Here is a 72,089-nt window from a genome sequence, read left to right as displayed (position 1 = left end):
GTCGGAGTACGGAATTATGGAGTCATATTCAGTCTGCCGTTACCACCACAACAGAAACGGCTGAGTCTGATTGGTGCCTTGAGCGGGAACATGGACCGCTGATGAAAAGCGGCGCACTGTGTTCCTTGATGGATCGTGGTTCTTCACTATCATGGATGACCATCGTTGGCAAGTATGGCGGTAAACCATAGAGAGGTCAGTTTCTTCTGATGTTTTAGAGAGGCGCAGCGGTGTTACTCGAGGTATCATGGTGTGGGGAGTATCCAGTTATGACTTCAGGTCGCAGCTTGTAGTGACACAGGCAAATCTGAGGGCAGAACGGTACGTCACGGACACTCGCCGTCCTCGTATGCTACTTCTCATAGGGCAGTACGGTGGTGCAATTTTTCTACACGACAATGCTCGTCCTCAGATGGAACGTGTCTCTCTATGAACTTCGTGCGTGACGTTGAGGTACTCCCGTTGCCTGCAGCATCCCCAGATCTCACCTTCACAAACGTGTGACAGTCTAGCTCGGACATTAAGTCACGACAGTTGAGGATGACCTCATCTCAGGAGAGAATACAACGGCTTTATGACATCCTTCCCTAACAAATCATGCTTGCATACAGGCCAGAGAGGGTGAACGCCGTATTAATAAATGGGCTCATGCTGCCAAGCTCTTTCTAATTTTGGCTCGATTTCGGAAGCACTGAAATAACATCATGTGCCCTCTCAAACTACGTACTTCCATTTAGTTTTCTTCTCCTCTTCTCTTCCAGGCATTTCAATTTTTTTTCAGGCGATGTATTTATCGGAACATCTCTTTGTTAATATAGTAGGAGCAACAACGTATCCATATACGTGTAGCCTTGGGCAACACAGATCTAGGTTTCTATAATAATTAACTCCTTCAGGAGGAGATTCTGATACCTAGAAATAACACATTACTCACAAAAGGTTCAAATGGATCCAGATCAAGTAAAACAAGAACAATAAATGCAATGCAGAACAAACTGCTAGAATCCAACAGCACACAATTACCTGTCACTTATTCAGTTGTAAAGGAAAGTCTGAATAAAGCAGTTTGGCTCTTTAGAAATAACAGTCCACCTCAAAAAAAGCATTTCGTGGTCGTCAGATAAAGTGTGAATCTCACGTATAAAACTTTGCAACTGACTAACGTGTTAGGCTCTTAAGGTAACTCCCCTCCCCCCCCCCCCCCCCCCCCCAAGAGGCACTACGTGTGTACCGCGCAGGAAATGCGGAAACCAGCTTGCTAGGTGGGTGACTTATAATGAACTGACAAAAATTGCTCGTGGTTGGGCATGGGTAATCTTGCAGAACAGCTTACGTGTAATAATTGACAAAAATAGTGCGTGACTAAGAAACATTGTAAGCCTGCCTTTTACAGTGCAATCTAATAAAAGAAATGTTTTATTTATTTCACCATACCCATAATATTACCTGAAGAACCTGTGTCTTAAAATTCAACATACCTTCGTTAGAACATTACAGGCACAGTGGATAAATCTTCCTTCTCTAGGAAAAAAGACTGTTGCTTCAAGTATGTGAATGAAGTCAGTGAAAATTTTGTTTAGATCCTTAGTGAAAACTCTGACGGCGTAAAATGAACTATGACATTTTAAAATAATAGTGCGTATTGGATGTCTTCCTTTGGGGTATACCGAGCGAGAAGGCGCAGTGGTTAGTACACCTGGAGTTGCTTTCGGGATGACGACGGTTCAAACTCGATTCCGGCCATCCAGATTTAGGTTTTCCATGATTTTCCTAAATCGCTTCAGGTACATTCCGGGATGGTTCCTTTGAAACGGCACTGCCGATTTCCTTCCCCACGCTTCCCTAATCCGAGCTAGCGCACCGTCTCTAATGACCTCGTAGTCGAGCCCCTCCTCCTCCTCCTTCGCGGTATGACAACAGGACTGTAGTCTAAAACATAGTGCTGAATAAGAGACGTGACATAACGAAGTACGTTTGAGGAAAACAACTTCCTCGACACATACGCGTAACCGGTAAACAGAAGTGCCGCTGCAGCTGTTCATTCACGATGAAATTCAAATTCCTCCAATAAATCTAGCTTACTACGTTCACCTTCTTTATGCAAAATTGCAGTTTCTTCAAGTTCTCTCGGGGAGGTTCACATGTGCTCTGCGTCGATGGAACTATATATGTTATTACCTTCTTTGTCCAGCAAGGGAGGTAATACCTAACTTTGAATGTCGATCAGTTTTGTCTTACATAATATCACCGACAACTATGATACAACATTTTGTAAACACTTCAATTGGTAAAAGGATCTTCCCTTCCCCAAGCGTGTTTAGTAGATTTTTCTTTTAACTATTATTGGTGGGCAATGTGACATTACAGCCTTTTTTTCATTAAGAGGCGGTTAATCCTCTATGACATATTACCCAAAAAAGTATTTAAATAGACTATTCGTTTTCCCCTTTCCCTTCCTTTTGTTACTGCTAAGCGTTGAAAATATTTTAGCCTCTTTATTACTTGGGATCTGGTCGATTACAACTGGCTCACAGTGATTATTATTCGCAGTCGTACTCATCAGTTCAATTTAGGTCGACAGACATTCAGTGGGTAGTGGTGCAATCAACGCGCCATCTATTGCTGAGTGGAAGAAAGCTACTTTATGGGCATGTTGGTGAACAGAGACCACTAGAATAATTCAGCCGATGAGGCTCGCATGTTACGGTCGATTCTTATTTTGATATCTTTGGTGTTTTCTACCTTCAAGGTTTGGTCCCCTTGGCCGGTTTTGGTTCAGAAATCGGCGAGGGAAGGAATGAGCAGCGAGCACTTGGTCGACGGGCAGGGAATGGGTAGAGAGTGTACCGGGTTGGCGGCCGTTAAGTGCCACATTTGCAAGTGTGCGCGTTCCGATAGTAGCACTGGACTGTGCGGCCCTCGCTTACGCAGCTTGGCCCTTGAATAAACGATTGTGGACGCACTGCTATGCGCAGCATTATTAACCTACACTATGTGGTCAAACGTATCCGGACACCTGGCTGAAAATGACTTACAAGTTCGTGGGGCCATCCATTGGTAATGCTGGAATTCAATTTGGTGTTGGCCCATCCTTAGCCTTGATGACAGCTTCCACTCTCGCAGGCATACGCTCAATCAGGTGCTGTAAGGATTCTTGGGGAACGGCAGCCCATTCTTCACGGAGTGCTGCACTGAGGAGATGTATCGATGTCGATTGGTGAGGCCTGGCACGAAGTCGGCGTTCCAAAGTATCCCAAAGGTGTTCAGTAGGATTCAGGTCAGGACTCTCTGCAGGGGAATCCATTACAGGAATGTTATTGTCTTGTAACCACTCCGCGACTCCGCCACAGCCCATAAGAACAGGTGCTCGATCATGTTGAAAGATGCGATCGCCATCCACGAATTGCTCCTCTACAGTGGGACCCAAGAACGTGCTTAAAACATCAGAGTAAGCCTGTTCTCTGAAAGTGCCACGCGAAACAACAAGTGGTACAAGCCCACTCTATGAAAAACACGACCACACCATAATACCACCGCCCCCGAATTTTACTCTTGGCACTACACACGCTGTCAGATGACGTTCATCGGGCATTCGCCATATCCACACCCTGCCATCGGATCGCCACATCGTGTACCGAGATTTATCACTCCACACAACGTTTTTCCAGTCTTCAGTCGTCCAATGTTTACGCTCCTTACACCAAACGAGGCGTCGTTTGGCATTTACCGGCGTGATGAAATCATAGTTTTCTCACCTCCCGCCTAACTGTCATAGTACTTTAAGTGGATCCTGATGCAGTTTAGAATTCCTGTGTGATGTTCTGGATAGATGTCTGCCTATTACACATTACGAACCTTCTCAACTGTCGGCAGCCTCTTTAGTCAACAGACGAGGTCGGCCTGTACGCTTCTGTGCTGTACGTGTCCCTTCACGTTTCCACTTCACTATCACATCAGAAATAATGGACCCAGGGATGTTTAGTAGCGTGGAAATCTCGCGTACAGACGTATGACACAAGTGACACCCAATCACCTGGCCACGTCCGAAGTCCGCGAGTTCCGCCGAGCACCCCATTCTGCTCTCTCACGATGTCTAATGACTACTGAGGTCGCTGATATAGAGTACCTGGCAGTAAGTGGCAGTGCAATGCATCTAATATGTTTTTGGGGGTGTCAGGATACTTTTTATCTCATAGTGTATGTTATTCACATGTACTGCTTTCTTTTGTCATTGTAGACGTGACCGCGGGGTATATTCGGCGGCCGCTAGTTATGGGGAGTTTGATTTGCAGCATCTGTCGGAGGTGGAGGCACAAGTGTGGAGGTTATTGAAACAATGTCCTCACGTGCTGACTAATAAACTTCCGATGACTAATAAAGAGGAATACCGTATTCAATTTAGCGATGATATACCTTTTAGATAGTCAGCGTATCTTGCAGTGAGCTCTTGCACGATGGGCAGTGAGCGTGTTTGTGGCTGTGAGCGTGTAAAGAGTGTACCGAGTTGGTGGCTGTTGCGTGTCGCACGTAGGAGCTTCCAGACTGAGTTAAGGCTGTGGCGTATGTTGGCCGCCTTATGTTAGAGGACGGGCAGTTCTGCATAACTCGGCGGGGACTGCTAACTCAACCCGAAGTGGTCTTCTAGTGTTATCAACGGCGGATGTAAAGCTGTAACTATGGACACTGACTGACAGTTTCCGGCCACGAAAAAAAAAGAAAAAAAATGGTTCAAATGGCTCTGAGCACTATGGGACGTTTGCTGAGGTCATCAGTCCCCTAGAACTTAGAACTACTTAAACCTAACTAACCTAAGGACATCACACACATCCATGCCCGAGGCAGGATTCGAAACTGCGACCGTAGCGGTTCGCGCGGTTCCAGACTGTAGCGCCTAGAATCGCTCGGCCACTTCGGCCGGCTTCCGGCCACAACAGCTCGCTGTTATCGTACTGTTGATCGCGGCCGTCTTCGGCAGTTCTGCATGTTTGAAATCAGTTACCAATTAAGCTCGCTAGTTATCTGTTTTGCTTCAGGCTTGTCGCCTTGGTCATCCGGTATTGGCTCAACCTCCCATTGTTAATGCTGTCACGTTTATAAAGTCTGAGTTTCAAGTTGTTATCGAGTATCAAACCGTGGTCTGTATCCCGTCTCACTTAAGAGGAATATCTTATATTATAGGCTAGCCAATTTTTTGTTGAGCCATAATCAGAAATTTGTTTCAATCACTAAGCTTTACGGTTGTTGCCTCTACTGACTAAAAGTTACTTGTGCATATTTATTGTTATTCTCACTGGTGGTTTTAAAATTAAGAGTGAGCAGTTTATCATTTACTTATAAGCACAGCAGTTCAAAATACTTTCTCCTTATTTGCGGTTATCTGTACATATAAAAACACGCATCAAAACAAGTTTTGCATCACCCCGGTTCCCAGAACTCCTGAAGATAGATGTTGACTGTGGATACTTTATCACAGATAGTCTCGTTAACTGTTCAGAGAAGTCATTAAACCCGCCCAAAGATGTAAACAATCATGCATGAGCAGTGCCTATTAGACGGAGGGGGTCCGGCAGCCGATCAGTTCCAGTCATTCCAGCAGGATGGAGGTACACGGCTCGTGTTGTCTGTAGTTTACCCATACCTAGACGGTCAATACCGTGGTTTGATCACGTCCACGGTGTTACTTAATGCCAGGAATGTCTCTCAACAAGGGAAGTGTTCAGGTGTCTCGAAGTGAACCAAATCGATGTGGGCATGGAGGAGATACAGAGATACAGGAACTGTAGATGACATGCCTCGCTCAGGGTGCCCAAGAGCTACTACTACAGTGGACGACAGCTACCTACGGATTATGGCTCGGAGGAACCCTGACAGCAACGCCACCATGTTCGTGCAGCCACAGGACGTCGTGTTATGACTCAAACTGTGCGTCATAGGCTGCATGATGCGTAACTTCACTCCCGACGTCCATGGCGAGGTCCTTCTTTGCAACCAAGACACCATGCAGCGCGGTAGAGATCGTCCCAGCAACATACCGAATAGACCGCTCAGGATTGACTTCACGTTCTCTTCACCGATGAGTGTCGCATATGCCTTCAACCAGACAATCATCGGAGACGTATTTGGAGGGAACCCGGTCAGACTGAACGCCTCACACACACGGTCCAGCGAGTGCAGCAAGGTGGACGTACCCCGCTGTTTTAGGGTGGCATTATGTGGGACTGACGTACGCCGCTGGTGGTCATGGAACGGCTGTCGTCGTAACTGCCGCCTGCTTCACGTCTGCTGTGCAGCGAGCTACCTTAATTTAAGTATTAACTGTATTTTTCTTACTTGTCACTTCTTCTTCCGTGTGTACTTGCTTTTAGGAAGCTTTAATTTTCGAGTGCTCTTAATAGTGTTCCATAGATTTCGTGTTTGGTTTGAATACAGTCAGAGAGAGTCCCTGTAGTCAACCATAGTGCCAGTAGTGCTAGAGTTTGTTTTCAATACAGTCCAGAGACAGGTAGTGCTATTTTCATTGTTTTCTACAAGAAGGGGCTAGCAACCACAGTTTAGTGAATAAGCAGCCGCCTTTAGTGAATTAGCAGTCTAGTTAAAGGTTGATTAACTCCCTTCAGTAAATTGTTTCCTTAGGATGGATAGGATGTGTGACTGCTGTGTACGGACGCAGGAGGAGCTGGCCACTGTTCGCGAACAGCTGAGCGTGTTGATGGCCACGGTCAGCCGTCTTCAGGCTGCTGCCTCGGAGTGTAGCGGCAGTGGGGAGTCTGGTGCGTCGCAAGGTACACCCCAGGTGTTACATGCTTCACCCACTGTCCCTGCTGTCGAGACATCTTCGCGGGTACCGGGCGCGGTTGGGCCACCCTCTCCCCAAGGGGAGTGGCGGGTTCAGCGGCGTTCGCGGCGCACGAGGCGGAAGGTCAATGTGGAGGCTGGCCGTGTGGCATCGCCCGCTCTGCCTGTGAGGGGACATGTGGCTGCTCCTTCAGCAAGGTCCGAGCAGGCACATGGGGGGAGGGGTTTATTAGTTATTGGGAGCTCCAACGTTAGGCGGGTGAAGGAGCCCCTTAGGGAAATAGCGAGAAGGTCGGGGAAGAAGGCCAATGTTCACTCTGTCTGCTTGCCGGGGGGTCTCATCCGAGATGTGGAGGAGGCCCTACCGGCGGCGATAGAGAGCACTGGGTGCACCCGACTGCAAATTGTTGCTCATGTCGGCACCAATGACTCCTGCCGTCTGGGTTCAGAGGTCATCCTCAGTTCGTACAGGCGGTTGGCGGAATTGGTGAAGGCGGAAAGCCTCGCTCGCGGGGTGGAATCAGAGCTAACTATTTGTAGTATAGTTCCCAGAACCGATCGCGGTCCTCTGGTTTGGAGCCGAGTGGAAGGCTTAAACCAGAGGCTCAGACGATTCTGCGGAGATCTGGGGTGCAAATTTCTCGACCTCCGCTATCGGGTGGAGAAATGTAGGGTCCCCCTGAATAGGTCAGGCGTGCACTACACGCCGCAAGCGGCTACAAGGGTAGCGGAGTACGTGTGGAGTGCACATGGGGGTTTTTTAGGTTAGAGAATCCCCTCCCTAGGCCCGACAAGACGCCTCCTGAGACGCGGCAAGATAGGAGTAGGCAAAATGCAACAGGGAAAACAATATTAATGTGCTAATAGTAAACTGCAGGAGCGTCTATAGAAAGGTCCCAGAACTGCTCTCATTAATAAACGATCACAACGCCCATATAGTATTAGGGACAGAAAGTTGGCTGAAACCAGACGTAAACAGTAACGAAATCCTAAACTCAGATTGGAATGTATACCGCAGAGACAGGCTGAACAGTGAAGGGGGAGGCGTGTTTATAGCGGTAAGAAGTGCAATAGTGTCGAAGGAAATTGACGGAGATCCGAAATGTGAAATGATTTGGGTGAAGGTCGCGGTTAAAGCAGGCTCAGACATGGTAATTGGATGTCTCTATAGGCCCCCTGGCTCAGCAGCTGTTGTGGCTGAGCACCTGAAGGATAATTTGGAAAATATTTCGAGTAGATTTCCCCACCATGTTATAGTTCTGGGTGGAGATTTTAATTTGCCGGATATAGACTGGGAGACTCCGACGTTCATAACGGATGGCAGGGACAAAGAATCCAGTGAAATTTTTTTAAGTGCTTCATCTGAAAACTACCTTGAGCAGTTAAACAGAGAACCGAATCGTGGCGATAACATATTAGACCTTCTGGTGACAAACAGACCCGAACTATTTGAAAAAGTTAACGCAGAACAGGGAATCAGTGATCATAAAGCGGTTACGGCATCGATGATTTCAGCCGTAAATAGGAATATTAAAAAGGGTAGGAAGATTTTTCTGTTTAGAAAAAGTGACAAAAAGCAGATTTCAGAGTACCTGTTGGCTCAACACAAAAGTTTTGTCTCAAGTACTGATAGTGTTGAGGATCAGTGGACAAAGTTCAAAACCATCGTACAATATGCGTTAGATGAGTATGTGCCAAGCAAGATCGTAAGAGATGGAAAAGAGCCACCGTGGTTCAACAACCGAGTTAGAAAACTGCTGCGGAAGCAAAGGGAACTTCACAGCAAACATAAACATAGCCAAAGCCTTGCAGACAAACAAAAATTACGCGAAGCGAAATGTAGTGTGAAGAGAGCTATGCGAGAGGCGTTCAATGAATTCGAAAGTAAAGTTCTATGTACTGACTTGGCAGAAAATCCTAAGAAATTTTGGTCTTATGTCAAAGCGGTAGGTGGATCAAAACAAAATGTCCAGACACTCTGTGACCAAAATGGTACTGAAACAGAGGATGACAGACTAAAGGCCGAGATACTAAATGTCTTTTTCCAAAGTTGTTTCACAGAGGAAGATTGCACTGTAGTTCCTTCTCTAGATTGTCGCACAGATGACAAAATGGTAGATATCGAAATAGACGACAGAGGGATAGAGAAACAATTAAAATCGCTCAAAAGAGGAAAGGCCTCTGGATCTGATGGGATACCAGTTCAATTTTACACAGAGTACGCGAAGGAACTTGTCCCCCTTCTTGCAGCGGTGTACCGTAGGTCTCTAGAAGAGCGTAGCGTTCCAAAGGATTGGAAAAGGGCACAGGTCATCCCCATTTTCAAGAAGGGACGTCGAACAGATGTGCAGAACTATAGACCTATATCTCTAACGTCGATCAGTTGTAGAATTTTGGAACACGTATTGTGTTCGAGTATAATGACTTTTCTGGAGACTAGAAATCTACTCTGTAGGAATCAGCATGGGTTTCGAAAAAGACGGTCATGTGAAACCCAGCTCGCGCTATTCGTCCACGAGACTCAGAGGGCCATAGACACGGGTTCACAGGTAGATGCCGTGTTTCTTGACTTCCGCAAGGCGTTCGATACAGTTCCCCACAGTCGTTTATTGAACAAAGTAAGAGCATATGGACTATCAGACCAATTGTGTGATTGGATTGAGGAGTTCCTAGATAACAGGACGCAGCATGTTATTCTCAATGGAGAGAAGTCTTCTGAAGTAAGAGTAGTTTCAGGTGTGCCGCAGGGGAGTGTCATAGGACCGTTGCTGTTCACAATATACATAAATGACCTGGTGGATGACATCGGAAGTTCACTGAGGCTTTTTGCAGATGATGCTGTGGTGTATCGAGAGGTTGTAACAATGGAAAATTGTACTGAAATGCAGGAGGATCTGCAGCGAATTGACGCATGGTGCAGGGAATGGCAACTGAATCTCAATGTAGACAAGTGTAATGTGCTACGGATACACAGAAAGATAGATCCTTTATCATTTAGCTACAAAATAGCAGGTCAGCAACTGGAAGCAGTTAATACCATAAATTATCTGGGAGTACGCATTAGGAGTGATTTAAAATGGAATGATCATATAATGTTGATTGTCGGTAAAGCAGATGCCAGACTGAGATTCATTGGAAGAATCCTAAGGAAATGCAATCCGAAAACAAAGGAAGTAGGTTACAGTACGCTTGTTCGCCCACTGCTTGAATACTGCTCAGCAGTGTGGGATCCGTACCAGATAGGGTTGATACAAGACATAGAGAAGATCCAACGGAGAGCAGCGCGCTTCGTTACAGGATCATTTAGTAATCGCGAAAGCGTTACGGAGATGATAGATAAACTCCAGTGGAAGACTCTGCAGGAGAGACGCTCAGTAGCTCGGTACGGGCTTTTGTCAAAGTTTCGAGAACATACCTTCACCGAAGAGTCAAGCAGTATATTGCTCCCTCCTACGTATATCTCGCGAAGAGACCATGAGGATAAAATCAGAGAGATTAGAGCCCACACAGAGGCATACCGACAATCCTTCTTTCCAGGAACAATACGAGACTGGAATAGAAGGGAGAACCGATAGAGGTACTCAAGGTACCCTCCGCCACACACCGTCAGGTGGCTTGCGGAGTATGGATGTAGATGTAGATGTAGATGTACGGTACGTGAATGCCATCCTCCGACCGACAGTGCAACCATATCGGCAGCATATTGGAGAGGCATTCGTCTTCATGAACGACAATTCGCGCCCCCATCGTGTTCATCTTATGAACGACTAGAGTGGCCAGCATGTTCTTGAGACATGAACGCTATCGAACATACCTGGGATAGATTGAAAACGGCTGCCTATGGACGACGTGACCCACCAGCCACTCTGAGGGATCTACGCCGAATCGCCGTTGATGAATGGAACAATCTGGACCAACAGTGCTTTGATGAACATGTGGATAGTATTCCACGACGAATACAGGCATGCTCAATGCAAGAGGACGTGCTACGGGTATTAGAGGTACCGGTGTGTACAACAATGTGGACCAACACCTATGAAGGTGTCGTATGGTTGTACAACATGCAATGTGTGGCTTTCATGAGCAATAAAAAGGGCAGAAATGATGTTTATACTGATCTCTATTCCAGTTTTCTGTACAGGTTCCCGGAACTCTCTTAACCGAGCTGATGCAAAACTTTTTTGATGTGTGTATGTATATATTTGCAGGCTGCTTTATTGCTAATAAATTCAAGACTACCGCTTATATGTATATATACAGGTGACGGTGTGTCACTTGGTTATGCGTTCATGTGTGCGGTGAATCATCCTTATTATCATCAGCTTAGAAACTAACTGGTGATTGTGTGTGTGTGTGTGTGTGTGTGTGTGTGTGTGTGTGTGTGTGTGTGTGTGTGTTTTGTAGAGTTCAACTGTAATTTGGTTTGTGGCTCTTGTGGCTCGGTGTGTGTGTGTGTGTGTGTCCTAGTTGGGCTATCCGTTGTCCCACGCCCGCAGGTCGACTGCGAGGGTGTGGTCCGCTGGTTGTACCGGATGGTGCGGAACTCGTCTACGCGGCTTGGCCGTTGGCGGGGGTCTGATTTTATGTTTTCACTTTGATCTATGGCTTTCTCCTGAAGGTGGAGGTGGATCCGATCAACAGGAAACGTTTATCTAGTTCCTGATCCTTGTCTGGATTTGTTTTACTGTTTTAATTTAAACTATTGCCTGATTTTTTTTCTCTTTAATACTTCCCATTGTTAAAACAAGACATGTACTACACTTGAATGTTCAGTATAGTTATATCGATTTACAATAATTGTGTTAATAAAATGTCATTGTGAATTATGTTCAATTTAATTATCTTGGCCAGTCCTTCCACGATACCTGAATCTCAGGAACAACCATTGCTCATTCCTATTGAGGTGTTAATTGCTATTCAAGGCTGTATGTTTTGGATTGTATGCCTCTCCAGGAAAGCGGTGCCATAACGGTACCAATAATGTTGTCTGAATAAGTCAGGTTACGATAAATGTCAAAGTATATTTTATTATTCTGTATGGATAATACGAAATTTAGAAATTTTAACAAACTGTTCTCGTTTGGCAGTTTGTTTGCAAAATTAATTTTATTATGAAAATAATTGAATGAATCAAACAACTGGTCTAAATCATGGTCAGTGCTATCTAATGTGAAAATTGAATAGTCAATGCAACGAGCATAAAACCGTATTTTATTCTCCAGCCAGAATCAATTTTGAGATAGCTTTCATCTATGGAGATCCGCTAAAGTACAAGCTATAGGACTTCTCACAGCTAAGCCAGACGACTTTAAATACAATTTCCCGTTAAACATAACGTAATTGTACTTTATTAGCACCCTCAGTAAACACATAAGTTCAGAGATTTCAAATTATGTTAGTTCTTTATGCAATAGTAGCTCATTTTGAAAGGTCTCTGTTGGATTCCTTTCATGTTTAATTTCTTAAATTTGTTGCCATTTATGGAATAAATTCCTCTTCTAAATGTACTGTGGCGTTTCTGACTATCTGGGAGGAGACTGAGCAGTGGAACGTGTTACTTTTACACATAAACAAGAACGATCTGTCACACTACTACACTTTAAAGCACAGTTTATATGTAATTCTTATATGTAATTCATGTCACACAGTCTCATACGGAACCTACATCCGCTTTCTTTTATATACTGTATATGATAAGATACTGTCATCCCCCTTCCCTTTTGTGTGAGAGGATGAATGAGCATATGTATTTCTAGTTGCATGCTTGAGGGTAGCAGACAAGGCTGTCTGCTAGAGAACAGTAGGACCAACGTCGGAACAGGTAGCTACGCTTCCTAAAAGCAAAGAGGTTTCTATCCTTAGTATGGTCCTGTCCGTCCGTTGTCATGTTGGTATAGGAAGCTGCCCCTCTGGCCACTTCCGTTGGTCTTTGTGAGCCACCCCTCAGGAAGCACGCTCGGCAGTAGGTCAGTTGCAGGGTGGCCGTGGCGAGCGTCTGAAGTGGTAAGATCTCCGGCTAAGCGCGTGTCTGTTAAGTAGGACAATGGATTTCTTAAGTTCAGCCTAACTGAAAATTTAATCACCTTTATTTCGGGTTTAGGTCTAAAATATCCGATGTTATCTTAAATTGCAGCGCAGTGTAATTATCGTGTGAAGTTCAGATTATTTTTCGGTAGTTGCTTTGTTACTACTTTGTGAGTAAAGTGGAACCACGTGTTGATCAGTAACTCTAACTAAGTTCATCAATCTTAAATGCGAATGCTTGTGTGATTATAACGTCTCGTCTTGAGAATATTTTTTTTAATATAGCAACTTTTCTTTATGCTTTTCTTTATGTTCAACCCACGTGGGGTGTACTTTGCGAGACCAGTACCACGTGCTTATATAACTGTTTGACCCATCAGGTTAATAGTAAGACGTTAGTAACCAGTTCAAGGTTTTTCTTTTGTCAATTGCTTTTCGATCGAATTTATTTTAATTACCAAAATTATTGTGGAGTTGTACGCTTTGTGTAAACCAAGTTGACCACGTGAAGCATGTGGTGTAATCATCAAGGTAGCCTTCAGCTATTCTTTTTGCGAAGATTTCACAAAGATTTAATATGAATTTAGTATACCAGTGTGTGGTAATTACATGACGGACAGGATTGTGGTATGAACGTAATTTCTTTGGGTAAAAACTGAATCTGTTGGTTGTGGTTAATTTCTTCTTGCTTATGTTTCAATGTTCTTCGTGTGTTATTTTATGAATGGAGTGTTGTATGCAGTTTTCCAAATCTTGGCTCGATATTTTGTGTGTTCCGTAAGATTACAATCCCACATTCTTTTCAATCGTAAATAAGGCACCAGCTCAGTTATAACGCACGTATAATATGCTGAAATTTCAATGAACAATCTTAAAATAAATTTCCAAATATAAACTGATTTCTTTCTTTTTATTTAAATTATCCTTTATATATATATATATATATATATATTACCGGTTTTGTATGACTATTAAAAGATTACCATTAATGTTAGTCTGGTTGGTGAACCAAGACTAAATATCTGATGAAACAGATGCCCAGTAATCCACGGTTAACGTCCCCAGACAGATCACGGCTTTTAACCCAGCTTTTATTGTCTATTAGCACCGATCTCAGCATAACAAAATTAAAGTAACAATATTACACATCAGCATACAAAATTAATGTAGCAACGTTACACATGGCGACCCTGTTCTGTGATTCCGCTAGACTCTGGAATCTCTGAAATGTTAGATTGCGAGCGTGTTATAATCTTAATTTTTTTTTCCCTACAGCGCTCAAACAACTTCTGCGTTGTTTCCGAGCAGACTTTCAAAAGATTCACGGCGTTGTTGATCGGCGTTGCGTTGTTTGTCTTGTTGTGTTTTTTTATATTTGTGTGTTTTATATGTCTGTGTGTTTTTTTATTCTCGCTTGTAAATTCCACTGTTTCGATCTAAGATAAAAATTTGTTTTGCTTGTGAAAGAGTGCGTACTAGGTTGGGTATATTTCGTGTGACTGTCGTAATTTTTGTGGGACACATTTATTTTGATTAGTGTGTCGCATACCGGTTATAAATTGCACTAATGCAGACACGTAACCAAACTAAAAGTAAGCGGTCCGACAACCTAACCAACATGGACCAAGGGGATAATTTAATTTCGAATGTTAACACGTCGGGCGGTTCCGAAAATGCAATGGGGAATACTTCAGACGAAATGCAAGACAGGACAAACGGGCTCACATCAGAGCCACAAATTAATTTGCCTCCAACTAACCAAATTGATTTGGCAGAACTCATGAAAGCCTTATTGCAACAAAATAAAGAATCATTTGAAAAATCGTTCCGAGAACAAAAAGAATCATCAGAAAAATCGTTCCGAGAACAAAAAGAATCATCCGAAAAATCGATCCGCGAGCTAGGCGAACAAATGACGTATAAATCTGAAAAATCGATCCGAGAGCTAGGGGAACAAATGACGCAGAAATCTGAAAAATCGATCCGGGAGCTAGGCGAACAAATAGACGAAAAACTAATCCAGCAGACAAATAAAGTCGACAAGTCGATGCAGAGAGTGTCCGATGATATCTCACAAAGAATAAACAATCTGGCAAGTGAGATAAAAAGTGATATTATGAAAGAATTAGGCCGTACATTTGAACAAATCGATGATCGTCTGCAAGCTTTAGAACAGAGCAAGCGGAGGGGCGATACCAAATCTAAAGAAAGCGAAGAACGGCTACTTAGGAATTTCGAAGAGCTGAGGGAAGAATGCCAAAGGGAACACCAGCAGGTAATCTCGAGGGTCCAGCAGGCGGAAACGCATTGTCCCACGTCCGTTAGCAACACAATAGCGGACAACAGTTTAGCGATCCACGCGTTGGAACAGCAAATAGAACAATTGAAGCAGACTGGGGCGGAGGACAAGAGACAAATTGATGATAAGATTGCGGCATTAGCGGACACTGTAGGCACGATGAAGCTGACGGAAAGCGAGAACAATACTACACCGGTAGCGGCCGCAGAGACCGAAGAAGTGCGTTCGCTTCTTAGATTTCAGAAGGGACAGTTTGAAGTGAACAGACAACACAAAGCTGTAACAGGCGAATTACAAGAACGCGTGGCGCATCTGGAAAACCGCATGGCGTGTGATTCCGAACTCGCCAATAGCACAAAAAATAGCCGTATGAACAGTGCAGAGAGGGACTCCGGCCACGAGGGAGATTTTGACGACAGGGAAGAATGTAATTTAAGGGGCAGACATGAGAGAAACAGAAACATTCAAGGGCCTCGCCAGGAGGAAATGCGGGGATTTGATTTCAAACATTTCCTTACGGTGAGAAAGTTTGAAATATTCCGAAATTCGCAAAAAGGAATACATCCACGAGCATGGCTCGAGCAATTTGAGTTCTGTCTTCCTCCCGACTGGGCAAGTTCACATAAGATAGAATATATGTGTGGCTATTTGGAAGGCGAACCGGCGATTCGCATGAGGTCGGCAGCGCGTCACTGCAACTCCACTCGGGAGTTTCGACAAGCCTTTCTGTCCGCCTATTGGTCGGAAGCGGCACAAGATAGGGTCAAACATGGCATAATTATGCTGCCAAATTTGAACCAGTCTGGTTTCGGCAGCCCTGCACGTCTATTCGACCACATGCTGCAGGCAAATCAATTTTTATACGACCCATACGGGCCTGCGGAACTAATTAGGATATGCATCACCAAATTGCCGATGCACTTGCGGCACGTCATTCTTGCGGGACGATGCAAAGAGGACGTGGAAACGTTTGAGACGCTTCTCCAAGAGTTGGAATACAATACAGGAGAATGCCCGCCTAATCAGGCACAAAGTTATTACGGGGCACAGCAGCGCGACCGCAGTCGTGGCCGTATTACTAATCAACGGCGTGACTGGTCGTCGCGACGCGAACGGAACAATAATCGGGACCGGCCGTATAGAAACTGGGGTGACAGTCGCGAACACAGGTGGAACAACAGAAATGATCGAGGACGTAGACAGGATCGTGAACGCTACAGGTACGGCAACCAGAATCGACACTATGATGAATACGGTGGGAATAGGACTGTAGGCGGAGCACCTCATGATGTGGAAATTCGGCCGGCTAAACCTAGACATAATCCAGCAAATGGAAATGAACGAAACCGGCAATGACAAACGATCAGCGCAGAAGGCGCCCAATCGGAACAAATGAGCGACATGGCAAATGAGTAGAAAGGACAGTGAGAAGTAGAGAGGACGGTGAGGAGAAAGAATTGATTAGTTTAAATTTGTGACGAATGCATTTTGAATAATATGTTGGTAAAAATTAATGATAAAGATGTTTCTGTGTGATGTATTGAAGTGATGTTTTAATTTTTTTCTCTCCTTGTGCAATTAGGATTTAGTTTGATTCAAACGTGAAGATAAAAGGTTTCTTTGTGAACGAGGAAAATGCTGTTTATGTTTTTTTTGTGTGTAAATTGAAAAGAGTCGCTCCTGAGGAAAGCAAGATCGTTGCTGAATTAGTGCATAAACTCAGGGGAATATCCGATCTGTGGGTATTATGGGTCTGGCAAACCCAGGTCCCCAGCTGTTAGTAGCCGTGTTTCCGATTTTCTGTTTTCAGTGCTACTATCTATCTATTACTATTCTATATCTGTCAGTGTAAATGAGGATCTCTTACTATAGTATGCGTGCTGTATGAATATTTTAAGATAGGAAAACTCAGGGGAATATCCGATCTGTGGGTATTATGGGTCTGGCAAACCCAGGTCCCCAGCTGTTAGTAGCCTTGTTTCCGATTTTCTGCTTTCAGTGCTACTATCTATCTATTACTATTCTATATCTGTCAGTGTAAATGAGGATCTCTTACTATAGTATGCGTGCTGTATGAATATTTTAAGATAGGAAAACTCAGGGGAATATCCGATCTGTGGGTATTATGGGTCTGGCAAACCCAGGTCCCCAGCTGTTAGTAGCCTTGTTTCCGATTTTCTGCTTTCAGTGCTACTATCTATCTATTACTATTCTATATCTGTCAGTATAAATGAGGATCTCTTACTATAGTATGCGTGCTGTATGAATATTTTAAGATAGGAGAACTCTGAGAAAGGAATGAGTAAGTTTGGAATCTTGAAAACAGGATGCGATAATACGATTGTTGAACCATTGGCTTCCAATATGCGATGATATGTTAATATTGATGATATATGTCTTTTTTTGTTCTTTATAGCTGAGTACGTAAAGTGCTGCTGTGGATTTCGTAAGTATATTGATTCCCTTCAAGGTGAAAGAAGAATTGTGGTTTGTGTAATTTACGTGGCTCTGAAACATTATTGTGGTAGTCAAATACGAGCAGCTTTTTAGCAAATGGAGAATGGAACGGAAATATGGATCCTTTTTGTTGCCTTGATTGATGTTGAGCCAAAGCCTAAAAAATTATTCTGCGTTAATACTTGTCCTAGAAAAGCGACGTTTGTGTTTTGCTGATGCTGTGAGCATTACAGCTTACTGTTTTCGCTGGTGCGGGATGCACTGCAGCCTATATGATTTGTACTGAGGAAATTTCCCTCTTGAAGGTAGAGGATGATTAAATAATTTTGATTATGGGAACGAAGGAAAGCTTGGTTTAAGGTAATAAGGATAAAGCAAAACATTTGTCATTTAAACTACAGGAGGATTCGGATCTTTTGTGTCTGTTGTAAGTTCAATATGTTAAGATGATACTGTTTTACAGAATAGAGGTGACCACAATTTTGCCATTCATGAGAAATGAATCCAGAATAATCACCACAGGCGAAATAACTGATTTGGAAGCGAAAGGTAACGTAAAGAAGGAACGAAATCGCAGCAAAATGGGTAAGAAAATGTAATATAACCTGTATAATGCAAATATTTTTAACCTTCTCACAGTCATCTGCGTGATTAATTGTTGTGATAACGTAATTTTAGGTGAAATTTTCTTACTGTTTTATGTGTGAATATATGAGTATGATAAATGTATAATTGCGAGTCTCTTTTCAGGTGTGCGAACTGATATAAATGTTTTGGCGTGTAAATAACCATTGTTCTTTTTAATGTGTATGTTTAAGGAAAGTTCTCCATATTTATCATGTGACAAGACGTATGCCGCGAGCGTCAAGAAGAGGACAAATTAGAACAATGTTGTAGTGGTATATACACGGTGTTGAAATAGCATTGAAGTAGCTTATTGGCTTAACTAGTAGTGGATAGAAGTAGAATATTGAGTAATGCATGTTTATGGGTAGTTAGTTTGCAGAATAGACAACAGGTGTGCATGTATGTGTGTGTAAATAACATGTGAACCCTATGCTGTCCTGACCTATACTTGCGCAAGGCATAATCCTATTCATTTTAGTGAATTAATAAATAGCATTTGATTTATTAAAACGTAAGTGAACCACATTAGTGATGTGGATTTAAATATTATATTGTCAGTTCATTTAAATTTTTACTTTTATACTGTCAAGTCATTTCACTTTTATTTTTTTTAGATTGTCAAGTCATTTAAATTTTATTTTATATTGTCGATTCATCTAATTTTTTTATTAAAAAAAATATTAAGTCTCACTTTGTTCTTAAAAATTGTGAAAGACAATACTAAGTGGTATTATGTATGACATTGTGTAATCACATAAGGATGATGAAAAATTTCTGTGAATGCAGTTGAGAACGTGAAAGCGAACCGGCAAAACTCTTAAGAGACAGCGGGAGCAGCCAGACTAGTTGTAAACTGGCGGGTTTCCCAGCAGGACACGCTGTCAGCCAGGCCACTTTGGGAGCGCGGCCGACAACAAAAGAAGGCACGCGGCAAACACTTTCCCTTGTACCTGGAGCTAAGGGGCGGCCGCCCCGGGCGACCCTTCCTCGAGGCGATGACCTGAGATGGGCGAGCGGTCCACCGCGCGGAAATCCATCTGCTGGCAACGCACCACACACACGCGACCGTGACGAGACGGCCGCGGTGAAACAACACAAGGGGCGTGGAGCCTTTTGACAGGTACTGCCCAGAGAAACTTGCAGACGTCAACGACGCCTATCGACATTTCCTGATGGATGCCTACTGTCAAGCGACAGTAAATCATGGTTCGATGTTCTCTGGTCGCTAAGGGTGGCACAAAAGAAGAGCCATTAAGTGTCATCCTTGCCCAGGAATATCAAACCGGCGAGCCAATTGAGGATAACCCAAGAATGTAACAACACAAAGGGCGTGGAGCCTTTTGACACATACTGTCCAGAGTAACTGGCAGACTTCAATGAAGCCTATCAACATCTCCTGACGGATGCCCACTGTCAAGCGACAGTAAATCATGGTTCGATGTTCTCTGGTCGCTAAGGGTGGCACAAAAGAAGAGCCATTAAGTGTCATCCTTGCCCGGGAATATCAACCTGGCGTGTCAAACGAGGATACCGCACGAATTTGACAACACAAACATGGAACCAAATCGAGATGACGTGACACGGGAGAAACTTCATGAGAGGGCAGAGACGACGGGATCGCACGCAACAGATGGACAAAAAAATCCCTACTGACAGCTGCGGCGACGATCCCCCCCTCTTTCCCCTATATTGTGTGTCGGAACAGTGGAAGTACTGAGTGTGTCAGTGAACAGTGATTATACGGTTCTTAGTCCAGTGCATATACGTGTGTTTCTGTCAGAGAAACTCTGACTCGTGTGTTTTGCAGGAGTTCGATTTATTGGTGTTTATTAGACTGACTCTTGTATTTTGCAGGTGTTCTATTTATCTTTTTTAGACTTTGACTCTTGTATTTTGCAGGTGTTTTATTTATAGATGTTTTTTTTGTTTTAGATGTTGACTATTGTACTGTTTTATTTACCAATGTTTGTTTTTGTGTGATGTATTAGATTTGTGATATTTTGTTTCGTAAATTCATTGCTGTGGCATTGCTTCGTTTATCAGTCAGATAGCTTTTTATTCTCATTGAACTGTGATCGATTAGCCTTTGCATGTGGCATATTTACTGTGAGGAACCCCTTAAGGGTAACAATCACATAATTATTGTAGTTTCAGTATAATGACACAGTGCTCATTGTTTGCTAGCTAATTGAAATATAGTTGAGTGATTAAATGAGTGCCACATAGTTATTTTAATTCTACAAATTATTAGTTTTATACGATATAGAATTTTTTTGCGATAACCACTTTGTAAAACATGGTTTTTCTCTTATCATTTTGTTGCTTTTGCAGATTGTGCATTGTTATGTTCTGCTTTCTAATACCGATGTTATTTGATGTTCTTTTTTTAATTGCTGTGGCACCTTTGCTATTTTCATAAATTTTGCTTGTTAATAAACAGTCATAAATTTTCCTGTGATCAGTTGGCTCTTGCAATGAGCAAATCCTGGTGAACTCCATAAGGGTAACAACCAGAAATTGTTTTCATATTAATGACACAGGAACCATTGTTTTTTCTTGCTGACCGAATTAGGTCTACACTACCTTTTAAATAGGTGTCACAGATTGTGTTCTTTTTTTCTGTTTGAAATTGGTAGCTTCTAAAGATGTGTTGAAATTATTGTGTTTTAGCAAGTAGCTGGTGTCCTTTTGCCTTTTCTTTTACACTTTTGGTTTAAGTAGACTGAGCAGTGGAACGTGTTACTTTTACACATAAACAAGAACGATCTGTCACACTACTACACTTTAAAGCATAGTTTATATGTAATTCTTATATGTAATTCATGTCACACAGTCTCATACGGAACCTACATCCGCTTTCTTTTATATACTGTATATGATAAGATACTGTCATCCCCCTTCCCTTTTGTGTGAGAGGATGAATGAGCATATGTATTTCTAGTTGCATGCTTGAGGGTAGCAGACAAGGCTGTCTGCTAGAGAACAGTAGGACCAACGTCGGAACAGGTAGCTACGCTTCCTAAAAGCAAAGAGGTTTCTATCCTTAGTATGGTCCTGTCCGTCCGTTGTCATGTTGGTATAGGAAGCTGCCCCTCTGGCCACTTCCGTTGGTCTTTGTGATCCACCCCTCAGGCATCACGCTCGGCAGTAGGTCAGTTGCAGGGTGGCCGTGGCGAGCGTCTGAAGTGGTAAGATCTCCGGCTAAGCGCGTGTCTGTTAAGTCCGTAGGACAATGGATTTCTTAAGTTCAGCCTAACTGAAAATTTAATCACCTTTATTTCGGGTTTAGGTCTAAAATATCCGATGTTATCTTAAATTGCAGCGCAGTGTAATTATCGTGTGAAGTTCAGATTATTTTTCGGTAGTTGCTTTGTTACTACTTTGTGAGTAAAGTGGAACCACGTGTTGATCAGTAACTCTAACTAAGTTCATCAATCTTAAATGCGAATGCTTGTGTGATTATAACGTCTCGTCTTGAGAATATTTTTTTTAATATAGCAACTTTTCTTTATGCTTTTCTTTATGTTCAACCCACGTGGGGTGTACTTTGCGAGACCAGTACCACGTGCTTATATAACTGTTTGACCCATCAGGTTAATAGTAAGACGTTAGTAACCAGTTCAAGGTTTTTCTTTTGTCAATTGCTTTTCGATCGAATTTATTTTAATTACCAAAATTATTGTGGAGTTGTACGCTTTGTGTAAACCAAGTTGACCACGTGAAGCATGTGGTGTAATCATCAAGGTAGCCTTCAGCTATTCTTTTTGCGAAGATTTCACAAAGATTTAATATGAATTTAGTATACCAGTGTGTGGTAATTACATGACGGACAGGATTGTGGTATGAACGTAATTTCTTTGGGTAAAAACTGAATCTGTTGGTTGTGGTTAATTTCTTCTTGCTTATGTTTCAATGTTCTTCGTGTGTTATTTTATGAATGGAGTGTTGTATGCAGTTTTCCAAATCTTGGCTCGATATTTTGTGTGTTCCGTAAGATTACAATCCCACATTCTTTTCAATCGTAAATAAGGCACCAGCTCAGTTATAACGCACGTATAATATGCTGAAATTTCAATGAACAATCTTAAAATAAATTTCCAAATATAAACTGATTTCTTTCTTTTTATTTAAATTATCCTTTATATATATATATATATATATATATATATATATATATATATATATATATATATATATATATATATTACCGGTTTTGTATGACTATTAAAAGATTACCATTAATGTTAGTCTGGTTGGTGAACCAAGACTAAATATCTGATGAAACAGTTGCCCAGTAATCCACGGTTAACGTCCCCAGACAGATCACGGCTTTTAACCCAGCTTTTATTGTCTATTAGCACCGATCTCAGCATAACAAAATTAAAGTAACAATATTACACATCAGCATACAAAATTAAAGTAACAACGTTACAATTTTCCATAATACTAGTGAAAAATCAATGGGAACGTTAGCACAAAGACTGGTAATATCACAAGAAAACAGCTTAGGGTGAGATGTGCATTTTAATATTTTCAATTTACTTATCAGATCCGAACTATTTACTACATAAAAATTATTTTTAATAACAAAGATTTCTTTGACGTTTGTGTGAAAATGGTTAGCTGTTTGTGGTGAGTACTACCTTTACTATTTAAAATAAGTTTTTCTCAGTAAATTGTTTGGTGTTGCTTAAACAGTTCCTAATTTCTTTTTGCAAATTAACGGTTGGGTTTATATCTACTTCAGTGATGTCATTTTCCTCAAAATTCTCGAAATTTTAGGTATGAATTCTCTTTCTTGTGCAATAACGACAGTATTGTCTTTAGCTGAGTTTCTTATTCTTTACTTTAAGATTAACATTATTAATTACTTTCTGCTCCTCAGTGGAAATACAGTACTATCTTTAGTAGTGACTTTTTTTATATAGTCCTTTCATGGGACATCCTAACTGGTTGGAATTTATTCGTTTTAATATTGTCTGAACCAGTTTTCAGATCTATAAAAATTTTTCATTTACACTATGTGCAATATTGTATTGGAAACTTTTTCTATAAACGTGAGTTGAGCCTAATGTGACACTCTCTGGAAAAAATGTGCTTTGATTTGTTGACTATTGTCGTCCTACAGTCACATTTTGAATTATTTTTTAATGTATCAGTTTATTTTCATATGTTACTCCAATTTCGCATTTCTGATTTTGTAACCAGTCGCTGATACCGCGCTAAATGTTTCTACTTGAAAATTTACATGACATTTAAAAATTTTGTTAAAACGAGATATAAACAATAAGCTTCTTCATTCAACTTGTCTTTTTTTGTCGTTTTATTTTACAACTTTGCAGTTTCTATTTAGAATTTTAATTTTTTTTTTCATCTGCTTGAAAGAAAGAGCAGTGTTTGTATATGAGCATCACTTAATACGTAATTTATTTATTGTCCCAGACTGCACTGTGAAAGGTAGGTTTACAATGTCTGTTAGTCACGCACTTTTTTGTCGATTACTATACGTAAGCTATTCACGCGCAGTTTTGATTTGTCAGTCCATTTTATGTAAGTAACTCAGCATGCTGATTTGCGCAATACACACTTAGTGCCCTTTATACGGAAGTTAGATAAGAGAGCCTAGTACGTTAGTCAACTGTCAAGTTTTATCCGTGAAGTTCCGACTGCTTTCATTCTGATGACCATAACATGTTATTTTATTGTTTTGAGGTGGACTTTTACTTGAAAAGAGGCAAACGGCTTTGCTCTAAGATACCTTTACAGCTCACTAAATAACAAGTAAGTATATTCTCTTGGATTCTAGTACTTTATTCCGAAATTGCTATTTCTGTTTTACTTGAACCAAAATGGTTCTAATGGCTCTGAGCACTATGGGACATGACTGCTGTGGTCATCAGTCCCCTAGAACTTAGAACTACTTAAACCTAACTAACCTAAGGACATCACACACATCCATGCCCGAGGCAGGATTCGAACCTGCGACCGTAGGGGTCTCGCGGTTCCAGACTGTAGCGCCAAGAACCGCTCGGCCACTACGGCCGGCGTACTTGAACCTTTCGTAACGAATGTGTTATTTGCAAGTATTACAATAGCCTTCTGAAGAAGATAATTATATAATTATATTAGAAACCTAGGTTAAGGATTATAATAAACAAGTGTTACGCAACTGTGTAAGACTACCGCTTTACCATTGCTGTTTACAGCCTTGTTCACGATTTTAAACTTTATTTCATGCCAGATATGATAGTGAAGAATTGCATGTGAATATACATTTATATTTACATTTACATTTATACTCCGCAAGCCACCCAACGGTGTGTGGCGGAGGGCACTTTACGTGCCACTGTCATTACCTCCCTTTCCTGTTCCAGTCGCGTATGGTTCGCGGGAAGAACGACTGTCTGAAAGCCTCCGTGCGCGTTCTAATCTCTCTAATTTTACATTCGTGATCTCCTCGGGAGGTATAAGTAGGGGGAAGCAATATATTCGATACCTCATCCAGAAACGCACCCTCTCGAAACCTGGCGAGCAAGCTACACCGCGATGCAGAGCGCCTCTCTTGCCGAGTCTGCCACTTGAGTTTGTTAAACATCTCCGTAACGTTATCACGGTTACCAAATAACCCTGTGACGAAACGCGCCGCTCTTCTTTGGATGTTCTGTATCTCCTCCGTCAACCCGATCTGGTACGGATCCCACACTGATGCGCAATACTCAAGTATAGGTCGAATGAGTGTTTTGTAAGCCACCTCCTTTGCTGATGGACTACATTTTCTAAGGACTTTCCCAATGAATCTCAACCTGGTACTCGCCTTACCAACAATTAATTTTATATGATCATTCCACTTCAAATCGTTCCGCACGCATACTCCCAGATATTTTACAGAAGTAACTGCTACCAGTGTTTGTTCCGCTACCATATAATCATACAATAAAGGATCCTTCTTTCTATGTATTCGCAATACATTACATTTGTCTATGTTGTGGGTCAGTTGCCACTCCCTGCACCAAGTGCCTATCCACTGCAGATCTTCCTGCATTTCGCTACAATTTTCTAATGCTGCAACTTCTCTGTATATTACAGCATCATCCGCGAAAAGCCGCATGGAACTTCCGACACTATCTACTAGGTCATTTATATATATTGTGAAAAGCAATGGTCCCATAACACTCCCCTGTGGCACGCCAGAGGTTACTTTAACGTCTGTAGACGTCTCTCCATTGATAACAACATGCTGTGTTCTGTTTGCTAAAAACTCTTCAATCCAGTCACACAGCTGGTCTGATATTGCGTAGGCTCTTACTTTGTTTATCAGGCGACAGTGCGGAACTGTATCGAACGCCTTCCGGAAGTCAAGAAAAATAGCATCTACCTGGGAGCCTGTATCTAATATTTTCTGGGTCTCGTGAACAAATAAAGCGAGTTGGGTCTCACACGATCGCTGTTTCCGGAATCCATGTTGATTCCTACATAGTAGATTCTGGGTTTCCAAAAACGACATGATACTCTAGCAAAAAACATGTCCTAAAATTCTACAACCGGGTGAAACGGATGTAAGTGCAGATGTATCCGTTTGTGATTGAAGATGGTGTATTGGACGTCATTACATCAACATAGGACTAAACAGCCAACCGGTGGAACATAAACGATGCCTACTATGGTTGTCTTAATCAGAATGTAATGTTGCTAAATCGTAAAATTACATTACTGAAAAGCAATAGGCAGAATTTAGAGCAGCTATGCTCCTCTAAAATGCTCCCAAAGCTGCTATTGCTTTTTAGCCATGTAGAAAGAAATGAAATGATCGTATGGCATTGCCGGCCGGGAGGCCCCATCCGGGGATGTTCGGCCGCCGAGTGCGAGGCTTATTACAGACGACGCCACACTGGGCGACTGGCGTGCCGGTTATGAGGATGAGGACAACACAACACCCAGTCCACGAGTGGAAAAAATCTCCAACCCGGTCGGGACTCGAACCCACGCCCGCTGCACCGTAGGCAAGCACGTAACCACTTTTTTTTTAACAATGAAGAGTTTGTTTATTCTTCATGTCACCCGACAAAACATCATCATAAAATATAGAAAGGTCAACAAGAAGCTATATAAAATGTTAAGTTCTATAGGATCTTCTCGTCCTGGAGATAAATTTAAGCTTTTGAATTCAACGTTAAAATTAAAAATATTTTTAAAAGACAGTTGATTTCGCGTCAATTCATTCATTCCATCCACTAATTACTAATTAAGAGACTAATGATCAAGTTACCTTTGCACGATCAAAATATCGCTGCTCATTTTTTTTTCCAAAATCGTATCTGGAGGCGCCGGGTATCGATCCCGGTACCTCTCACATGCTAAGCGAGCGCTCTACCATCTTTTTTTTTCTCCATCCACTTTTTTTTCTCCATCCTTTTTTTCCAACAATCCAATTTTTATTAACCACTTTTATTTTCTTTTTATTTATTTTTTTTATTTCTTATTTATTTTTATTTTTATTTTTATTTTTTATTTTTTATTTTTTTTAAGGATGGTCAGGGCGTGGTACACGCCGCACTAGCAGTGGGGTCTGTTCACGGCACTGCCAGTGCGTCGAGGCCAAACCCCTCCCACCCGTTTTTCATGTTCCCTGTTGGGTCATAGCACTAAGTGTGCAGAAACATTAACACAATATTCCCATTCTCCCATTGTAAGAAAGACAAAGAAACCTCTTCTCTGAGTAGAAACTGAACACTGATAAAAACTTAACAATTCTTCTTGAATGACACAAATACTTTGGAAGTCGAACACGAGTAATTCTGAACAACATGTTTTGAAGAAAAAAAAACTTTTCGTGTAACATAGAAGTTCCGGAAGCAAGGTAATAGTAAATAATAATAAGAAACCAAGTGACTTTTAATTTTCTTCTGTTCGTTCTCGTTCAAGGTGTTGTAGTGGTTCCACATATTTAACCAACACCCATTCTTTCAAAAATGATCTTCAGCATGTTGCCATAGTGCTTCTTGTGGTTGCGATAGGTGCTGATTTTTGCATATTCACACTTCATGTAAACGCGGAATTCTATCTCGTTGTCCGACCCAAGTGTGTGGATGACATAACTAACATATTTTCCCAGTAACCAGCTAATGGCGTTGGTTTTTAATTTCGGAAAGTATGTCATGTCCGGTCTCAGGAGGAGCGATGGCGTTATATATTGCGTAGAGGATCTGGTGAGAAAGGCGATTTGTTGGCTGATCCAATTCCAGTTATGCACATTGCCACCACAGGTGAATCTGTGGCTGAGTGTATCCACCAGATCAGCTAAGCAGACGAACTTCGCAACGTAATATTACGATTTAACAACATTACATTCTGATGGACACACCCCTAGAAGATGTTGAAACCTAGGTCACTGTACCTACCGTATTTGTGCAACCGGTTGGCTGTTTAATCCTTTGTTGAAACCAGTATACGGTTGCTGAATAACAGCCATGTTCAAAACGGTTATTAAATCATTATTCTCATGAGTTGCAGAGTAATAATTACAGCCTTTACAAGTCATATATTTTCTGCTTGGTTAGTACCTCCAGATAAATGTGGAAAGAGCAAGCTGTTTATGTTAATTTTCCCCTGGGCATCAGATCAAATGTTGAAGTATGAATACGTGGAGGAAAAGCGATTGGTCTATAATGACACGCATAGTCCACTTAGTCGTGCATTACTGCTGTACAAAAAGTAGTAAAATTGGTGACGTGTTTATGGAAAAAGAAGCCTTACCAACGCACTGATTTGTGTATGTATAAGGTACCACTTACAAGAGTACCTGCATTTATACCCTTTTCGTCCAGTACAATCACCTTTCACGTGCAGTATTATAGACATGTATTTGACTGTATTTATTGTTAGTGTAAACAGCGAGAAAATGAGCCGCAGACAACAGTAAACAGGAAAACAAAGCGTACAACAGCTTAATATAGGAGTAGACAGGCGACGAGACAGTGTGACTTCTGACGGGCGACCGCAGCATAGGCTGTGGAGGCGGTAAGTTTGGCCGCAAGAGTCGCCACTGGTCCGGAGGGGTTAGTGGGGGTAGAGGGGTGGGGGTGGAAGGTAGGGGGCGGCAGCGGCAGAGCAGCTCAGCGAGACCCACGGGCCCGCTCATGCATCAACACGGCCTGAATAATATATGACTCCCGGCACTCATTAGTTGTCATCAAATATGCAGGCGGGGTCAGGGAGATTGCAACTTTTACCGGAAAGAGAGCAGCGGCGCCCTCGTCGGTGAGGCTCCTCAGACCGCCCCCTCCCCCCCACCCCGTGCTCGCCCTATCTGTTCCACCCCCCCCCCCCCCACCACCAGCCTATTCCATCAAGACGACCGCGCCTGGTGGACGGGTGGGGAAGGGACTGGGAGGGGAGTAGGGGAACACTACTTGGGGTGGCAGTCCGTGGGGGGATTATGTGGCGTCCCCGCGGGGTCCCAGATAGCACCTCTCCCGCTGCAGATGGCGCAGTTCGAATTGCTTCTCCGTGCGCCGCGAAAACGGTTTTCAACTCGCGTAGTCTTCTTCTAGCCGTGCCAGAAATATCTTCGGTGGCAATGAGCGCTTTAGACGAGTGCCAGACGACGTTTAATTGCATACTTACTAAAAACTGTGGCGTTATTGGTCGCAGCCTTTGTTTTCGTGACTTGTTGCTCACAAAAAGCGACAGTTCTTGAAATGTTTCTCTCGTATCGTCCTAGGAGCTTTTTTTGTTTCTCGCGAAGTCGTACTCGCGACCACGGTCACAGTCCACACACGCTCTCAGTGACGCGTCGTGCGAGACAAATTACAGTAGTTATTACTACGCACCTTTACTCTGACAGCTGTATTAATCTTGTTAACTGCTGCACTATTAAATACACTCTACAAAAAAAAAAAAGAAAAAAAAAGACATTCCACGAAGAAATGAATGAAATGGCGTGTGACGAGGGCCTCCCGTCGGATAGACCGCTCGCCTGGTCCAAGTCTTTCGATTTGACACCACTTCGGCGACTTGCGCTTCGATGGGGATGAAATGATGATGATTACGACCCTGAGCGGAGAAAATCTCCGACCCAGCCGGGAATCGAACCCGGGCCCTTAGGATTGACAGTTTGTCGCGCTGACCACTCAGCTACCGGGGGCGGACTCCACGAAGAAATTATCCGAATGGGACGGAAATCCGTAGATCTCATGTTACAGGTACAGGTAAAGCAGAGATTACAGTTTCAGAAAAACTAGATGAGTTATTCAAGAGAAAGAGCATCAAAAATTGAGCAAGCCATTCACGCATTGGTCCACCTCTGGTCCCTGTGCAAGCTCTTACTCGTCTTGGCATTGTTTGACAGAGTTGTTGGATCTCCTTGTGCGGGGTATCTTGCCAAATTCTCTCTAAGTGGAGCGTTAGACCGTCTAGATCCAGAGAAGGTTGGTGGGCCGTGACCTTAACGCTCCAAACGTTCGCAGTTGGATAGAGATTCGGTGACCTTGCTGGCCAAGGAAGGCTTTGACAAGAACGAAGACAACCAGTTGGAACACTCTCCGTGTGTGGGTGGGCAATATTTTGCTGAAATGTAAACCCAGAATAGCTTGCCATGAACGGCAACAAAATGGGACATGAATATCGTCGACGTACTGCTGTGCTGTAAAGGTACAGCGGATGACAACCAAAGTGGTCCTGTTACGAAATAAAATGGCGCCGCAGACCATCACTCCAGGTTGTCGGGCCAAATGGCTGCCGACCGTCACGTCTTCGGTCTGCAACCTCATTAACTGGAGTAGAATTGTCTTCGTGTTCAGTCCCGCTTCGAACTGAGCCACGACGACCAGCAGAGGCGTGTCTGGAGACACGTTGGACAGCAGTGGCCCACCAGCCTGAGTAGTGCCGTTTCTAACCGCACATGGCCGGAGTTTCTTCCGCTTGCCTTCGTGCTTGTCGAACCCTACCTTGGCCAGCAAAGTCGGTGGATATCTCCCCAACTGAGAAGGTTTGGAGCATTATGGGCAGGGACCCCTAATCAGCTCTCGGAGTTTGAGGAACTAAAGCGCCAATTGGACGTAATTTGCCGTGATATCACTCATGAGGACTTCCAACAACTCTATCAACCAGTGCCAAGGCCTATAATTGCTTGCATAACGGCCAGAGATGGACCAACGCGTTATTGACTTAGTTAATTTGTGAAGGTCTTTCTCGTAGAGTATAGGTCTAGAAAAGTGCCACCAGTCTCATTCTGACCTGCGAGACTTTCAAGGACGTCGGTTTCCCTCACCAACTCCTTTCACAACCGCGCAACCGTGCCACGCGTCGCTCTTCGGCTTGCTTGCCGAAGTACTGTACTTCTGCCTGTCTAAATGTGGCAGTCCTTCTCGTGTGGCCGCGGATGTAACGTCTCGTGGGATTCAAGGACCGCACTGCCACAACCAATCAAGCGCTCCCAGTGAAAATTTCATCTTGAGACGTCATGATCGGACACGCCCAGCTTTCGTGTGGTATTATAGATCTGGTTCCTGTTTTCAAATGAATCACGCAGATTTTCAGTTCCAAAACGCTGTTTCGTAAACGTGGGTATGATTCCTGCATGATTTTGGAGTAATATGTGCATTTCACGCGTATCAGTTTCGTTTATTGTAGATTGTACCATAACTGAGTACTGTCTGTACTCGCGTCATGTATACGTTAAAACTGTAATAAAAGCAAGCCTTCCTCAAGATAATTTCAGCCAGCCGGAGTGGCCGAGCGGTTCTAGGCGCTACAGTCTGGAGCCGCGCGACCACTACGGTCGCAGGTTCGAATCCTGCCTCGGGCATGGATGTGCGTGATGTTCTTAGGTTAGGTAGGTTTAAGTAGTTCTAAGTTCTAGGGGACTCATGACCTCAGAAGTTAAGTCCCATAGTGCTCAGAGCCAAGATAATTTCAGATCCATGTAGCCAAGCAGGTGCCGATGTCCATTTCTGATTATCACATTCGTGAACACCAGCAAATTCTCTGTCTCTCTCACAGCTAAATGTTAGTAAGGCGATTTTATTCTACACTCCTGGAAATTGAAATAAGAACATCGTGAATTCATTGTCCCAGAACCACAGGCACATAGACACAGGCAACAGAGCATGCACAATGTCGGCACTAGTATAGTGTATATCCACCTTTCGCAGCAATGCAGGCTGCTATTCTCCCATGGAGACGATCGTAGAGATGCTGGCTGTAGTCCTGTGGAACGGCTTGCCATGCCATTTCCACCTGGCGCCTCAGTTGGACCAGCGTTCGTGCTGGACGTGCAGACCGCGTGAGACGACGCTTCATCCAGTCCCAAACATGCTCAATGGGGGACAGATCCGGAGATCTTGCTGGCCAGGGTAGTTGACTTACACCTTCTAGAGCACGTTGGGTGGCACGGGATACATGCGAACGTGCATTGTCCTGTTGGAACAGCAAGTTCCCTTGCCGGTCTAGGAATGGTAGAACGATGGGTTCGATGACGGTTTGGATGTACCGTGCCCTATTCAGTGTCCCCTCGACGATCACCAGTGATGTACGGCCAGTGTAAGAGATCGCTCCCCACACCATGATGCCGGGTGTTGGCCCTGTGTGCCTCGGTCGTATGCAGTCCTGATTGTGGCGCTCACCTGCACGGCGCCAAACACGCATACGACCATCATTGGCACCAAGGCAGAAGCGACTCTCATCGCTGAAGACGACACGTCTCCATTCGTCCCTCCATTCACGCCTGTCGCGACACCACTGGAGGCGGGCTGCACGATGTTGGGGCGTGAGCGGAATACGGTCTAACGGTGTGCGGGACCGTAGCCCAGCTTCGTGGAGACGGTTGCGAATGGTCCTCGCCGATACCCCAGGAGCAACAGTGTCCCTAATTTGCTGGGAAGTGGCGGTGCGGTCCCCTACGGCACTGCGTAGGATCCTACGGTCTTGGCGTGCATCCGTGCGTCGCTGCGGTCCGGTCCCAGGTCGACGGGCACGTGCTCCTTCCGCCGACCACTGGCGACAACATCGATGTACTGTGGAGACCTCACGCCCCACGTGTTGAGCAATTCGGCGGTACGTCCACCCGGCCTCCCGCATGCCCGCTATACGCCCTCGCTCAAAGTCCGTCAACTGCACATACGGTTCACGTCCACGCTGTCGCGGCATGCTACCAGTGTTAAAGACTGCGATGGAGCTCCGTATGCCACGGCAAACTGGCTGACACTGACGGCGGCGGTGCACAAATGCTGCGCAGCTAGCGCCATTCGACGGCCAACACCGCGGTTCCTGGTGTGTCCGCTGTGCCGTGCGTGTGATCATTGCTTGTACAGCCCTCTCGCAGTGTCCGGAGCAAGTAAGGTGGGTCTGACACACCGGTGTCAATGTGTTCTTTTTTCCATTTCCAGGAGTGTATTATTTCTGGTCATCTTTTCTCACAGACATTATTCGTAATTATTGTATGATATTTTAGCCAAATATGTCATTAACCGCATGAGGTAATCTATCTTGTAAAGAACATTCTAGGGCATAAGAATATCTTTCTACCACAATTTGCATGTGTCTTTTCATTGTATTAAAATCTTTCCTGCGTCTGATCTGGCATCAAAATACTTGCGCTAGTTCTTAGATTCTTTATGGTCCCTTTTTATTGCTTCACTTCACTAAGTAATGCGTTTACTTTACTTGACAACCACACTGTCTTTTCTAATATTTATAGTTAACAGGCAAGTCTATAAGTTGCAATTCACTGATGTACGCAGTTCGGAGCAACGACATCGTTCGATCAGTCTCTTCAAAATACATTTCGGCATTATATGTTAGGATTTGAAAGTTAATATTCTGAGCATTTAATTTCTTAGTATACACTGAAAAACTTAGCCGGGAAATAGTCATCAAAGTGACACTAACTTATTTCTGGCTTCTCTCTCCTATTATCTTTCATCGAAATTAGTCACGGCAAACACAAAATAATAGTTAACGCAGAAATAACTTTAAATGGGTCAATTAGCTCTCTCCATACGTTACCAAACACCAGTTATTGCCAACTGATGGTGCCACCTACTGATATCCCTTGCACGAAAATGTTCTTTCGAAATCTTATACGCTTCCTTGCCAGCAGAGTAACTTTATCCCTCACTGTAGATCATTCACTTCGATCTTCATACATGCAACACTTAACACATCAACTCTGCCCTACAGAGCAAGCAGTTTCTGGAGTATGGATTTACATCATGGCCTTTCAGTTAAGCATATTAAAGAGCAGGTACCAGGTCGTTTCATTATCCATTTCCTGCTCCCACTAGTATCATTCCCCAGCCAAGAACAGCCTCCTGCTTAGACCTCCCCAACTGTTGACAGAATACACCAGGGGTCAAATGAAAATGTCCGCCTTAAGCCAGCAAAGTAAGCGCCGACCAAAATCATTTTAAATGAATTACAGAGAGACCAATTCATCATCCCATATTGGGCAAAGCCCCTTTCCCCTCGATACCAGAACTCGGCACTGGCATTCTCAATTTTCAAGAGAGTGAGCCGCAAAGCGTGGCCAGGGTATATGTTACAGTATTAAAAGAAATTACAAATACGTTAAACACAGCAGCTGTTTACCTACAGTTCAGCGGTTCTTCTGCGGAGTAAGTCCGTTCTTTGTGCTGGCAGTATGAAGCTGCTTTCTTTAGGGCACAGAAGTCTCACAAACCACTATGGACCATTGGAACTAGGCCATAGATTCTTATATTATTAGGTATCATGCCCGAGACAGGTTTCCACTGCAGTAAATTATCCAACCTCGATTTAACATCAGAGTGTGGTTTTAGATGTGGTGCACAACACCAACGAAACATGATCGAAGTTTTCTTGTAACTGAGACCAACGGCAAATTTCAATGGATTTCCATGCGAAAGGGGTCTGGTATTCTCCGTATGCTGAAATTGCCATATACAGATGGTCGCGTTTCTCTGACTATAATTTGGCCCTTGGAAGAAGTATATGTGTACTGGCATTAATTGTTAAAAGATTCTCGACTGTGCTAGGAAGAACCTTTCGAGCGTAACTCATAAGATGAGAGGTCCTGCCAGCATGGACTGTTGTTGTTGTGGTCTTCAGTCCTGAGACTGGTTTGATGCAGCTCTCCATGCTACTCTATCCTGTGCAAGCTTCTTCATCTCCCAGTACCTACTGCAACCTACATCCTTCTGAATCTGCTTAGTGTATTCATCTCATGGTCTCCTCCTACGATTTTTACCCTCCACGCTGCCCTCCAATACTAAATTGGTGATCCCTTGATGCCTTAGAACATGTCCTACCAACCGATCCCTTCTTCTGGTCAAGTTGTGCCACAAACTTCTCTTCTCCCCAATCCTATTCAATACTTCATTAGTTATGTGATCTACCCATCTAATCTTCAGCATTTTTCTGTAGCACCACATTTCGAAAGCTTCTATTCTCTACTTGTCCAAACTATTTACCGTCCATGTTTCACTTCCATACATGGCTACACTCCATACAAATACTTTCAGAAATGACTTCCTGACACTTAAATCTATACTCGATGGTAACAAATTTATCTTCTTCAGAAACGCTTTTCTTGCCATTGCCAGTCTACATTTTATATCCTCTCTACTTCGACCATCATCAGTTATTTTGCTCCCCAAATAGCACTACTCCTTTACTACTTTAAGTGTCTCATTTCCTAATCTAATACCCTCAACATCACCCGACTTAATCCGACTACATTCCATTATCCTCGTTTTGCTTTTGTTGATGTTCATCTTATATCCTCCCTTCAAGACACCATCCATTCCGTTCAACTGCTCTTCCAAGTCCTTTGCTGTCTCTGACAGAATTACAATGTCATCGGCGAACCTCAAAGTTTTTATTTCTTCTCCATTGATTTTAATACCTACTCCGAATTTTTCTTTTGTTTCCTTTACTGCTTGCTCAATAAACAGATTGAATAACATCGGAGAGAGGCTACAACCCTGGACTACCCAGCGGAAAAAGAAATAAAGAACATTCTTCCTGCCGGCCGCGGTGGCCAAGTGGTTCTACGCGCTTCAGTCCGGAACCGCGCGACTGCTACGGTCGCAGGTTCGAATCCTGCCTCGTGCATGGATGTGTGTGATGTCCTTAGTTTAGTTAGGTTTAAGTAGTTCTAAGTTCTAGGGGACTGATGACTACAGATGTTAAGTCCCATAGTGCTCAGAGCCATTTTTTGAACATTCTTCCTTCGGCGACAATGGAACATTTCCTTCGCGAAGTATGGTGTATAGGAACTGTGGATTAAGTGTGTGTTTAAACTGTGATTCTCTATCAGCTCCTGTATCGTGTCTAAGGGTACAGATATCTATACTACACTTTGCGTATTGAATATACCCTTACTTGTCTTGCACGACCCGGAGCATCGCAGATGGCAAAGGGATGTCTCATCATAGGAGATGTGTTCGATTTTGGAGCCTGCCAATTTTGGTGCATGGAGGTGAGTTCTTCTACTCTAGGCGAGCCTGCGGAAGAAGTCGTGAGTGCACCCCATGAGCCAGATTGCGCACTCGTGAGAACATTGATAGTTGCATATTAATGTCAGCTCTGTACTAATTGAGGCAAGATAGAATATTGAGCAGTGACAACAGTGATTCCCCTTCAGTTTATATATAGTGTTTTACAGCTGTGGGATCTGCCTGGTGTCTGTTCTTTCGAAGGAACAGACACTGTGCATTCAAGTAATATTTAGATAGCTGGTAGCAGCCAACTACTCAATCGAGTGTGGGTGAGCTTAGTTATCAGGTCGCGGGCGAGCGCTATAACAGACCAAGATTATGGGATTCTTATGTTAACTATATTTTGCAGTGCTATCCTTAGTGTAATGAAAAGTGCGATCTTATCTCTTTTTTATCAGTGTTCATTCTAATTGCTGTCATAAGGTACTGATCTAAAGTCTGTAGGACTAACGCGTTGTACTAAAGTTTTTACAAAATTTTTGCAGATTATTTCGCAATATATTGAGATATTATTTATTTCTTTCAATGCAAAAGTCTTGTTCATGGAAATTAGTTATCCTATAGGTTTCACTTTACATGAGATATTACCAGTGCCACATGGATCGAACATTTTTCCAAATATAATTTACTTAATATTCATGGAAATTTATTGTTTACTATATAGAAAACTATTATTATGTTCAAATGTCTTCACCTTTTCGTAAATAATTCAGCATTTTGTACAAGATAAATATATAGCGTCCTTTATACATGCTACATTTTGGAATCCCAAAATTTTTATTTTTATTTTGCAACTTTATAAGGAAATTTTTACTATTATTTTGTTTCTTTGACTTCTGCAAGTTTGAAAAATATATGTACATAAATTATTAATAACAAAAAACCGGATATTATTTAAATTTCCAATTTCATGCGTAGAAGCTTCTAGAAGCAGCCAAAAGCAACACAAATCGTGATACGAACCAAACCAATGATTTCATTTAAGATACTTCTAGTTAACTCTCCATTTGTGAGTCGGTCAGATTGCATATTACTGCGCATATAGAATGTTTCTTGTTACTATGAGAAACTGGGCATGTAACTGTTCATTTTTTGCGCTAAATGTTTGTGTGTGTGTGTGTCTTCTCACGTGAACCACGCTGCTTGTTAACGATCTTGTGATGATAAAACAGAGAAATAGAGGCTCTTAAAAGTCAATTAAGTGCTTTAGTCTAATATAACCAAAAACCCTGATGAAATGTATTTTAATCAAGATAAGCATCATGGAGAATTTTGTCTTCGAACATTAAAAAGACAATGCAGTATTAGTGATTTTCACTCTAAATGCATGTCTAATGTATCATTAGGCTACTCAAAGGGGTTGTTACAGAGTGATGTGCGCAATTTGCCACCAACGTGTAATCTTGTGAATTAACGGCAGTTTCATCTTTTCTGAGGGAACACTCAACATCTTTACGGCGGCTGCAACAGATATAAAAGCCATTGCTAACTCGTGTTACAGTGAAAGCGCGCAAGTGGTACTGTGGTGTAAACGAACTTAAGACATCATAAGGATATTATCTCTGAATTTAAAGTAGTCATTTTAAAATGTAACTCATCTCTAAGGACTGTTTCGTAACTTTGTGTGCCATGAAAGGTATTTAGGTTAAAAGTTTGACAGGAAAGGTATCACTTAGGCACACGATTAGAAACTTTAACAGCGTGATACATGTACATTGAGAGGAAATCTGTCCAACAGTGCTGCTCAAAAGTTCCTAGTGCACTACCAATAACTACGACGGCAAATATTCAGAAGTAACTTCGAATAACAATAATAAAAAAAAAGTTCAAATGACTCTGAGCACTATGGGACTTGATATGAGGTCATCAGTCCCCTAGAACTTAGAACTACTTAAACCTAATTAACATAAGGGTATCACGCACATCCACGTCCGAGGCAGGATTCGAACCTGCGACCGTAGCAATCGCGCCGTTACGGATTGAAGCGCCTAGAACTGCTCGGCAACCGCGGCCGGCTCTTTGAATAACAAATAGCACGTAAAAATCTTACAGATTCAGTACCGTGTTTGTATTGCTGAAGGTGTGAGAAGGGGGAGAGTGAAAACCAGTGCCAGCACAATAGCCTAATAGCACGAAGAGGGCCGCAGAACATAACATTCCCACTTGACTGACTGATGACATTCAATGGAGCCACTTGCCCCCACTTCATGAGACATGGCATAGAGGTTTGAAGGTAAGAGAGGGAACAGTGTTAGGTTTAACGTCCCCTCGACACTGAGGCCATTAGAGATAGACCACAGGCTGAGGTTGGAGCAGGAAATGAGTTTGGTCTCCTTCGAAGAAAACATCACAGCATCCGCCCACAGATCACCTAAATATAGATGACCATATGGAGGTGAGAACTGTCTTGTTACAGAATACGAGTCAAAATGTAAACCTGAGACCTTTCCGCGATGTTTCACAAAGAGGCGGGTAGGTGCCAGCGATCGATGGTTTCTGAGGCAGAATAAAGGGAATCAGAGAAATAATTATATTACCAATACAGAGTCTCCTTCATGAATTCCAGATATAAGTCCTTGACAAGTCGGAGAAAGCCAGACAGTTCAACTGTTTACAATTAAGACATAAATAAACTTAAGTGTTGAGGGCAGTCCTGAAGTATTACTTTCGTAAAAAAAAAGCCACGACTACGCTATGTCGATACTAGATTTACATAGACTGGAAGTACACAACAACTCAACAAGGACACGCCTACCACTCTGTAAGAACTGGGTGCAACTGTTGTCGTGCGGTAACTTCATCCTCGTGACCCACGGCGCTGATGGTTCCCCAGCTCAGGGGGCGTGGCAGTCGTGGGGCTGGTGGTTGGGCGGCGCCGGTCGCTGCTGCTATCGGACGATGGTGCAACTTTCATTGCCAAACTCTGAACCTGAACGTTTGGCACCGCGCGGGATTATCCGAGCGGTCTCGGGCGCTGCAGTCATGGACTGTGCGGCTGGTCCCGGAGGAGGTTCGAGTCCTCCCTCGGGCATGGGTGTGTGTGTTTGTCCTTAGGGTAATTTAGGTTAAGTAGTATGTAAGCTTAGGGACTGATGACCTTAGCAGTTAAGTCCCGTAAGATTTCACACACATTTGAACATTTTTTTTGAACGATTGGCTCCTGCGTGGTAATTCTTTCTTCCTACTCCGGCAAAGAAAGAGTACCTAATTATTTAGTTAATAATAATTCCAGTCACGAATTCGTGCAAGAGGCTCAAATGGCTCTGAGCACTATGGGACTTAACATCTATGGTCATCAGTCCCCTAGAACTAAGAACTACTTAAACCTAACTAACCTAAGGACAGCACACAACACCCAGCCATCACGAGGCAGAGAAAATACCTGACCCCGCCGGGAATCGAACCCGGGAACCCGGGCGTGGGAAGCGAGAACGCTACCGCACGACCACGAGATGCGGGCGTGCAAGAGGGAAAATCAAAATCTGATAACGGCAATAATGGGTCTATTGTATGAATATTTACATTAGAAAACTTAAGAAGCAAACTTAAAGTATAATGTAAATTTTTCTTGGTGTTATTGACTTTCCGATATGCAGCTGAGACGCCGGACCGTTGGATGGTCCTCGCTGATGAGTTACAAGCAGAGCCATCGTTTTGTAGCATCGTTCGCCCATCCTATCGCGGTCCTCTCGTTTGTATCTGAGTGGAAATCTTGAAACAGAGGCCCAGACGATTCTGTGACGATTTATCGACCCCCTTTAAAAGATCAGGTGACCACTAAACGTAGCAAGTAGTTTAATCCAGTCAATGGGCGCTCAGAAGAGGGGTACAGAGTGCATGGATTGTGCGAAAATTTTTTACTTCAGGACTTTGTTAGGAAAAGTTAGGGGATGAAACCAGAGCTCACCATCTGCAGCATCGTCGACAGGACTGACTGTGGACCTTTGGTACAGAGCCGAGTGGAGGGTCTGAATAAGAGGCTGAGACAGTTCTGCGACCGTGTGGGCTGCAGATTCCTCAATTTGCGCCATAGGGTGGTTCCGCTAGATAGGTCAGGAGTCCACTACACGCAACAAGCGGCTACACGGGTAGCAGGGGTTGTGTGGCGTGGGCTGGGCGGTTTTTTAGGTTAGATGGCCTTGGGCAAGTACAGAAATGGCAACAGCCTCAACGGGTGCGGGGCAAAGTCAGGACATGCGGGGACCAAGCAGCAATAGGTATTGTAATTGTAAACTGTCGAAGCTGCGTTGGTAAAGTACCGGAACTTCAAGCGCTGTTAAAAAGCACCGAAGCTGAAATAGTTATAGGTACAGAAAGCTGGCTGAAGCCAGAGATAAATTCTGCCGAAATTTTTACAAAGGTACAGACGGTGTTTAGAAAGGATAGATTGCATGCAACCGGTGGTGGAGTGTTCGTCGCTGTTAGTAGTAGTTTATCCTGTAGTGAAGTAGAAGTGGATAGTTCCTGTGAATTATTATGGGTGGAGGTTACACTCAACAACCGAGCTAGGTTAATAATTGGCTCCTTTTACCGACCTCCCGACTCAGCAGCATTAGTGGCAGAACAACTGAGAGAAAATTTGGAATACATTTCACATAAATTTTCTCAGCATGTCTTAGGTAGAGATTTCAATTTACCAGATATAGACTGGGACACTCAGATGTTTAGGACGGGTGGTAGGGACAGAGCATCGAGTGACGTTATACTGAGTGCACTATCCGAAAATTACCTCGAGCAATTAAACAGAGAACCGACTCGTGGAGATAACATCTTGGACCTACTGGTAACAAACAGACCCGAACTTTTCGACTTTGTATGTGCAGAACAGGGAATCAGAGATCATAAGGCCGTTGCAGCATCCCTGAATATGGAAGTTAATAGGAATATAAAAAAAGGGAGGAAGGTTTATCTGTTTAGCAAGAGTAATAGAAGGCAGATGTCAGACTACCTAACAGATCAAAACGAAAATTTCTGTTCCGAAACTGACAATGTTGAATGTTTATGGAATAAGTTCAAGGCAATTGTAAAATGCGTTTTAGACAGGTACGTGCCGAGTAAAACTGTGAGGGACGGGAAAAACCCACCGTGGTACAACAACAAAGTTAGGAAACTACTGCGAAAGCAAAGAGAGCTTCACTCCAAGTTTAACCGCAGCCAAAACCTCTCAGACAAACAGAAGCTAAACGATGTCAAAGTTAGCGTAAGGAGGACTATGCGTGAAGCGTTCAGTGAATTCGAAAGTAAAATTCTATGTACCGACTTGACAGAAAATCCTAGGAAGTTCTGGTCTTACGTTAAATCAGAAAGTGGCTCGAAACAGCATATCCAGACACTCCGGGATGATGATGGCATTGAAACAGAGGATGACACGCGTAAAGCTGAAATACTAAACACCTTTTTCCAAAGCTGTTTCACAGAGGAAGACCGCACTGCAGTTCCTTCTCTAAATCATCGCACGAACGAAAAAATGGCTGACATCGAAATAAGTGTCCAAGGAATAGAAAAGCAACTGGAATCACTCAACAGAGGAAAGTCCACTGGACCTGACGGGATACCAATTCGATTCTACACAGAGTACGCGAAAGAACTTGCCCCCCTTCTAACAGCCGTGTACCGCAAGTCTCTAGAGGAACGGAAGGTTCCAAATGATTGGAAAAGAGCACAGGTAGTCCCAGTCTTCAAGAAGGGTCGTCGAGCAGATGCGCAAAACTATAGACCTATATCACTGACGTCGATCTGTTGTAGAATTTTAGAACATGTTTTTTGCTCGAGTATCATGTCGTTTTTGGAAACCCAGAATCTACTATGTAGGAATCAACATGAATTCCGGAAACAGCGATCGTGTGAGACCCAACTCGCTTTATTTGTTCATGAGACCCATAAAATATTAGATAGAGGCTCCCAGGTAGATGCTATTTTTCTTGACTTCCGGAAGGCGTTAGATACAATTCCGCACTGTCGCCTGATAAACAAAGTAAGAGCCTACGGAATATCAGACCAGCTGTGTGGCTGGATTGAAGAGTTTTTAGCAAACAGAACACAGCATATTGTTATCAATGGAGAGACGTCTACAGACGTTAAAGTAACCTCTGGACAGGGGAGTGTTATGGGACCATTGCTTTTCACAATATATATAAATGATTTAGTAGATAGTGTCGGAAGTTCCATGCGGCTTTTCGCGGATGATGATGTAGTATACAGAGAAGTTGCAGCATTAGAAAATTGTAGTGAAATGCAGGAAGATCTGCAGCGGATAGGCACTTGGTGCAGGGAGTGGCAACTGACCCTTAACATAGACAAATGTAATGTATTGCGAATACATAGAAAGAAGGATCCTTTATTGTATGATTATATGATAGCGGAACAAACACTGGTAGCAGTTACTTCTGTAAAATATCTGGGAGTATGCGTGCGGAACGATTTGAAGTGGAATTATCATATAAAATTAATTGTTGGTAAGGCAAGTACCAGGTTGAGATTCATTGGGAGAGTCCTCAGAAACGTAGTCCATCAACAAAGGAGGTGGCTTAGAAAACACTCGTTCGACCTATACTTGAGTATCGCTCATCAGTGTGGGATCCGTAGCAGATCGGGTTGACGGAGGAGATAGAGAAGATCCAAAGAAGAGCGGCGCGTTTCGTCACAGGGTTATTTGGTAACCGTGATAGCGTTACGGAGATGTTTAACAAACTCAAGTGGCAGACTCTGCAAGAGAGGAGCTCTGCATCGCGGTGTAGCTTGCTCGCCAGGTTTCGAGAGAGTGTGTTTCTGGATGAGGTATCGAATATATTGCTTCCCCCTACTTATACCTCCCGAGGAGATCACGAATGTAAAATTAGAGAGATTAGAGCGCGCACGGAGGCTTTCAGACAGTCTTTCTTCCCGCGAACCATACGCGACTGGAACAGGAAAGGGAGGTAATGACAGTGGCACGTAAAGTGCCCTCCGCCACACACCGTTGGGTGGCTTGCGGAGTATAAATGTTGATGTAGATGTAGGTTATTATGCTAAAAGTCTCTAAGGGTGGGAAGGGGACGTAAAAGGTTCTATTATTTGTTGTTTTCCTTATATCTTGAAAACGGTGAGCTGTAGAAAAAACATGTGTGAGATAAAATGAAAGCTAATTAAATTTCCTATAAAATTGTTCTGATACATATTTGTCAAATTTCCAACGGTTCTCGAGATATACGTTACTGAAAATCGATGATTTTCGAAAAAATCATTCTTACAACAGTTTTTTTGTCAAACATTTGCTTTCAGTGCCTCCCACAGTCGTTTCTCAGAAAATTTTTCGGCGACGAAGTAATAGAGCATTAAGTTTCCTTCTTTTTGATATGTACTTTTTCCACTTTATTTTGAAACGTTCAGAAGTTATAAAATTTCTGAGATGTACCCTCAATGTTCCTCTAAAAATGAGTTATTGAAGCCTGTTGCATTTAACTGCTGTAACTTGCTATCTTAATGAATAACAACACTCTGACAATGGAAATAAGTGAATTCCAATTGAGGCACAACGTTTTTTTTAATGATTATAGCTTTTATTATACACTCCTGGAAATTGAAATAAGAATACCGTGAATTCATTGTCCCAGGAAGGGGAAACTTTATTGACACATTCCTGGGGTCAGATACATCACATGATCACACTGACAGAACCACAGGCACATAGACACAGGCAACAGAGCATGCACAATGTCGGCACTAGTACAGTGTATATCCACCTTTCGCAGCAATGCAGGCTGCTATTCTCCCATGGAGACGATCGTAGAGATGCTGGATGTAGTCCTGTGGAACGGCTTGCCATGCCATTTCCACCTGGCGCCTCAGTTGGACCAGCGTTCGTGCTGGACGTGCAGACCGCGTGAGACGACGCTTCATCCAGTACCAAACATGCTCAATGGGGGACAGATCCGGAGATCTTGCTGGCCAGGGTAGTTGACTTACACCTTCTAGAGCACGTTGGGTGGCACGGGATACATGCGGACGTGCATTGTCGTGTTGGAACAGCAAGTTCCCTTGCCGGTCTAGGAATGGTAGAACGATGGGTTCGATGACGGTTTGGATGTACCGTGCACTATTCAGTGTCCCCTCGACGATCACCAGTGGTGTATGGCCAGTGTAGGAGATCGCTCCCCACACCATGATGCCGGGTGTTGGCCCTGTGTGCCGCGGTCGTATGCAGTCCTGATTGTGGCGCTCACCTGCACGGCGCCAAACACGCATACGACCATCATTGGCACCAAGGCAGAAGCGACTCTCATCGCTGAAGACGACACGTCTCCATTCGTCCCTCCATTCACGCCTGTCGCGACACCACTGGAGGCGGGCTGCACGATGTTGGGGCGTGAGCGGAAGACGGCCTAACGGTGTGCGGGACCGTAGCCCAGCTTCATGGAGACGGTTGCGAATGGTCCTCGCCGATACCCCAGGAGCAACAGTGTCCCTAATTTTCTGGGAAGTGGCGGTTCGGTCCCCTACGGCACTGCGTAGGATCCTACGGTCTTGGCGTGCATCCGTGCGTCGCTGCGGTCCGGTCCCAGGTCGACGGGCACGTGCACCTTCCGCCGACCACTGGCGACAACATCGATGTACTGTGGAGGCCTCACGCCCCACGTGTTGAGCAATTCGGCGGTACGTCCACCCGGCCTCCCGCATGCCCACTATACGCCCTCGCTCAAAGTCCGTCAACTGCACATACGGTTCACGTCCACGCTGTCGCGGCATGCTACCAGTGTCAAAGACTGCGATGGAGCTCCGTATGCCACGGCAAACTGGCTGACACTGACGGCGGCGGTGCACAAATGCTGCGCAGCTAGCGCCATTCGACGGCCAACACCGCGGTTCCTGGTGTGTCCGCTGTGCCGTGCGTGTGATCAGTGCTTGTACAGCCCTCTCGCAGTGTCCGGAGCAAGTATGGTGGGTCTGACACACCGGTGTCAATGTGTACTTTTTTCCATTTCCAGGAGTGTATAATTATGAATCATTTAATGAAAATAGTTACATGGAATGATGGTAATTCAAAAACGAAAGAACTGTGCATTCTTCCTAAAGACTGGGTGGTGGGACGGGGTGCTCATTCATTTCCTTTCATTATCTTCAGTTCACTTCAAACGTTCGTCCAGCTTTCTAGAGACAGTTTTTATGTCGAAGTTATGCGTCGGTGTTTCGTATTTTTTTTTTTATTTACGCAGTCATTCAGTGTAAAGCGCGCAATGGCTATTCCGACTTTTGCGTGTGACGAGACAATCACTGCACTGGGTGACGGTGTCAATACAGTGACAAAAAGGAGTATTATGACTCGTCAAAGCAAGCAGGGAAGAAGAGTTTGCAATAGTTCCTCTTTAGAGGGTTTGGAAACCCTTCATATTCATACAGAATCTCTAAAAAATAACACCAGACCGCAATCCGTCAAGACCCATTCAAAGAGACAGGTGACTTCACGTCCTGTGAACCACCTCAGCCTGCAACTTTGCGATCCAACTCAAATTAATTTTCAAAATAAAGTGTTTCTTTTGTGCCGAATGTGTTGAGGGTGAGCACAAGAAGCCCAAGGAGAGGCTTAGGAAGATATTTTCAGTTACAATCACAAAGGATGTGACAGAACTGACATACAAATACCGAGTATACATGATACTGGTGGAAGACATGATCACTGGGGAGATGAAGTGATGGGTTGTCTTTCCTCCTTAAATGATTTAGTCGCAGAGGAGGCTGTGTAACCCAGTAAATGTCAGTTGGACTTTATGAGGCCGTTATACCAGAGACCTTCAACATCCACGTATGGAGAATGTTTCATACGCAATGGAACAGGTTAATGATAGGAGAGAAATAGTATTATCAGTTTACTGTAAACAATATTACGGGCGCTATGGTTGGGAGGAAAACTGAGTGGAAAACTTTCAAAACCGAATAGCTGAGGACATAACACTTGGTATAGTAACAAGGAAAATAATGAGGAAGGACGGGTCAGGATTGTCCAAAGAGCTGCTGAGATAATAAGGCAAGATATTTAGTGAAGCGTACAAATATGACACTTACCCGGCAAGAGATAACTTCTTGAAGGATGCAGAAGCTCCTTCCCTCCCCCCCCTCCCACCAAAAAAAAAATACCCCCAAATCTTTCTTGAAGAGGGTATACAGAAAAAAAGAAAAATACACTGAGCAGTCAAGAAAGAAGTGTGTTGCTATTGCAGATGCCATCACATCAGTTGTCAGGCCTTGTACCGTACCTCCTTGTCATCAGTACTGACAGACTTCTCACTTCTTTTCCACAGGAAATACGCGTCAACGAACTTGACTGATCAATTAGGAAGTCTTTTTTACTATATTCATTTTAATGTTTGCAACATTTTTTTGAGTCTTCAATCTTCTGACTGGTGGGTCCGCCATGAATTCCTCTCCTGTGCCAACCTCTTCATCTTAGAGTGGCACTTGCAACCGAAGTCCTCTCTGTCTTCCTCTACAGTTTGTATCCTCTGCAGCTCCCTATGCTATCATGGAAATTATTCCACTATGTCTTGACAGATGCCCTACAATTCTGTCTCTTCCTCTTGTCAGTGATTTCATACATTCCTTTCCTCGCCGATTCTGCAAGAACTTCCTCATTCCCTACCTTATCAGTCTACCTGATTCTCAACATTCTTCTGTAGCACAACATCTACAATGCTTCGATTTTCTTCTGTTCCGATTCTCCCAGAGTCCTCGTTTCACTACCACACAATGATGCGCTCCTAAGGTACATTCTCAGAAACTTTTGCCTCAAATCAAGACCTACGTTTGATACTAGTATACATCTCATGTCCTCCTTGCTCCGTCCATCATTGGCTATCTCGCTGCCTACATAGAAGAATTACTTAAACTCATCTACTTGGTGACAATCAATCCTGATGTTAAATGTCTCGCTGTTCTCATTTCTGCTACTTCTCATCCATATTCAGTAGTCATCAGACTCTTCAGACCATTCAGCAGTCCTGTAATTCTTCCTCACTTTCACTGAGGATAGCAATATCAACCGCGAATCGTATCAGTGATATCTTTTCACCTTCAATATCAATTCCACTCTTAAATCTTTCCTTTATTTCTATCACAGCTTCTTCTATATATAGACAGAGCAATAAGGGCGAAACGCTACATCCCTGTCTTACACATGTTTTAATCCGACCACTTCGTTCTTGGTCTTCCAATCTTGTTATGCCTTCTTGGCTCTTGTACTTATTGTACATTACCTGCCTGTCTCCACAGATTACCTACATTTTCCTCAGAATTTCAAACGTCTTGCACAAATTGACGTTGTCGAGCGCTGTTTCCAGGTCGCAAATCCTACGAACATATCTTGATTTTTCTTCGGTCTTGCTCCCATTATCAACCGCAACGTCAGAATTGCCGCTCTGGGGCCTTTACCTTTCCTAAAGTCAAATTGATCTTCATCTAACACATCCACAATTTTCTTTGCCATTCTTCTGTATATTATCCTTGTCAGCAACTTGGATGCATGAGCTGTTAAGCTGACTGTGCTACAATTTTAGTACTGGTCAGCCTTTGCAGACTTCGGAACTGTGTGATGATATTTTTCCGAAAGTCCGACGGTGTGTCGCCAGACTCATACATTCTACACACCAACGTGAATTGTCGTTTTGTTGCCACTTCCCCCAATGATTTTAGAAATTGTGATGGAATGTTGTCTGTCCCAACTGCCTTATTTGACCTTAAGACCTTCAAATCTCTCTTAAATACTATTCTAACGCTGGATTACCTATTTCTGCGAAATCGACTCCTGTTTCTTCTTCTATAACCTCAGACAAATGGTCTCCCTCCTTAAGGCCTTCAATATACTCTTTCCACTTATTCGCATTTAACAGTCGAACTCCCATTGCACCCTTAACTTTAATTTCGCTGAAGTTTGTGTTGACTTTTCTGCTTGCTGAGTCAGTCCTTCCGCCAATCATTTCTTTTTATTCACATTTTTCACGATGCTATTTCGTCTTAATTTCCCTGCAATTTCTATTTATTTCATTCCTCAGTGGTTTGTAGTTCTGTATTCCTGAATTTCCCTGAATATTTTTGATCAAGTCATGTATTTCTTTTGTCACCCGTGGTTTCCTCACTGTTTTACTCTTTGTACCTATATTTTTCTTTCCAGCTTCCGTGATTGCCCCTTTTAGAGATGTCCATTCCTCTTCAACTCTACTGCATACTGAGCTGTTCCTTATTGCAGTGTCTATAGCCTTAGACAACTACAAGAATATCACATCATTCCTTAGTACATATGCATCACACTACATTGCGTAATGATTCTCCCTGACTAATCTCTTAAACTTCAGCCTGCTCTTCATCATTACTACCTTGTGATTTGAGTCTTATCTCCTCCTGGGTACACCTTACATTCAGTATCTGGTTTCGGAATATCTCTCTGACCATGTAATCTAACTGAAATCTTACCGTATCACCCGGCCTTTTTCAAGTATATCTCCTGAAACTTGACTTTATGGACAGGATATTGGCTATTACTATCTGAAATTTATTACAGAACTCAATTAGTCTTTCTCATTCCTTGCGCTAAGCCTATACTCTCCCGTAACCTATTCTTTTACACCTTCCTTTACAACCGCATTTCAGTCGCCCACGACTATTAGATTTTCATCTCTCCTTACATACTGAATTAGACATTCGGTATCCTCATATACATTCTCTATCTCCTCATCTCCGGCTTGCGGCGTTGGAATATATACCTGAACTATCGTCGTCGGCGTAGGTTTGCTGTCGATCCTAATGAGAACAACTCTAATACTGAAGCGTTGATAGTAACACACTCTCTGCCCTACCTTCCTATTCACAACGAATCTCACTCGCGTCAGACTATTTTCTGCAGCTGTTGACATTACCCTGTACTCATCTGACCAGAAATCCTTGTCTTCTTTCCATTTCACTTCAATGACCCCCGCTGTATCTAGAATGATCTTTTTCAGATTTTCTAGCTTTCCTACCACGTCCAACTTCTGACATTCCACACCTCGACTCGTAGACCGGTATCCTTGCGTTGGTTATTAAATTTTTTCCTCATGGTGACCTCCTTGGCAGTCCCCTCCCGGAGATCCGAATGTGGGACTACTCCGGAAGTTTTCGCCAGTGGAGAGATCATCACGACACTTTTTCGTTCACAGCCCTCTGCTCTGTTAACACCAGAGAAGTACGAGAAGTTTGTTAACAGATGTTACTTCACTATGAGAAGAAATGACCGGTTCTGTTGTGGCATGTGGTCAGACATGAACTGCCGCGCGGGGTAGCCGTCCGGTCTCAGGCGCCTTGCCACTGTTCACACAGCTTCCCCCGTCGGAGGTTCGAGTCCTCCATTGGGCATGTGTGTTTGTGTGTTGTCCTTAATTTAAGTTAGATTAAGTAGTGTATAAGCTTAGGGACCTCTGACCTCAGTAGTTTGGTCTCATAGAACATACCACAAATTTTTCAGACATGACCATCGAGACAACCTTGATGCAGTCATTCTGAAATCTAGGTGGCATGATCTATAGTAGAGGTATGACAGATTGTGCTCCCTATAAGTTGGTAATTGGCTTGACTGCAACTCAAGACATATATGTTCCACTCGAAGAATATTGTGATTTTCCGTTTCGACCAAGTTAACAGCACAATGATTGTGGAGAAGCTCACCAAAGTGACAGTGGCAAGATTACACGATGGTCTGATAATCACCCTTCTTTCTGGCTATCGAGAAAATCACTCAATAGCGACAGTAGATTTGGGATATGATACAATCTTATGTCATGATGCCATTCACAAATACCAAACTGTCAGCGAAAAATCGCGAACTTCCTTTCTCCTCAATGAATCTGATAATCAAGACGGACCATGAAAAAATTGTCGTGGATCCATTCTTGCTTTCTCAGCGAATCTCCATCATCAAGAAATCGGACGAGGATTTGAAGGATTATATGCACTGGCTTACTACCCACTGGCATTTTTCAACGAAAGTGGATTGAAGAAGTGCAGAAAGTCAGCACTATACACACTGTTTAAGCAAAGTGAGAGGACGTTGACTTAACTACCTTTGAATTTGGAGCTGATGGGGACTCCTAGTAACGAAATTGGAACGACTCACCAGCCTTTGCATAAATTCAAGGGAAACCAAGGTGAAAAGTTTGGTTGCCAAATCCAGCTTTATTTACAGAATTTTTCAATGTTTTCAGTTTCTCAAGATATACATAATTTATTCAATCGATCTTAAGACTTAACGACGTACAAAACATACAGTAAGTTCATATAAAACCTAGGAATCCTTGAAACGAGAATTAAGGCTAAATTTTCAACAAGACGTAGTTATTTACATACAAGGTGACTGTGGTGTCACCGCCAGACACCACACTTGCTAGGTGGTAGCCTTTAAATCGGCCGCGGACCGGTAGTATACGTCGGACCCGCGTGTCGCCACTGTCAGTGATTGCAACCGAGCGCCGCCACACGGCAGGTCTGGAGAGACGTCCTAGCACTCGCCCCAGTTCTACAGCCGACGTGGCGAGCAATGGTTCACTGACAAATACGCTCTCATTTGCCGAGACGATAGTTAGCATAGCCTTCAGCTACGTCATTTGCTACGACCTAGCAAGGCGCCATTACCAGTTGATATTGAGATATTAAAACATGTATCGTCAAGAGCGATGTACACCAATTATGGATTAAAGTTAATTATTCCAGCAACTACGTTCTTTTCTTACTAGTCTCAACTACTTTACATTGTTCCAGACCTCACGCCAGTCTGCGTGAGCTTAAACGCGTGCATTTCGGCCACCTCTAGCAACACGGTGTTGGCTCTTCTGCCAACACACCAGTGACAATTATTGGACTATATAAAAAATCATAAATTAGTTACAAACTACGGCGTGTACACACTTCGTTCAACTTGTAAAGTCACTACAGATATTCGTATTTAGGTTACGACACGTTCGATATGCCTGCCGTCATTGACGATGATGTGACACAGACCTGTAGCGAAATTCTGCATGACCCGCTGAAGTGTTGGGACATCTGAGCTGTCGATGTCCTGCTGAATGCCTGTTTTCAGCTCAGTAAGGTGCTGTACAACTTGTTTTTAATATAGCCCCACAAAAATGAGTCACATGTGTTCATATCCGGAGTTCATGGCCGCTAATCGAGGCCCATGCCAGAGGCCTCTTGGTACCCCAGAGCCAGAATGCGGCCCCTACAGTGCTCCTCCAGGACATAAAACACTTTCCTACTTAGATGGGATCGAGCTCCGTCTTGCATTAACCACATCTTGTGGAAACAAGGGTTACTTTGGATGACTGACTGATCTGGCCTTGTAACACTAACCAAAACGGCCTTACTGTGCTGGTACTGCGAACGGCTGAAAGCGAGGGGACACTACAGCCGCAATTTTTCCCGAGGGCATGCAGCTTTACTGTATGGTTAAATGATGATGGCGTGCTCTTGGGTAAAATATTCCGGAGGTAAAATACTCCCCCATTCGGATCTCCGGGCGGGTACTACTCAGGAGGACGTCGTTATCAGGAGAAAGAAAACTGGCGTTCTACGGAACGGAGCGTGGAGTGTCAGATCCCTTAATCCGGCAGGTAGGTTAGAAAATTTAAAAGGGGAAGTGGATAGGTTGAAGTTAGATATAGTGGGAATTACTGAAGTTCGGTGGCAGGAGGAACAAGACTTTTGGTCAGGTGAATACAGGGTTATAAATACAAAATCAAATAGGGGTAATGCAGGAGTAGGTTTAATAATGAATAAAAAAATAATAGTGAGGGTAAGCTACTACCAACAGCATAGTGAACGCATTGTTGTGGCCAGGATAGACACGAAGCCCATGCGTACTACAGTAGTACAAGTTTATATGCAAACTAGATCTGCAGATGATGAAGAAATTGATGAAAAGTATGATGAGATAAAAGAAATTATTCAGGTAGTGAGGGGAGATGAAAATGTAATAGTCATGGGTGACTGGAATTCGAGAGTAGGAAAAGGGAGAGAAGGAAACATAGTGGGTGAATATGGATTGGGGGAGAGAAATGAAAGAGGAAGCCGTCCGGTAGAATTTTGCACAGAGCATAACTTAATCATAGCTAACACTTGGTTCAAGAATTTAACTGCTGTAACTTGCTATCTTAATAAATAACAACAATCTGACAATGGAAATAAGGGAATTGCAATTGAGGCACAACTTTTCTTAATGATTATAGCTTTTATTATATTATTATGGGTTATGGTTCAAGAATCATAAAAGAAGGTTGTATACATGGAAGAATCCTGGAGATACTAGAAGTTATCAGACAGAGATTTAGGAACCAGGTTTTAAATTGTAAGACATTTCCAGGGGCAGATGTGGACTCTGACCACAATCTATTGGTTATGAACTGTAGAATAAAACTTAAGCAACTGCAAAATGGTGGGAATTTAAGGAGATGGGACTTGGATAGACTGACAAAACCAGAGGTTGTACAGAGTTTCAGGGAGACCATAAGGGAACAATTGACGGGAATGGGGGAAAGAAATACAGTAGAAGAAGAATGGGTAGTGAAGGCAGCAGAGGATCAAGTAGGTAAAAAGACGAGGGCTAGTAGAAATCCTTGGGTAACAGAAGAAATATCGAATTTAGTTGATGAAAGGAGAAAATATAAAAACTCGGTAACTGAAGCGGGCAAAAAGGAATACAAACGTCTCAAAAATGATATCGACAGAAAGTGCAAAATGGCTAAGCAGGGATGGCTAGAGGACAAATGTACGGATGTAGAGGCTTATCTCACTAGGGGTAAGATAGATACTGCCTACAGGAAAATTAGAGACCTTTGGAGAAAAGAGCCACTTGCATGAATATCAAGAGCTCAGATGGAAACCCAGTTCTAAGCAAAGAAGAGAAAGCAGAAAGGTGGAAGGAGTATATAGAGAGTCTATACAAGGGCGAATTACTTGAGGACAACATTATGGAAACGGAAGAGGATGTAGATGAAGATGAAATGGGAGATACGATACTGCGTGAAGAGTTTGACAAAGCACTGAAAGACCTGAGCCGAAACAAGGCCCCGGGAGTAGACAACATTCCATTTGAACTACTGACAGCCTTGGGAGAGCCAGTCCTGAGATAACTCTACCACCTGGTGAGCAAGACATATGAAACAGGTGAAATACCCTCAGACTTCAAGAAGAATATAATAATTCCAATCCCAAAGAAAGCAGGTGTTGACAAATGTGAAAATTACCGAACTATCAGTTTAATATGTCACGGCTGCAAAATAATAACGCGGATTCTTTACAGACGAATGGAACAACTGGTAGAAGCCGACCTCGGGGAAGATCAGTTTGGATTCCGTAGAAATGTTGGAACACGTGAGGCAATACTGACCCTACGACTTATCTTAGAAGAAAGATTAAGGAAAGGCAAAACTACGTTTCTAGCATTTGTAGACTTAGAGAAAGCTTTTGACAATGTTGATTGGAATACTCTCTTTCAAATTCTGAAGCTGGCAGGGGTAAAATACAGGGAGCGAAAAGCTATTTACAATTTGTACAGAAACCAGATGGCAGTTATAAGAGTCGAGGGGTATGAAAGGGAAGCACTGGTTGGGAAGGGAGTGAGACAGGGTTGTAGCCTGTCCGCGATGTTATTCAATCTGTATATTGAGCAAGCAGTAAAGGAAACAAAAGAAAAATTCGGAGTAGGTATTAAAGTCCATGAGGAAGAAATAAAAACGTTGAGGTTCGCCGATAACATTGTAATTCTGTCAGAGACAGCAAAGGACTTGGAAGAGCAGTTGAACGGAATGGACAGTGTCTTGAAAGGAGGATATAAGATGAACATCAACAAAAACAAAACGAGGATAATGGAATGTAGTCGAATTAAGTCGGGTGATGCTGAGGGAATTAGATTAGGAAATGAGACACTTAAAGTAGTAAAGGAGTTTTGCTATTTGGGGAGCAAAATAACTGATGATGGTCGAAGTAGAGAGGATATAAAATGTAGACTGGCAATGGCAAGGAAAGCGTTTCTGAAAAAGAGAAATTTGTTAACATCGAGTATAGATTTAAGTGTCAGGAAGTCGTTTCTGAAAGTATTTGTATGGAGTGTAGCCATGTATGGAAGTGAAACATGGATGATAAATAGTTTGGACAAGAAGAGAATAGAAGCTTTCGAAATGTGGTGCTACAGAAGAATGCTGAATATTAGATGGGTAGATCACATAACTAATGAGGAGGTATTGAATAGAACTGGGGAGAAGAGAAGTTTGTGGCACAACTTGACAAGAAGAAGGGACCGGTTGGTAGGACATGTTCTGAGGCATCAAGGGATCACAAATTAAGCGTTGGAGGGCAGCGTGGAGGGTAAAAATCGTAGAGGGAGACAAAGAGATGAATACACTAAGCAGATTCAGAAGGATGTAGGTTGCAGTAGGTACTGGGAGATGAAGAAACTTGTACAGGATAGAGTAGCATGGAGAGCTGCATCAAACCAGTGTCAGGACTGAAGACAACAACAACAACAACAAACAACTTGGATAATTGGGATGAAATCATCTTCCAAAATCTTAACGTGACGTTCGGTGGTCACCGTGCCGTCATGGAATATCGCTCCGATTTTTCCGTGACTAAACATTCCACACCACACAGTCAACCGTTGCGGGTGAAGAGACTTCTCGATTGTGGAATGCCGATTCTGAGTCACCCAAATGCTGCAGTTTTGCTTATTGACGAACCCCGCTAAACCAAATAATGCATGCGCATACTAATTCCCATCGTGCCCCGCGGCCAACCATGCATTTTGAAGGTCCTAACGCAAACTATTCAAAAGTTATGGCGATTTTATTTCATATAGTTGAATATTGGTCACCCATAATTCAAAATTTGTTAAATTCAGTTGTACACATTCTAAAAATGAATAATCAGCCCAAACAATAATCAAGCTTTGAGAATCTGTGGAATATACTCCAAGTTAAATTTTCAGCATTAGCTTCCTTACACGATTTCAGATTTGTTAAGTTCAATTTTGCAAACTTTATAAGATAATGAATAATCAGCCTGATCAATATTAAATAGTAAGAATTCACAGGATGGGTAATTAATTTCAATTTTTAGAAACAAACAACTCCCAATTCCAAGTAAAATGCTATGACATCACAGACTCACCACATTTTCAACATGAATAATCAGGCGTAGAGGCCTTCAACATTGAACTTAGCGAATCCTCTATATAAACTGGAGTCTCACCAGGATGTTTCAAAACACTGAAATTAATCCTGAAGCGGTAGAACGCTAAAACACAAACAACGTTTAGTCATGGCATCCAAGTACCAAGCATGATCTGACCACAGAAAGACAAAGTAGGCTGTAAGGGAAATGACAATATAAGATACAGTAGTGGATACTGGTTACTGAAACACAAGAACTTAAATATAAATGCGGCGAGCAGGAAACAGGGGTGTGACGGGCACAAGCTATCACGCCAGGCACCGCGCCCACACGGCCGGACCGCCAAGAGGAAACTGCACCGCTGAAACTACGGCGCAAGGAGCGGTCCCGGCGTCCGGCCAACTCGGAACGTATTTACCACAGCGTAAACACAGATAAGCGGTGGAGGCGGTGTGCCCGCGGCGCCGACTGCTGAAGCTGCCCGTAAGTACAGTTTATCGCTGGAGTATGAGACATCCTAAAGTCTAGTAATTACAACAATATTATGAACTCTGTCAATACACTGGCAAGCCCGCAATTAATAACAACAAAGAGAACTAAAATAACTTAGAAAATAAAGTTCAGGTACCACAGAATGAGTAAGTATCTATAATTTTGGAAAACATGATCAGTGATCTTACATAATATAATTAAATATATATAATTATAAACAGTCTTGATCGCAAATTTCGTTTATCGGAGTGACCGGCTTCAGTCCTTAACGATCATCTTCAGACTTTGAAATAACATACGTACAGATAGAGGGTTCCTTACAGTGTCGTATATACACTGAAATACAATTACAAACTATATATACCCAGAACGGCAGGTGGACTTCCAAGGAGCAAGCTGCGTCGTCCCACGACGCTGAACTGACTGCTAAATGGAGAGGCAGGGATTGGTCTTAAACAGCACTAGACCCGCTCAGCGTTCTGTGTATGACATCAGTGCTAACCAGTCAGAGGTATAGTGTGTACTATTAGCATAAAATGTATTACAATAGTCTATATTACTAAGGTAGGCCGTCTTCCGCTCACGCCCCAACATCGTGCAGCCCGCCTCCAGTGGTGTCGCGACAGGCGTGAATGGAGGGACGAATGGAGACGTGTCGTCTTCAGCGATGAGAGTCGCTTCTGCCTTGGTGCCAATGATGGTCGTATGCGTGTTTGGCGCCGTGCAGGTGAGCGCCACAATCAGGACTGCATACGACCGAGGCACACAGGGCCAACACCCGGCATCATGGTGTGGGGAGCGATCTCCTACACTGGCCGTACACCACTGGTGATCGTCGAGGGGACACTGAATAGTGCACGGTACATCCAAACCGTCATCGAACCCATCGTTCTACCATTCCTAGACCGGCAAGGGAACTTGCTGTTCCAACAGGACAATGCACGTCCGCATGTATCCCGTGCCACCCAACGTGCTCTAGAAGGTGTAAGTCAACTACCCTGGCCAGCAAGATCTCCAGATCTGTCCCCCATTGAGCATGTTTGGGACTGGATGAAGCGTCGTCTCACGCGGTCTGCACGTCCAGCACGAACGCTGGTCCAACTGAGGCGCCAGGTGGAAATGGCATGGCAAGCCGTTCCACAGGACTACATCCAGCATCTCTACGATCGTCTCCATGGGAGAATAGCAGCCTGCATTGCTGCGAAAGGTGGATATACACTGTACTAGTGCCGACATTGTGCATGCTCTGTTGCCTGTGTCTATGTGCCTGTGGTTCTGTCAGTGTGATCATGTGATGTATCTGACCCCAGGAATGTGTCAATAAAGTTTCCCCTTCCTGGGACAATGAATTCACGGTGTTCTTATTTCAATTTCCAGGAGTGTAGAAGCTAGTAGCTTTTCTCTATCGCTATAGAAACCCTTGGCAGCTATTCCATATATCTTTGCCAACAGCACGTATTTTGCGGAACGGATAACAGAGGGCAGCTTAGACTAGTTTATTTTAAGCTAATTATTTACTACAGATTATATTTTTGACGTATAGCTATTTCATAGCAACTTAATGATGTATTTAATAATAACTCTTCTTCAAATCTTAGTAATATAGACTATTGTAATACATTTTATGCTAATAGTGCACACTGTACTTCTGATTGGTCAACACTGATGTCATGCACAGAACGGTGACGCGGGATTAGTGCTATTTAAGACCACTCCCTGCCTATCCATTTAGCACTCAGTTCATCATCGTGGGTCGGCGCAGCTTGTTCCATGTAAGTCCACCTGCCGTTCTGGGTATATGTAGTTTGTAACCGTATTTCACTGTATATACGATACTGTAAGGATCTCTCTATCTGTATGTATGTTATTTCAGACTCTGAAGATGTTCCTAAAGGACTGAAACCGGCCACTCCGATAAAAGAAATTTTTGATCAAGACTGTTTTTAATTATATACATTTAATTAGATAAATATCTGCTGAGCCCTTGCACACAAATCACCGAAAACTTTAATCGCTGATTACAATTTGTAACAAGCACCTAGATAGCCCGATCCAACCAGGGTGTACCACGCCCGTTATACAGGCCCACTACAACCCGCATATAGCTCCAGGTGATGTTGAAGCCGATAGTATGAGGACAGTTATCAACAAATCGCAGAAGTCCTCGCTTGCTGTTATTGGAGAGGATATCGACTTTGCCGTCCTCTTGGTAGCCAAACCCAACTGATCGCGACGTTGTGCTGGTAAAACCTCGAAGACTAAAGGTCAGGACGAGTGTATATTCGTCACTACAGGTGCAGCAGGAATTGAAAATGATCGAAGATGCCCATTTGATACTTTTACATGCATTCACAGGCTGTGACACAACATCCGCAGTGCATCGCATGAGTAAAGCGGTTTTTGTCAATGTATCAGAAGTCCAATATTGTACAACTTGCAGCCTTCGGTTCTCCTTTCCGTGACTCCATTGAGACAGCTGTGATTTGGGGTACTCTCTCATGTTATGGCTCACTACGCACAGAAAAATCCTCCAACGGGTTTCACAACGAAACATTAATCAAAGCAGCTGGAAACAGGAAGCCTTTTCTCTCAACTCTCCCTCCAACTGAAGCAGCATGCATTTCTAACGTACCACCAAGCACAACTGTGGTTAGTGGAGCAACTTAATGGTGAAGCGCCGGACTGCAGTTGGGAGAAGCTGAATGACCAACTCATTCCGAAATTTTCCGATTTGGATGCTGTTCTTGATGAAATATTGAAGATGATATTTGCGATGCACTGAATGATATGACAGTGGCGAATGCAGTTGTAGAAAAGCATCGTTAAACTGCTCTGTCAGATGTCCGAATTGCAAGAGCAATTGCAACAACGCAGTCGCAATATTAATTAGGAAGAAGGCGACGCCGGCGACACCGATAGTCTATAAATCTCGTCTCCACTGCTGACGAAACTGAATGTGCCTCAACCCTTCCACCTCGAAAAAACAAAACTGGTGCCTCGAAAGCACGTTTTTTCATTTTTGAATGACCATAATTCGATGTGAATACTTTCATTACATGATTTATAATAATATAATAAAGGTTATAATTATTAAAAATGTTATATTTCAATTGCAATTACCTTATTTCCATTGTTAGTGTGTTGTTATTCATTATGGTAGCAAGCTACAACAGTTAAACGCAACAGGCTTCAGCACACTCATTTCTATTGGAACATCGAAAATGAGGGTACATATTAAAAACTCCATAACTTTTGATTGTTTGAAGATAAAGCGGCAAAAGTACATATCAAATTGAAGGAAATTTAATGTTCTACAATTCGTTTCTGACAAATTTTCTGAGTAACGATCGCTGAAGCACTCAAGCAAATAACTGACAAAAAGAGTGAGTGAAAATGACTTATTCGAAAATCATTGATTTTCAATAATGTAAACCTCGAAAACCGTTGGGAATTCGATCAAATGTAATGTAGCAATTTTACAGGAAATTTAATTACCTCTCATTTTATCCAGCACTTTTTTTCTACAGTACATTGTTTCCGAGATACAAGCGAAAAATCAAATAATGGACATTTCCAACCCCACCCTGCCTTTAGCTTACCTCCCAGGGGCGGGGACTTCTAGTATGTTTACCTTTTTAACTACCCCTAACCAAGTACTGAAGTCAAAAATTCTCGTATATTCCGTCCACTCTACGATGCATTCATTGACTGGACTACTACCAGTGTAGAAGAGCACGCGCGGCGCACCCATGTGAATTTTTTAGAATGGAGAAATTCCTTCACATGAGAGAAAAGACGCGTTCTGAGTCCAGACGAGGCAACATTCGTCTCAGTAGATCGGAGAAAGAAAATGTTAATATAATACACTGAGGTGATAAACGTAGTGGGTAGCGCTATGCACACATACAAAGAGGGCAGCAGTATCACATACGTAAGATACACAAGGGTAATGTATTTGCGAAGCTCTCATTTGTACTCAGGTGATGCACGTGAAAAGGTTTCAGACGTGACTTTGGCCGCAGACTCTGAACCCGAAATGGTACTTGGAGCTGGACGCAAGCGACATTCGATTTCGAAAATCGTTAGGGAATCAATATTCCGAGATCAGACTGTGCGGAGAATACCAAATTTCAGGCATTACATCTCACCATGGACAACGCAGTGGCCGACGGCCTTCACTTAACGACCGAAACCAGCGGATTTTGCGTAGAGTTGTCAGTGTTAACAGACAAACAACACTGCGAAACTCGTAACACTGCGAAATCAATGTGGGACGTACGACGAACGTATCCGTGAGGAAAACTCACGGTGAATTTTAATTCCACTCCTGATCCTTTCTTTTACTTCCATCACTGCCTCCTCGATCTACAGATCGAATAGTAGGGGCGAAAGGCTACGTCCTTGTCTTACACCCTTTTCAATACGAGCACTACGTTCTTGGTCGTACACACTCATTATTTCCATTATTCCCCCCACGTTCTTTTACATATTGTGTATTGCCCGTCTCTCCCTATAGCTTATCCCAATATTTCTCAGAATTTCGAATATCTTGCACCATTTTACATTGTCGAACGCTTTTCCCCCCAGGAAGACAAATTCTATGAACGTATCTTGATTTTTCTTCAGTCATACTTCCAATATCAACCGCAACGCCAGAATTGCCTCTCCGGTGCCTTTTCCTTTCCTACAGCCAAATTGGTCATCATCCAATACATTCTCAGTTGTCTTTTCCATTCTTTTGCATATTATTCTTGTCAGCAAGTTGGATGCATGAGCTGTTAAGCTGATTGTGCAATAATTCACGCACTTGTCAGATCATGCAGTCTTCGGAATTATGCGGGTGATATTTTTCCGAAAGTCAGGCGATATGTCGCCAGACTCATAAACACTATGTCATCAAAAGTATCCGGACACACACACAAAAAAAACGTTTTTCATATTACGTGCTCACGGATTTCTAACGTGGTCAGGTGACTGGGTGTCACTTGTGTCATACGTCTGTACTCGAGATTTCCACACTCCTAAACATCCCTGGGTCCACTGTTTCCGACGTGATAGTGAAGTGGAAACGTGAAGGGCCATGCACAGCACATAAGCGTACAGGCCGACCTCGTCTGTAGACTGACAGAGACCTCCGACAGTTGAAGAGGGTCGTAATGTGTAAGAGGCAGACATCCATCCAGAGAATTACACAGGAAATCCAAACTGTATCAGGAGCCACTGAAAGTACTATGACAGGCGGGAGATGAGAAAACTTGGATTTCATGGTCGAGCGGCCGCTCATAACCCACACATCGCGCCGGTAAATGCCAAACGACGCCTCACTTGGTGTAAGGAGCGTAAACATTGGACGACTGAACAGTGGAAAAACGTTGTGTGGAGTGACGAATCACAGTACACAAGGTGGCAATCCGATGGCAGGGTGTGAGTATGCCGAATACCCGGCGAACATCTGCCAGCGTGTGTAGTGCCAACGGTAAAATTCGGAGGCGGTAGTGTTATGGTGTGGTCTGTGGTCGTGTTTTCATGGGGGGGGGGGGGGGGGGCGGCTTGCACCCCTTGTTGTTTTGCGTGCCACTATTACAGCACAGGCCTACAGTGATGTTTTAAGCACTTTCTTGCTTCCCACTGTTGAAAAGCAATTCGTGGATGGCGATTGCATCTTTCAACACGGTCGAGCACCTTTTCATAATGCACGGACTGTGGCGGAGTGATTACACAACAATGACATCCCTATAATTGACTGGCCTGCACCGAGTCCTGACCTGAACCCTACAGAACACCTTTGGGATGTTTTGGAACGCCGACTTCGTGCCAGGCCTCACCGACTGATATCGATACCTCTCCTCAGTGCCGCACTCCGTGAAGAATGGGCTGCCATTCCCCAAGAAACTTTTCAGCACCTGACTGAACGTATGCCTGCGGCAGCGGAAGCTGTCGTCAAGTCTAAGAGTGTCCAACACCGTATTGAAGTATTGAATCCCATGCGCTGGGGCTACCCCTCTCGTCCGGCTAACGTTTGGAACTACGGGTTTGCTAACGAGCTCAGCCCTGCCGCGCGGCCCGATCGGTGGCCGCCAACTCCGAACTTAGAATATTTCCAGGGCGCCGCAACTCGTCCGTTACCTCACAAAGGAAATTATCGCTTACTACATTTTCGTTGTTCGTGGAGTAAAACTGGCGTATGAAGAACGTCATTTTTGTTTGTTACTTCTTTACTACTAACTGTATTCGTGACTTTTCAAGTACAGTACAGCAGCGATTCTGCTTGGCATGGATTCTAAGAGTCCTTGATAGGTTTCCAGAAGTTGTGGCACCAGATGTCACTAAATTCCCGCAAATTACGGGACGGGTGGGTACGCAGCTGGCGTCCGATATGTGTTCCAGTGGGTACAGATCAGTGGCATTTGGTGACTAAGACGTCAATGAGAGTTCTTTGTCATCCTCCTCAAACCACTGCAACACGATTCTGGCCTTGTGTCGCGGAGACTTACCCTCTTCGATGATGTCATCGCTATCAGAGAAAACTTCAGACATGAAGGGATGTAGGTGGTCTACAATAATATTCTCGTAATACACTACTATTATGGTGTCTTCGAGTGCAACCAAAGGTTCATAGCAGCCCAGTTCAGTGTACTCGTAACATAATGCTGTACTCACGGGCCTGCGTCTGTGGCGCCTTCCACGTTTCAAGAAGCCATTCACCTGGATGACGGCGTGTAAGGACTCAACCATCGACACGGTATAACGAGAAATGCGATTCATTCGACAGGCGACACGATTCCATTGATCCACGGTGAAAAAAAAACCGGTTCTGAGCACTATGGGACTTAATTTCTGAGGTCATCAGTCCCCTAGAACTTAGAACTACTTAAACCTAACTATCACAAGGACATCACATACATCCATGCCCGAGGCAGGATTCGAACCTGCGACCATTAGCGGTCACGCGGTTCCAGTCTATAGCGCCTAGAACCGCTCGGCCACTCCGGCCGTCCACGGTGAAAACTTAGTGATGCTATGCCCACAGCAATCGTAACTGACGATGCCTTGGGTCAACAGGGGAATATGTGTGATGAGGAGCTCCATGTTCAAAAGTGGTCTTAGAACGATGTGCTCCGAAACTCCTGTGCCTGCGCCAGAATTGTACTCTCTCGTTAGATATGCTACAGATCGGTTCCTATCCTGGATTACACAGTGGGAGATCGTCCTACCTCTACATTTTGTGATGAGACATGGTTGTCCAGTATCATACGGCCTACTTCTTATTTCACCATCTTTCAACCACTTTCCATAGATGCTCACGACAGTAGCACGCCAACAGGCGACCAGATTCGCCGTTTTAGAGAGCTTCGGTTTCATCCGCAACGCCAGAACAAAGTGCCCTCTGTGAAAACCGCTTGCCTCAGTGGAATTCTGCTTGTCCTGCCCATATCTTCAATTTAATGACTAGCTATTCGTCTCTCTTCCGCTTACATTATTTCCTTATTGTGTCATGTACCCACAACACTACCAGGTGGCATTCAACGTCACCATGGACAGTGATCATAATGCTTTGGCTCATCAGTGTGTATAATAACTACACTACTGGCCATTAAATTGCTACGCCACGAAGGTGTTGTGCTAGAGACGCGAAATTTAACCGACAGGAAGAAGATACTGTGATATGCAAATGATTAGCTTTTCAGAGCATTCACACAAGGTTGGTGCCTGTGGCGACACCTACAACGTGCTGACATGAGAAAAGTTTCCAACCGATTTCTCATACACAAACAGCAGTTGACCGGCGTTTCCTGGTGAAACGTTGTTGTGATGCCTCGTGTAAGGCGGAGAAATGCGTACCATCACCTTTCCGACTTTGATAAAGGTCGGATTGTAGCCTATCGCGATTGCGGTTTATCGTATCGCGAAATTACTCCTCGCGTTGGTCGAGATCCAATGACTGTTAGCAGAATATGGAATCGGTGGGTTCAGGAGGGTAATACGGAACGCCGTGCTGGGTCCCAACGGCCTCGTATCTGTAGCAGTCGAGATGACAGGCATCTTATCCCCATGGCTGTAACGGATCGTGAAGCCACGTCTCAATCCCTGAATCAACAGATGGGGACGTTCGCAAGACAACAATCATCTGCACGAGTACTTCGACGACTATTGCAGCAGCATGGGCTACCAGCTCGGAGACCATGGCTGCGGTTACCCTTGACGCTGCATCACAGACAGGAGCGCCTGCGATGGTGTACTCAACGACGAACCTGGGTGCACGAATGGCAAAACGTCATTTATTCGGATGAATCGAGGTTCTGTTTACAGCATCATGATGGTCACATCCGTGTTTGGCGACATCGCGGTGAACGCACATTGGAAGCGTGTATTCGTGTTCGTCATACTGGCGTATCACAAGGCGTGATGATATGGGGTGCCATTGGTTGCACGTCTCGGTCACCTCTTGTTCGCATTGACAGCACTGTGAACAGTGGACGTTACATTTCAGATGTGTTACGACCTGTGGCTCTATCCTTCATTCGATCCCTGCGAAACCCTACATTTCAGCACCATAATGCACGACCGTATGTTGCAGGTCCTGCACGGGCCTTTCTGGATACAGAAAATTTTCGACTGCTGCCCTGGCGTGCACATTCTCCAGATCTCCCACCAATTGAAAACGTCTAGTCAATGGTGGCCGAGTAACTGGCTTGTCACAATATGCCAGTCACTACTCTTGATGAACTGTGGTATCGTGTTGAAGCTGGATGGGCAGCTGTAGCTGTACACGCCATCCAAGCTCTGTTTGACTCAATGCCCAGGTGTACCAAGGCCGTTATTATGGCCAGAGGTTGTTCTGGGTACTGATTTCTCAGGATCTATGCACCCAAATTGCGTGAAAATGTAATCACATGTCAGTTCTAGTATAATATATTTGTCCAATGAATACCCGTTTATTATCTGTATTTCTTCTTGGTGTAGCAATTTTAATGGTCAGTAGTGGAGTTTCTCAGTTCTAATACAGTATTTCGACTTTTTATAGTGCAGATTGCATCTCCCATACTTATTTTCTCCCAGCTAAGGGAAATGACGTTATGCTGTCGTTCCTTTGTTGTGTGGACGCACGACCATGTGATACGGACGTCACCACCTGTTTCGTTCCGTTCTGTAGATGTCCAGTGTGAATTGATCTTAAGCAGTTTCAATGTAAACGTAAGCGAAAGCAAAATTTAACTGTTTTCCCACACAATTCAGTGACTATGGAGGCCCAGCCCCTGCAGTTTCTGCAAACACAAAGGACGACAGCTCTCTCTGCTGAGTCGTTTCAGAAGTGCCAATTCCTTTCCGCTGATTGACTCTATTCAGCAGCGGAAGGGGATCACGGCGCCCTTTTCGCGCCTCTCCTTGTACAAAAACGCCGCACTTCGCGCTGCGACAATGCCCGTCCGAGCGACAGACTGCAGAGAAAATTTAATTAAGAGTGCCGCCGACGCGCGCTTCATATTCTATTGGCGCCTCCCTATCGCCAGTAAAGTAACTGGGCGTCGGAGTCGGCGGCCTCGTCACGTCCGGCTGACGGCGGGCGTCTCGTCAGACGAGCGCCTCCTCCTCCTCGGCAGCATGCAGATAAGGAGCTGCGCCCGGTGTAGGGTCGACGCCGGCAGGGCGGGCGAGTAATTCTCCGGCTGGTGATAAGAGGCCGGGACGCCTTACGGTCTCGATGGGCGTGGCTATGGCGTCGGCGATGGAGCACTGGGACGTCGAGGCCTCTGCCACCCATTGTTCTTGGGCGTCGGCGCTCTCAGATAGCGAACGCGTCGCCAACTCGCACAGCAAGTGTCAATAGCGCGCCGTATCGCGATGGTGTGCCTGGGCGTCAGACGTTCCGAGCTGGTGTGATGCTGACAACTTGCCTCGCCTCCTCGCAGAGTCAGACCGCAGCGCCAGGCACCTCCTTCACTTAATTTTACTTGCACTACGGGAAACTTCAGGCAGCTTTCATGAAAGAGAGGCTGGCGCTACTTCTTGCCCATTGAGGTACTTCGTACCGTCCTACCTATTGTAATACGCTTGAAAGTTTAATGTGAAACTTTTCTCGCTATTACTTCTCTATGAGCTGATCAACACTGTCGAACATCTTCACCTGTGTTCAGGTTCAGTCTACGTACACGAAGTGAGGATAAGATACGAAAGGAAAACTTACTTTACGGATGGGTGGAGATATTAGAAGTGTAGTAAACGGAAATCAAGCAATTTAGCTGATACACTCATGCTCATAAATTAAGGATAATCCAGAATGTGGTGCCACACAACGTGGAACAACACAAAACTGGCGCTAATAGCATAGGCACATGGGGATCACATATGACACAGACATGTAAGTCCACGGTATTAGTGATAAGTAGAGAAAACCGTCCCGAAACACATGTGCTACAAAACGCCACTGTTTCCTGCGCATGTACCCCAACATCATCATGCGATATGATCCCGATGCACACGTATACAGGCCGCACAACGGGTTGGCATACTCTAGATAAGGTGATCGAGCAGCTGCTGGGGTATAGCCCCCCATTCTTGCACCAGTGCCTGTCGGAGCTCCTGAAGTGTCGTAGGGGTTTGAAGACGTGCAGCGATACATCGACCGAGAGCATTCCAGACGAGCTCGATGGGGTTTAGGTCTGGAGAACACGCTGACCATTCCATTCGCCTATCTTCTGTTTCAAGGTATTCCTCCACGATGGCAGCTCGGTGGGGCCGTGCGTTATCATCCACCAGGAGGAAGGTGGGACCCACTGCACCCCTGAGAAGGTGGACATACTGGTGCAAAATGACATCCCGATACACCTGACCTGTTACAGTTCCTCTGTCAAAGACATGCAGGGGTGTACGTGCACCAATCATAATTCCACCCCACACCATCAAACCACGACCTCCATACGGGTCCCTTTCAAGGACATTAAGGGGTTGGTATCTGGTTCCTTGTTCACGCCAGATGAAAACCCAGCGAGAATCACTGTTCAGACTATACCAGGACTCGTCCGTGAACATAACCTGGGACCACTGTTGCAATGACCATGTACTATGTTCTTGACACCAGGCTTTACGGGCTCTCCTATGACCAGGGGTCAGTGGAATGCACATTGCAGGTCTCCAGGTGAATAAAGCATGTCTTTTCAGTCGTCTGTAGACTGTGTGTCTGGAGACAACTGTTCCAGTGGCTGCGGTAAGGTCCCGAGTAAGGTTACCTGCAGTACTCCGTCGGGCACTGATGGTGACATATCGGTCTTCTTGTGGTGTTGTACACCCCGTCCCGTACTGTAGCGCCTGGACACGTTTCCTGTCTGCTGGAATCGTTGCCAAATCTTGAGGTCACACTTACGGAGGGCCCATGTTACTACCTGCTGTGCTTGACCAGCCTCCTAGTATTCTACCCTTCATACCGTCGTCAATATGTGTTCTTTGAGCCATTTTCAACACGCAGTCACCATTAGCCCGTCTGAAAACGTCTGCACACTTACTCGCCGGACCGTACTCTGACATGCACCAACACACCTCTGCGTATGTGGACTGCTGCCAGCGCCACTGTGCTACGACCGCAGGTCAAATGCACGCATGGTCATGCTCCGGGTTTAAACCCGCAGACCACCCACCAGAGCGCTGTTTCACCATGTATCAGCATTATCCTTAATTTATGAGCATGAGTGTACTATGTCCCGTTATTTATATTGTCCTGAAACCTGGTGGCAGTTGTCATGGACTTCATTGAAACAGTTGTTATGTAGCTATTAGACAGAAGATAGTGAAAGAGAATTTACTTTAAAAAAAAATGTGATTTTCAGGGGTGTCCATTACAATGGTCACTTGGTGACGAATAAGTAAGCATTAGAAAGAAAGTGAAAAATGTAAAAAAAGTACTTTCTTGGTACTTTAATTGACGAAATAGAGTCTTATTAGGTAGATATCACTTGTTTCATACACTGACCATAAACTTTTAAAACATACCTCAATTGTTACAATTTTATTTCTGATGTTATTCAGAGAAACAGTTGTTCTGCGATGTTAGACAGAGGAAAGCCGAACAGCCTCGGCACTTTGTTTTGGTTTTCTTCATGCAGCCAGAGGTCTCACACATCGTGCTATTTTTCGATTCAGTCGGTTCTGGTGAATGGACTACAGTAGATGACCGTGACGGTGAGGACAATAGTATTCGCCTTTAAGGGTTTTCATCGTCGTTCTTTTCTTCAGAATGTTGTTCGTCCTGGCCACTTAACAAATGCTCTGCAATTCTTAGTCTGAAATCAAAGCACTGCAGGATACTCTTCTCTGCCTCAACATTCTTAATTAACTCAATCCCGTACTGAATTCAGATACTTGCTGTTCCCAGACCTGTAAAGCGAAAAACAGCTTCTGCTGTCCGCTTTCTGGTTCTTGTTCATAGCCAGTAAAAACTCAATATCCTATCAATAAGGTGTATTACACCCAAGTTTGTGTTGTATTTACATAGTACCTATTTTACTTTACAAATACAAATAATAAGAATGATAATAATAATGTGTCAGATAATATCATTTAGCAACAATGACAAAAAGGAATGTATTGACAGCGAAGAAAGTCACCACTGACGCTTAGGGTTTAGTGCTCGAAAATTTGGCATACTGTCCCATCGTCCACTACAGTCGCCTTTGCTATTTTTTAAACACAATTAAAAAACATGTAGTACTACCAAACTTTATTACACAGAAAGGCATATAAACGACACTTGACGGGTATTGTCTACAATAGCTACATAGTTTTATGTAATATGTTGCGCAAAACACACAGTAGTGAAGGAGTACTGACCTACCGTGGTAGCACGTAGTAAACAAAGCTACCACTTAGCCCCAGGTGATCGCAGTAGGCGTTTCTTCCGCCAGATGGCTACACCATACTCTCCATTCAAATGGATCACAGGTAGAATATTTGACAACAGGACAAGATATCCTATGTCCTTTATAACTGACATGAGGTCTCAGGAGGATATGAAGACTATAAGGAAAAATCCGCTGGCACTCGTCGTGTAACTTTAATTTTTGAAGGGACACTAACTCTCGCGAGGTCTCAATGTTCTCCAGTGGAGAACTCTAACTTTTCCGCTGGCATTACAGAATTGAGAATAGACAGAATATGAGTTTCTACTTGTTCTCTTTCGTGTGCTGTTGTGTAAATTGTCAGACTGAATTCTGAACTATTTTGAGCTGGCGAATGTTTCTTGCATTTTGATCACGAAATGGACTTAGTTTTTGGCGCATCTTGGATGAATATTTAGCTCGGGGATTCTGCTACCATTCTCGTAACGCTCTCACCGCTACTTTACTGCAGTTTCTGTTCGTATTATAACTGGTTATCGTAGGACCACTTTGCATGTATTTGAGACGTACTTTCGTGGCTAAACATTACTCAACAGAATTTTATGTCATTTGCATCAATTACAGACGTTAGAATAGTACCGTTTTTATAAATTCATTATTTATCTTTTATTCCAGATTTCTATTAACTTGTTAACTCGCAATTCTAGACATTCCATAGACGATTTGACTGCGGGATCACAGGTAAAGGTTATTATTTACAGCGTGTTAGGCACTGGGCGTTAAAGCAGACGTGAGTGACTCTTTTTTTAGACAGAGCCGTGCATAGCCCAGTTTCCTAAGGTTCGAACAACGTCATGTAAAGTTGAAGCTGGCTTGCTCTTTTTGGACTCTGGTTAGGGAAGCTACTGAGCACAAACTCCGAACCAATGATTAATATTGCATACGTAGGCTGCCGTAACATCGTAACGCAAACACATGCGTTTGGAGTAGGGCCGTGTCGAGAAGCATGAACCGCTGATGGATGGCGTCACTCTATGTCCAGCGATGAATCGCGGTTCTCCCTTACAACAGATGACCATCGTTGGCGGGTATGATGGCTATATGGAGAGAGATCCCCTGCGTCCGATATTCCGGAGAGCACAGAGTGATTACTCCTGCCGCGCTGAGAGGGAAGCCATTGAAAGACCTTTGATCACATATACTGCTCATCATGTGTTACCTCTAATGTGACAGTATCGTGATGCCATTCTTCAACAGTACAATGCTCGTTCACACATAATACATGTCTCTATGAACTATCTGCGTGACGTTCAGTAGCTCCTACGGCCAGTAAGGTTTCCAGATAAGTCCCCAGTGAGAGGTGCTTAAGGGGCCTCAAGATGGCATATTGAATTGCCGAAACTGGAAGCAAAAATAAAATAAAATAACTTCTTAATTTGCACGGTTGTTTGGCGAATTTCTTTGTTAAATAAGTCACAACATTCAGGCCCAGCTTGCCGCAAGAGAGGATACAATGGCAGGCACCTTTACAAATCGAATCACTGTGTGCATTCACGCTAAAGAGAGCTCAGTATCATACTGCTTAGAAAGATGGTTATATTCTATCTGCCTAGAAAAAAGCCATTTCACTCGTTTAAAACTGATTGAACGGTTACATTTAACGACCATTCGTTTGCTAAAGTGGTAAAAGTAAAGTCTTATACGGACAGTAGCCAACTTACACCCGAAAGTGTGTGCGATATCGCTGTGTTACACACGAAAGCCAAAATTAAAATAACCGCATGCCCTCAGCTAGCAGAATAGCAAGAAGGAATGGAGCTATTTATTAAGGCCATACGAAAGATCATTTATAGGAAACAGATTAGATATGTATTAAGACTGCTCACCAATTTCTTCAGCGTAAGTCCTTTGGGTATGCAGAACGAAATACGCGAACAAAGATGGCGGAGCAAGTGTCGGAGATCGAAGCAGCAGAAGAATATGGCTACTCTGAGGTATATACTGATTGGCTGTTTCATTTGTTATGGGATTAAAATACAGAATTGTGGTTGGAGGAACAAAATGTGTGCGTTGTTACGAAGCTGTGCGGGTTCCGTGAAAAGTAACGAAGCTTTGTGGGTTCTGCCAGCGTTGATGAAGCTGCGCGGGTTCTGCTAATGCAGCTGAAGGCGTGTGGATTCTGCGAATGCTGACAAAGCATCCCAATGCCTCTCTCCTGTCCTTGCAAGAGGGCAATAAGACGGTAAAAGATGTTTCTGCCCAAAGTCGCCACCGCATTCCTACTCACGGTTGCTATAATGAGATTTGTTGACCGGTGCCTTTAATGTTCAAATACCTGCTCTGCTGTGACACACTCAGCCACATGCTCCTGTTGCACCAATAGCATGCGTTCCTATGATTAATTGGTATCTACAGGGCTGCGGAAAAGAGACATATCGAAATCACTCATGCAGGGTTCTGCAAAAAAATATTCGTCTGTTGAGACGAAAAGCACCATGCGTAAACGTGGGCTACACTGTTCATAGTTTATGATCATTTGTAAGACAAATTTATAAGATAATTTTAATTAGTTCCATGTTCCAAGGACAATTCGTATCCACTACTTAAGTCATATAGTAGATGCAGTTTTACAACTTACCGGTATGTTTCTTCCTGATATGTACAGCTCACCATCCCTATGTGAGACTCAGTTTCTCTTCACGAGGGCGCGCGCGTAACGAAGCAGAGAGATGTAGTCCGCACTGCGCGACAAGGAAGCGAACGTTCACCTACTCGTGGAATATACCCTTTCTCTATATTTCACATTTCACAAGAAAGGATCAGTTCCTTACGCGCTCACATTTTCCGAAATATGCCCTTGCGCAATTAGTATTAACCTCCATCACGTGACACACGAACTCTTAAGTCAGTTTATAACCCTTCATTCACGTATTCCAAACGGAGGACAGGTATTCGATATTTCGATGTAATGTCCGTCAGCATAGCAGCAACCATTTGGAAGTGAATTTACAGGTCTTGGAGCACAAGCTGTTAACAGTCCGTTAACGAGCATGTCTCAGCACTCAGTATCTTTTTACCCATAGGGTGCACGTCATGTATGAATATAAGCAGAAGGCAGCGATATAGCTATACCCTCACAGTCAACGTCTTTATTGAATAATGACTCTGACTTTGAATTTCATCTTATGCTGTGCTCTTACGTCAACGAGCTCTTACACTAGGGTCTGAAAAGCACTCCATGTGGGTTGTGGCGTAACTGTCTCATCATTTACCTACCACCCATTCTCGATGTGAATGAGAAATGTAGTGAAAGAGAAGAAAACGCTCGGTTAACAAATCTCGAAACAACCGAAAGTGTCAAAAACTCTTCCTGGTTCCTAAAGACCACTAATCCTCCAACACGCACACAAAAATTATCTTCAGAATGTGATATTAGGAAAATTGTTTTCATGTAATGGTCCTCCAGCATGTTATGGTACTAACATCGTCCCAACTCCACAATGATTTGTTCCTAGACCATTTGGTTCCCAATCGTGTCTTAGTTTCTCCGTAGACGAGAACCCTTGGCAAGTAAATTTTGAGGCCTATTCAAGAGTAAATTGTTCTGTTGTTCATCCGACAACAGATTTTGTAGTTGCATCACAGCAGACACCTAAGCTTCTGCAGTGATTTCACAGGGATTCAAGTAGGTTGTCGTCTGGGATATTCAGTACAGGTATACAGTCGTATTCTCAAAAATACACTTTCGCTAACAACGCTTCTTTTCATTGATCTTGCCCAAGTATGTGGTACGCGTTTTCAAGCTCTAGAAATCACAGCCCCAAGCGATGAATCACTAAACGTTTCACATTTATCTTTCTGGTCGTATCACCTTGAAACTTTCAAGGTTAAAGTCTTCTAAGTGGTTCCAAAGCAATTAAGCCTCCATTTCTT

The sequence above is a fragment of the Schistocerca cancellata genome, chromosome 5 (genome assembly GCF_023864275.1).
Source record: "Schistocerca cancellata isolate TAMUIC-IGC-003103 chromosome 5, iqSchCanc2.1, whole genome shotgun sequence".
NCBI classification, from domain to species: domain Eukaryota; kingdom Metazoa; phylum Arthropoda; class Insecta; order Orthoptera; family Acrididae; genus Schistocerca; species Schistocerca cancellata.
Note: the sequence above shows the minus strand (reverse complement) of the source record.